Below are 72,089 nucleotides of genomic sequence, written 5' to 3' on the forward strand. Positions count from 1 at the left end.
ACTTTCGCTCTACGATCTTGTACCTTGCTATGATTTTTTTTTTACATCTGAAAAATAGTTTCGATTTAAGATTTATTTTTTGTAAACTTTTGCGAGTAGTTTATATATGTTTAAATAATTCAAAACCACATTGGTAAAGGCTAAATAATGTAAAACTGGAAGTAGGCTAGAATTAAAGTAGCTAATAATTAAATAAAGATTAAATGCTAGTAGAATATAAGTTTAAAATAATTTGTTAAAATTTTCTCAGTTAGGAAAACTACCTAATGATTCTATTATTCTTTATTTTGGCTGCATTTTATATTCTTTTCCTTGTCCTACGAGTATGTGTATAATTCCTCGTGTGTGGTAAGTACATCTGTTTTAGTGGTATTAATTTTACGATTAAAATTTTTACAATATTACTGGAGCGTTTGCAATTTTTATTTCATTAAATACTTAATAGTAATTCTTCTTTTCTTACGAAACATATAATACAAACCCAAATACCAATAAATTATTATAAATGTTTTTAATACTGAAAAAAAGTTTTTAAATATACGTATTTTACTTTTATTTTCGAAATATAAGTACTTTGCGACAAAATGAAAAATTGAAATGAAAGGACGAATTCTAATTCTCATCATGAAAAATAATATTTGGTTTCGCTTTATACTTTTGACCGTATGTATGTAAATGAAATTTCTTTTAATATTATATCTTTTGAATAAATATTATTTTGACATAAAACGATTCAGATATGTTTTTCTAATGGGTAGAATAAAATACTGTAATTTTTATTAAAACTGTTTTACCAATTATAGATATACTTATCAAAGTTTTTTCCTGCTTATTTAACTGTATCCGTTATTGATTGATATGATAAAACTTAAAATTGAATATTCATTCATTTTTTGGGGGGGAGGGATATACGTTGTTAACAATTCTTCTTCTTGTAATCAATTCTATTATTGGTTTTTAGCTTCTTATATACATGCTGTATGGTTTGTTCAATATATCCTACTTTTGGTCTTTTGCATTGTTTCTTTAACTGTGCGCTCTATCATGGTTTGCAACAAACTGTTATGCCGTAGTACATGTCCAATCCACATGTCTCGCCGCTTCTTTAATAAGCTCCGTAAACATGGTACCTTATCAATTCTTCGTAACACTTCTTCATTGGTTATTTTTTCCTTCCACGTAATCTCCAACATCTGTCGATAGCATCACAGCTCAAATGCATCTATTCTACTTTTCTCTTTTGCCCTTGTGGTCCACTGCCATGTAGGGCTTCACTGCCATGTAGGAAAACCATAATATACGAATGTCTTAATCAACTGCTTTCTTAATTTTTTGTTTGTATTGCTTAAGGCTAATGTCTTAATTTTCTTACTGAATGCTAATTTTGTGTGTTTTAGTCTGTTAATAATGTCCATCAAGCTTTGCCCATCTGACATGAGCGAAGCCCATTCACCTACTCACCTATCTTCCTAGCCATCCTAACCAACTATTTTCAAGCCAATTCACCTATCTTTCAAGATAGGTGAATTCCTTCACACACTCTTAATTTATGTCCATTCATTGGTGTATCAGCTTTCGTATCGTGCCTGCTCACTACCATTAACAATTATCTTTAACGTAAAGGAGGAAATAGAAATCTTATTAATTTTTTTTTAAATTAGTGGTTTAAAGGTTATCTCCAATAAAATGAATCAACAAAGCAATTTAAAAATTGTATAACGACTTTAAATTAAAAGAGAACTGATTCCAAAAAGTTAGTGGTTTTTATAGATCAAAAGAATATCGTTCAATTACAACTAATTTCCGAACTCTTTTGCGAACAATTCCCTTTATTTTCGTACATACGTACACACAATCAGTGGCATGCACGCGCAGATTGTTCGTAAACATATCTTTACTACTTAGTTTATCTTATAAATTTGATAATTAAAATTAGAAATTTATAATACATTATTAATATGATTATTCTGTTACTTTTTCAAGGTGAATTCGAGGTAAGTAACTCTGTTTAGGATTACTAGTAAAAATCAATGTATTTTAAAATGTTGAAATTAGAATATGAATTTATTTATAGAAAGAGTATAGATTGAACTAGTTTTGGAGCAATTGTCAATATTCTGAGAAAACTTTGTTTGAAGCAAGTCGTTTTATTCCTAGAACCGAGAACCTAGTTTTAGGCACTCTTAATTCGAGAACACAGGTTTGTTTACAAAAGTTTGGATATCATTATTTTTTTACTGAGATAAATAAGGATTTCAAATGTTTTCGGACTTCAGATTCGACATTTAACCTGTGTAAATGGTTCACTGTAACTAATAAAATTACATTGATTTAGAAAGAGCAAAAAGAAGATTCACAAATATCTTAAAATTTTGCTAGTGTATATTATTAACGGGTTGAAACAAAAACAAATAAAACAAAATATCGTTTTAAATGATTATCATCAAAGCAGATTATTTTTGAGTACTTTTATACGGATTTGAATACTAGATCGTAGTAACCGGTGTTCTTTGGTGATTGGGTTTCAATTAACCACACAGTTCAGGAATGGTCGACCTGAGAATGCACAAGACTACACTTCATTTATATTCATACATATCATCCTCATTCATCCTCTGAAGTAATACCTTACTATGGCTCCGAAGACTAAACAGAAAGAGAGAGAGATTATTTTTGAGTACGATGAAATAAAATTTCATAAAACTTATGATTACGTCATTAAAAATAATAATCATAAAAAAAAGTTATACATCTATTTTTCTTTTCAACTTTGAATCTGAAGAAATATAAAAACAAAAAAACAGTGAAAAGTTGCTTTAAGAAGATTATTTTATTAAAAATGGAAAATCCAGTTAGCATTTTTGCAGCTCGTTTAAAGTATTCATTAAGTCTAATGGAATATCAGATTTCAAACACTGTTTTGTAATGCATTTTTTAATATAAGTCATATAATAATACTGACGTTAATTTAGTAAAATTTATTAGCAGCCGTAAATCTAATGTAATTACGTTACACTTTCTTACTTTAATTATTCCATTCTAAAGACTGTGGAATTGAAAGACAAAGAAATGAGTTTTTTGTTTCATAAAAGATTCAAAAGAGAAAGAAACCTTTGAAGTTTAAGAGGGTCCGACTTTAAAATTCTTATTTCTGTGACATTCTTCTGCCGGAGATTATTTCTTCAGAAATTATTTCGCATTTTTGCAATTCTTTTTATGAGGCCTACTAAGCTATTCTATACCCTTCAAGAGAAGTAGATTACTCTTTTTTTTTATTTCTAACATCTTAAATTATGCTTATATTTATCATGACAGTAATCATAGTTTTAAATATTGATACCTTTAATGCCTGTCTAGTTTATAATGCGCTACAATACAATCTTATCTAGATAAGTATGTATAAGTTCGTTAATACATATGCAAATTCTTATGTACTACTATCTCGCATTCTTCTGTTGTCTGTCTCTGTTTTTACGCTACAGTTCTCATATTATTGAACCAGTTTTAATGCAGATTTTTTTTTTATAAGGCTAAGCGTATTTTTAGAAAAGGTTTATAAAACAATATCGTATAAAAGTTTTCTCAAAGAATTTATTACTTGTTAAGACTATAAGTACCCAATAAGAATGAATCTAACTGTACAGAAATTCAAACTGTTTTAAACCATTCTTTTTAGAAGTTTTCCAATAACTTTTGAGCGAACTATCGGCAAATTATAGTTTTCTGTTATTTTATCGCTCGACTGGGATTAATTATAAAAATAAACTAATGTAAGAAAGAAACAGTATGTTTTTTTTTTTTTGTGGGCATTTATTATGGGCATCGACTGCTAAGGTCATTAGCCCTCGTCACATTCTTTAAAAGAAATTATTATCTCCATCAGGATCGTCATATGTAAGGGTGTAAAGGGCCCTTACATTTTATTTAAAAACACAAACTTCACAATAAACATTAAAACATAAAAGACAAGGACAATCACAAACACTTACGGGATGTAAAGGGACCCAATATTAAAATTTGAGATAGGTTCTCAAAAGACCATTAAATTAAAATTAAAATTAAACTTATCGATACCATTTCTTTCTTTCTTTCTTCTACGAGTCTCATTTATAGTTTGTTTAAGCACCCTCGGGGCGACCAGAACCGCCGTTGAGCAGTATATCAGTCGCGCCAGGGTGGCGTGGCAGTTGAATCCTTCTTATAAGCAGGCTATAGGCATGCACAGCGTGCACCCACAGCCTCGCGCCCTCAATCCACCCTTGAGGGTCCCCCATGCCATCATCGGACACACCCCGACTCACTGCTCTTGAATGCAAGTGAGCCAAGATGGCCTAGGCAAGAGGGCTACCTCCCGTCACTATACGTGCCACGTTTCGAGACTCCCTTATATATATATGCATGCATTTGAAATTAAAATTAAACTTATCAATACCATTTTTTCTTTATATATATATAAACTACCGCTTAGAGTTTCTTTTGTCACAGCTTTAAACTTTCATTTTATAGACTTTTAAGAAGTCCACTGGCGTGTAAAAATGCAACTATATTTTCTTCACTTCCATTATCCAGATCAGCACTAATATTATTTCTAAGACGGAACCTCTTTCTGAGGTCCTCATATATGGTACACTCTTCTATTAGATGCTTGATTGTCAGTGTTTTATTACAAACACCGCACATTGGTCTCACTTCGCCGGTTAACAAATATAAATTTGTTAATCGCGTGTGACCGATTCTAAGTCTACTTGTCACCGCTACTTGTTCACGGCGAGTCAACTTAAAGTCGCTTTTCCATTTATAAGGAGAAGTTTTAACTGAGTTTAATTTTGTATTTAAACTCCTCCATTCAGCGTTCCACTTGCTTCTTACTATGTTTGTTAGACGGTTTTTAACATCTGCCACTCTTACAGGAAGTGCATCCAAATCATCGCAGACTGTTGCCTTTCTGGCAGCTTCGTCTGCGATTTCATTACCTGTAATACCAGCATGCCCCGGAGTCCATACAAATACGCATCGCTGTCCTCGTTGTTTTAGTATGTATAAAATGGACAGGATGTTTGCAATTAGGACATCCTTAATGTTCTTGTTCCGAATTGCGACAAGTGCACTTAATGAATCGGAACATATTAGCACTCTCTCTTCGCAATAGTGTTCAGTGTAGCGAAGAGCTTGCTGAATTGCAGTGAGTTTTGCCGTGTAGACACTGGCCACATCTGGCAGTCTCCAAAAGTGGGCTTCTTCATTTACATATATCGAGCATCCAACACCATGTTCGGTTTTAGAACCGTCAGTATAAATTCTAATATATTCTTCGTAACTACTGACGGTTGCCAAAAATTTCTGCTGGATGATCACTGCTGGTTTCTTTTTTATTTCTCCTTGAGAGAGATCCAAACTTGTATTAACCGCTGGCAAAAGCCATGGCGGTATTTCTCTAGTAGAAATTGCTAGTGTCTCTGGTAAAGCAATTTCATATTTTCTTCTTTATTCGTGAAACCTAATTCCGGCTGGTCTGGAATAGGTAGCACGATGTTCATATACTGCAGCCATAGGATGATTCGTAAACAATTTATATTTATATGAGCAGGGAAAGCCCATACATTTGCTGCATATCTTAACAAAAGAATCTCTCTTCTATAATGTAGTGGCATTATTCCGGCTTCGGACATCAGACTAGCCGCCGGACTTGTGCGGAAAGCGCCTGTTGCGTATCTTATTCCGCTGTTCTGAACTACCTCTAACTTTCTTAAGTGCAACTTTCTAGCGGATGAATATACGATACATCCGTAATCTAGTTTAGATTGAACCAATGCTTTATATAATCTCAATAATGTCTCTTTTTCTGAGCCCCAATTTATGTTCGATAAACATTTTATAATGTTTAGGGCTCTTTTGCATCTATCACTCAAGTCCTGTATATGTAATCCCCATGTAAGGGATTTATCCAATACTAGTCCTAAATACCTTACGCTGTCTTTGTATTGTATTGGATTATTATCAATTGTCAACGGAGGACTTTGATTAGGAATTTTCTTCCTACAAAAGTGTACACAGCACGTTTTTTCTGGTGAGAATTGGAATCCATTATTCCTTGCAACTTCATTTAGAGCATTGATCGCTCGTTGCAATTTGTATCTCACCATAGCAGTCTTGTTGCTGGCATACATGATTGCCAGATCATCAACATAGACGCTTTTGCTGATTTCTACTGGAATGGCTAATATCAATTTATTAATGGCAATGGTAAACAAGGTACCGCTCAACGGCGAACCCTGCGGTATGCCATTTTCCAAGATTCTTTCACATGAATATTCATTGTTGAAGCGTACTTGGAAGGTACGGTCATTCATATAGTTGCTGAGCAGAATGGGCAGATTGCCACGAATGCCCCATTCATGTATCTGGAGCATTATACCATGACGCCAGGTCATATCGAAAGCCTTCTGAAGATCAAAGAAGACTCCGACACAATGTTTCCTTGTAATAAACCTGTTATATATAATGTCCTCTAAGCTGATCATTTGATCAGTGGTAGAATGGTATTGCCGAAAATCTGCTTGATACGGTGGTATCAGGTTTTCTTTTTCCAAAACCCAGACGAGTCGATTATTAATCATTTTTTCCAATATTTTCCCCATAGCACACGTCAAAGAAATAGGACGATAGCTATTGGGGCCTGTTAAATTTTTATTTTTCTTTGGTACTGGAACAACATGAGCTTTTTTCCACTGCTGTGGGTACGTTCCATCCCGCCATATTTTATTATAAATTTCTAATAATCTACGCTTTGCAGTGGTATTCAGTTGCCTGATCATATTATAGTGGATTTCATCAGGACCAGCAGCTGTGTTACCTGATTTTTCCAACGCTTTCGCGAATTCTTCCATTTCAAATGGTACATTATATGAGTAATTATACTCAGTTCTAAAATTTAGTAGACCTTCGAGTTCTTCTTTTTTGGTTCGAAAACCTTCCTCGTAGTTGGCCTTTTCGAAGTGATTGGATAACAGCTCTGCAATTGTCTTTTATTTCATCTTCATCTTGAAGGCTAGTTATGGGAGCAAAATCATTACGCCCACAAATCGCCTTCACTTTCCTCCAAACATCTGATGCAGTAGTAGTTTTGTCAATGGATGACACGTATTGCTGCCAGGATCGTTTTTTCGAATCTATCATAAGACGTTTTGCATACGCCCTGTATTTCTTAAAGGCAACAAGATTTTCTATACTAGGACGCTTCTTCAAGGCGTTATACGCCCTTTTCTTTCTTTTCATAGCTTCACTTATTTCATCGTTCCACCATGGAACTGGTTTTTTCGTAAGTTTCCCAGATGTTTTGGGAATATATCTCGATGCCGACTCAATAATTGTATTTGTTTTGGCGTCGACATCGTCTCCGATAACTGCAGTTGTTTCTGGGAGTATCGTTCTAGCTGTGAAGCTCGTCCAGTCTGCCTTTTCAAATAACCATCTTTTAGGGATGGGATATATTGTTCTTGTAACATCAGTTACAATTTGCACCGGGAAATGATCGCTTCCATGCAGATCGTCTATGACATGGAAGCTGTACCTCGGTGCTATCGATCCACTTATAAGTGCAAGATCTATACAGGACGTCGATCCATCTCTGGCATTGAAAAAGGTTCCTGATCCGTCGTTTAAAATAATAAGTTCTGAATTCATCAGGAACCCTTCCAGTTCTCTTCCACGGGGATCTACTCGATCCGATCCCCAAAGAGAATTAGGAGCGTTAAAGTCACCCACCAGTAAAACAGGTGGGGGAAACTCGGAAATTAGTATTGCTATGTCATCCTTATTCCAATCAAAATACGGCAAGTATATGCTGCAAACAGTGATCTGAAATGAATTAACAGTTTGTTAATTTGTATATTTTACTATAAATCTTTCTTACTTTAGGAAGATTTAGGTTTACTTTTACCTAAGAATTAAACATATCCAGAAATTATTTCAAGCATTACGTTTATTGAACAGCAAGCAGATAGGACACTTTTATCTGCACCCTTCCAGATCAGGTAAAAGCATCAAGGACGTGCGTCTAATCCACATCTCTTCTCTTATCCGTAGTTTGGAAGTAACTGTACATTCTCTAACTAGAAATAAGGTATCAAGGATAAGGAACAGGAGTAGGTGATTTATCCATAAAGAGCTACAGCAAAAAATAAACAACCCTATTGAGAGAAATACTTGGGAGTATCTCCTGAATGCCAGTTCTTATTCCCCCTAAGTAGATTGATGCATTCCATAATAGGAACAGATCATTACAAGACGCCGAAAAGCGTTACAGAGCAGCAGTAGAATCTTTAAGTTTGATACAGACTTTTTTTTTAATTTAAGGAATCTGCTTCTTCTTTGCAGGAATTTTAATTTTTTAATTTTTAAACGTACTAGAAAAGATTAAAACTTATTAAATCTGCATCAAATTTTGTTTAAATAATTTCTGAAATCTGGTGAATTTTTCAGTAGAGTATTGGTGGAACAGACGAAACGTGTATTTAATTTAAAAACAATAATTTATTGTCAATTATAATACGTTTCTGTAGATCTGTTTCGTTACAATTTTAGGAGTTAAGACTTGAACTGATTTCACGATTCGTTTCTGATCATGTCATCTAAATCATAAAGTTGGAAAGTGCAACATACAACATATATGAAAATGGTTAATCTGTATTTTCGATTGCTAATTTTTATAAGTCGCAATATATATAATAATAATTATTATTAATAATGAACTTAAAAAATAATCCGTTAAAATTTGAATCTGTAAAACATTTTTAATCATTTTTGTTTTCATTAAGAATTAAATTAAGAGAGGGTTCCACTCTTTTATTAATAGGGATCGACTTTAATAACTTTTAAGACTAATTTATAAAATATTAATGAGAATTAATCAAAGGTTCAATTTTTCTTTTTGGTCTTATACATTTATTTTTCTAGTAGTAATATTTATCAGGTCTTATAAAAGCGAAGACGTGTACAACTGTTGGATGATATGAAAATTTCTGAAAACCCAATAAAGAATTATTTTTTTAGGAGATAATTACAGTTACAATTGTTGACTCAATTAACACCGGGTAATTCAGTTACTAGAGGTGTTAGTAGATCCAAGTGTTTAATAGCAATAGAACGAGTAGTTTAACATAAACATTATTTGGTTTAACGATCTCGTCAAAATACCAAATGCATGACCATTTTTTATTGGTGTACGTTGTATTCGTCAACTTATATTTTAAAAGGCATAAGCAATTATTCATAATAGTTTATTCGGTAGATGTCTGTATTTGTGTACGTCTGCGCGTGTGTATGGGTATGTGCGTAAGCGCATATATATATATATATATATATATATATATATATATATATATATATATATATATATATAGACACATTTATATACCTTATGTATACTTCAAACGATTAACTGAATTTGGCTGTCTACCTACTCCAATTAGCATTAAATCTGTTCGTTTGTTTGTATGTTTGTTCCGCGAAAGGCTTGAGTAAATATGAACAGATTTTAATGAAATTCCTATATGAGTATATTGTTTGATTCACCATTTTGGGTAGGATCTCGTTCCTTTTTGTAAATTAAACAAAAAGTAAGTCTTACATTAAACTCGGAAAGGTCGACATAAAATAACATTTCATTCTAAATAAAAGTAATTGTTTTAAGGAATAAAAACGAACTATTTAATATTTTAAACTGAGCCTCTGAGTTATTTCACAAAATAGCTTCATGAAATAACGGTAACAAAATTTGTATAGTTCATTATTTCTGAATAATTAGAGGATTATTTTACGTGTTATACATAAAATCCTAAAGAAATTTTTTTGTGTTAAGGTTTTTGTAATTACGTGAAGTTCGACATGTGTTCCGAAAACTGAGACATGAAAAACTGGTAAAAAATGACAATTACGGGTGACATTTACTTGCTTATAAAATTAATTATAAGGAACTACTTATCGCATTTATTTGAAATTTATTTCATTATTTGTAATACAATTTTCTTGGAAATCGTATGAATAATTTTATTGAATTAGTATGTTTAACAACGATATAGTACTTTTAAGAACATATTAAATTAAATTTTGTTCTTCATTGTGACGTTAACAAAATTATGTTGTATTTATTATAGCGAAATTGTGTAATTACACACTAAACGTGCGTGTAGTTTAAAAAATAATAATTTATGGTCCATTATTATAATACGTTTCTTTAGATTTGTCTCTCTCCAGTTTTAGTGGTTCAAACTTAGAATGATTTCTTAGGACAATTCGTTTCTCATATATCCTCTCAATCATAAAGTTGGAACGTGCAACATACAACATATGTGATAATCATATAAATGATTAATCTATATTATCGGTTCCGAATTTTTATTAATATAATATATTAATTAATAATATAATATTATTAATAATATTGGGGAATAAAAAACACGAATTGCAAATAAAAAAAAAACTTAATACAAATTATTATGTATGATTGAGATTATAGATCAAACGATACCCAAATAGAAAACAGAATTAACAATTAAAACAGATAAAAATATGTAGTAGTGGATTTAATGATACGCAGTCCATTCAAAAAAGTAAATTAATAGATCTATTACGATAATAGACTAAACAGATAATACACTAGATAATATACTTAGATAATACACTAAACAGGTCGTATTACGATAATTGCGGGGTGACGAAATTTGAAATAGAAGGATAAATTTTCTTAACAGATTATACAAATTAAAATTTAATCACTGTCCAATACCAAATTTGGACAAACTGGGTGGTCATTTCGCGAGAATTTTATCAAACGTAAATCGGATTCAAACAAGGAATGGAAGTTTGCGATCACTTATAGAAATGGGTAATTGCTCGTATACACGGCCACAATAAGGAAATTTTTGAATTTATTCTCATCAGAAAATTGGATCTTCCTGATTACCTTAACGAAAAGAATAATTTTAAACGTAATGAGTAATATATAAGCATTTGAAAATAAAGTCTATCAAAGTGTTATAATGAAGAGGGGTAGAGTTAATAATGTTACGTGTACCATTGCTGTTCAGCTCACCGGTGAGTAGATTTGCTAAACTGGTAATTCGTGAAAATGTTTGTTTTTAAAATTATTTTACTTTAATTTAGTGTTTATAATAACGTACTGCTGTCGTTAATAAATGTCTATGTATTTACATGTAGTTTTAGACGTAACTCGAAGTTCTGTTGTGTCGACTAAAGACGCTTGAAAATTGAGTGTGACAAACTCTAAGGTCAAAAACCAATTCAAAAAAAGTGGGATTAAAGACTGTAGTAAAACGTAATAAATTTTATTGTTTTCAACATAAATGATGAAGTACTTCTTTCCCAAAAATTTCTTAACTTCAATTTGGCTAAAAAAATCTTCAATTTCATTATGAAATCAATTTACTTTTTAACATTTTTTTCTTCATCAAATTTAATAAATCTACATACTTTATTGTTCTACTGTCACGTTTCATTGCTATGTTAAATGATTCACTTTATAATATAAGAAAGAGTATTTTCCTAATTGCAAATTTCTGAGCTTGTACAAATTTACTTTTAATAGTTTTTTTTTATTCTATTATTCCTTTGTAATTTTGTAGCAACAGCTATGCTCATTTATCAAACATCCATTACATATAATTAAATTTATTTTATTATATTTTCCTATTTAATTTTTGTCCTAGCGATGAGTCTAACATTGCAAGCGTTGTTTTAAATAGTGCAATTGGTTTGATAAACTGACAAATAATAAAGTTATAATCTTTAAAAAAAAAAATTGTTGTTCAATAAATAATTGAATAGGGAAAGAAGAAGAAGAAGAAGGAGAAATATCTTCAAATTTTTAAAAGAACGGAAAAAGGAAAGATTGTTTAAAAAACTTGGTATCTGTCAAATGGGCGTGGATAAATATATATTTGCTTTTATTCACTACAACCAAAATTATACGAGAAGGAATGATAAACACACAGAGGATTAGAAATCTTGTTAAGAAGATTTCTACTATCGTGTACCATAACATTGCCAGTTCTATCTTGGTTATTTTGAACTAAAAGGCTTCATATACTTGGGTTGTAAGGAGACGATAAAATGGTACTGAAAAGTTGTTTGAGTTGTAAATGCACACTGCTGTAGTAAAAGCTTAAACTATTTACTAGTAGCTACTTGCTAACCCAATGACGTAATTAAGTTTCGAAAAGGAACTAACCCATCTTCTACTGTCTTTACTGAGAAAACCTGAAAATGCTTCTTAAAACGAAAGGTTTAAAAGACAATGCTGCTCACTATGCTATATACCGCTTTTCAGAGAATTATTCGGGCCACGTTCTGCCTTTAATAACGGTATAAGTACATTAATTCTTCAAATTGTATTATAAATACAAGTTTATTGTAACGAAGTTCCTTTAAAAAGTTTAACGAAAGTGTGATATTCGTTTATATTTTGATGAATATAATGACATCAATGATAACTGAAAGGTTTTCCAAACAAAGAAGCAAGTTGATTTTGTACTTGATCTATTTCATTCAGTTTGGCTAAAATATTTTCCAACAAATATCATTTATATCTGTTTTTGTACATAAAACACTATCCTTAGATACCAGGTAAGAATGGTTTATTGGAGACAATAGCCTACTTTTCTCTTTCTCTAACTTCAAAATCTGTTGTTGCATGCTTATATTTATTTTATACAAATATTAATTTCTCTTTGTTTGCTAAACTCAGTATAATGTTATACTAAAATGTTAGTAAATAAATTATAATTTATTTTATTTGAACGATAATTAGATAAATTAAACAATTTTGGATTTATGTAAACTATTAATTTTCCCAACAGACTTAAGTGTCTTAACTTAATCCAACTATTTTCCATCGCTTAAACAAATTTTAGATGCCTGTGTAATTAATAATGTTTTCATTTAAGAATAAATTAATTATTTCCAATTTCCCTATACGGTTAGTTAGTTACTATAAACAAATAGTATCTAAGAAATATATGAATCAAACTCCAAGTAATAGAATAAAAAAAAAACAAGGACTTAATAAAATATAAAAAAACTAAAGAGCAATGTAAAAGTAAAATGAATTATTAAATGAAATACTTGTATTTCATTTAATCACAGGAATGCAATGGAGTGCAATCACAGAACAATGCAACAGGAAATAAATCAGTTATGCCGATCATATCTTAGACACGTTCTAAAGAACAACGCGAAGGATCAAAACGATCCTATCAATGTCAAATTTTTAATAAACCTGTATCACAAAATGAATCTATGTTTGAAGTATTAAAAAAAAATGTCTCAAATGAGGAAACATATCAAACGTATAAAAAGTATTTGATTTGTAAATATAAACACAAATATGTTAGGAATTTTAAATAAACGACAAAATATTCACGTTTTGATTACCTTTAAAATTTTAAATAATAGGAAAAATAATTAAAATGGTCACGCAACAAGCAAATAGGCGCCTGTCGGTGGATTGTACTTTTTTTTACATTGAGTTGGTTCTTATGTGTGCGTTACGTAAATACATTTACTGGCAAAAGTTTAATGAAAAATGTTTCCGTTGCATACCCCGTTTGATTATTTTTTGTAATATGAAGATGTCCTCTTAAAGGGTAGATATTTTTATCTGTTTATTTTGACGTAAGTTTACGACTAAATTTCAATGAATTATGCATTTCTAAATGTGTTTTAGCATATAAAAATTTACGAGGTATATCTGCAGATAATCTTTACGGGTAAAAACATTAATAAATTATTGAAAGCTTTCTTACAAACTCGTAAATTCTATAAAATATTCTATATTAAAAACCAAAAATTGCATAAACTGTGCTGTTGTTAATTGAAAAATACTGTAACTGAATTATTTAATGTTTTTTTATTTTTTATTTCATAAAAAGGTTACACCGCTTCTAAAAATAACTCTATAATACTGATGTTAGTTAATAACGATAATTAATCTTTTTTTTTAATTTTATAAAGGTTTTTTTTTTCATATGGATTTTGTTTTAGTTTATTTTGAGTAAATTTATTCGAATACAATAAGGCTAACATATTTTATTTTTCTAAAGAACTAACTAAAATAACTAACTGATGTATTAGAATTAAATAAGAAAATATATCTAAATTAAAGACTAATAAAAATATTGTAGATCTTTTTGTATATTAATGAAAATTATGTTATTGTATTTGGGAAAAGTTCTTTCGAAGCATGGGAGTCTTTTAACAGTTATATTTTTATCTAAAATATTTTCTCAGAATAAAATTTGATAATACATTTGGCTGAAACCCATTTTCTTACAAGTTTTTGATAGTCTAGTTACTGACAATTAAATCAATCACTAATCTTTTGGTTTTTAACAATCAAGTCAAATTCGGTTTTCTTCTGTTTTTGTCTTAAATAAAGTACTTGGTCCACTACCGAAATAATTAATCAGTTCATTTTTTTTATGTATTTTCAATCTCTCTTTCCGTTTAATCATATTTTTAAGAGTTATCGTTCTAAGATTCATCAAAAAGTGTTGTATATTTAATATGCATATTCTGACTCTGAAGTCATTGCTTGTTGAAGTAAAAAATAAACAATATGAGTAGGTTACTGCAATAATTATATTTTTAAGTAACTTTCTTGTATATAAATGTTTATTACCCATGATAAGTCTATCCTACATTTCAGAAGAAATAAAATTATTAATTATTTGAACTATTGTGTGAGAACTACTTTTCGGATAAAAGGAAGACAAATGGGTAGTTCACAAAATTATCAGACATGTGTGTAAACATTATTTAATACAGAATTATTCAATAATTAAAGAGACAGATAATCGTAAAAAGATAATTGAATGAAAGTAAAATTATCACTAATTTTCGAAAAAAATCTCTGGCTACATTTAGGCGCTTGTCCCATCTTTGTGTGTCCCTTCTTATTAAAGTAGTAAAGTCAAATGATACGAGACCGGAACTGTAAGATGGATGTAACCTGACTTTTAAATATGTTTCCATATTTTTCAAACGGTACAGGGGTAGATGTTATCATGAAAAAAAATTACGCCTTTTGAGAGAGAACCACGATGTTTCCCCCTTACTGTAGGTTTCACTTTATTTTCTATTATGTCAAAATAGTACTTGCAGTTGATCGTTCTTCCAAATAATCGAAATACATTGGGTCTTTAGAGTCCCAAAACACACGGTCTATTGGTGAACTCGTCATGGCAAATCAGCTGATTTCAAAGTCGAGAATTCTAAGGTTCAAATCCTAGTAAAAACAGTTACTTTTATACGAATTTGAATACTATATTGTGGATTCTTTGGTTTCAATTAAACACACATCTCAGGAATGATTGACCTGAGACTGTGCAAGACTACACTTCATTTACATTACATCCATACATCTCATCCCATTTATCCTCTGAAGCAATACCTTACGGTGGTTTCGGAGGCTAAACAAAAGAAAGTCCTAAAACATATCTTACCGTTAGTATTACTTACTTTACTTTAAAGCATTACTTTACCGATCAAAGCTCAGGTGTTGAATCTTTTTCCTGGCTGATAAATTAGGATCTTTCCTTTGCAAATTTGGACGTTTGTATTCCGATTCAAAATTAAGAATTAAATTTTCATAAACAAAAAAAAAAAAAAAAAATTAAAACCATGAACTTCCGCTATAAACTGTTAAGTTTATTACAGGTGTCTGTGATTTTGAGTCAACTGACTCTGAACCCACCTTGAACATGTTTTGTGGAGATTCAGGTTATCGTGGATAATTGAATGGACAGTGCCAATTACCGCATTATAAATTTCAGCGTTTTCCTATTTTTTTTATGCTTCTGACCTCAGGAATAAGGTTAATGATGCGATTTTTCAAAGTGTTAGTCGAAAATTTCATCTGACTACCTCTACGATGCAAATCAGTGATACAACGATAAATAGGTGTTTTGCCCGATTCAAACAGTTCAGTTTAATTTTTAAAATTTGCACTATTAATAGCTAGCTGTTTTAATCACCCGCGAGTGAATTTCGGCCAGTTTTACATTTTCCAAAAATATAAATTTTATCACAGTCATGATGCTCTTTTACATATTAATTTCAAGACGAAATTTTGAAATACACAAACGATGTTAAAATAAATAAATTCTTTTCGAATATCTGATATTTTCTATATCCTTGATGCTCGAACGTCAGACAGTTTTAGTTAATTCTGTTGAATAGTTTTTCGCTATTACCATTTGTCTCTTTAATTATTGAACGACCCTCGTATTACATACTTATTCTAATGTTAATTCAACTCCGGATAAATAAGATCATACGTTAGTTCTTTAGCTTATCTTTCATCAAGTAATAATCGTAGATGAAGGAATTAAAAAAAATTTACGCAGTTCTGCGCAAGAAGACCGACTTTTCGTTATTTTATTTTGTTTCCTTTTGAAAAAGTATTAACTTATTCTAATCTAAAATTTTACAAAAAAAAAACCTATGATTCATAAAAAATTTACAAGTCAAAAAATCAGTACATTAAAAAATAAAAATAAAAGAAATAAAAAACAACATGTTCTAACTCACTCGCTACTATGACTTACTTCATTAGCGAGTCTGAAAAATACACCACTACACAGTCAATAAAACCTTCAATTTTTTCGACGTTAAATTAAGCGTAACTCAAGAACGGCTCACCCAATCTTCATAAAATTTTCACATGCACAACTTCAGACGTACTACGTACCATAGTATATCTAAATTTCTTTGAAACTGATCAAGTAGTCTTGCAGATTTTTGAACCAAAAAATTTTGTACTTAGGTCTGTAAATAAATAAATAAATACATTTATAAATAAATGTATGAGGAAACCACAATTTAAGTGAGTGGTTATTTTCATACTCGTCACACTACCTCAAAACGTAATTTAAAAAAAAATCATTTTCATCCCTCACTTCCACCAAAAAGTCCTCTGCGACCGAAGGTAATAGTGAGCTTTTCTTCGAAAATAGCGGTAAAAGTATTGAAACACATTAATTCTAAGTTGTTACAAAACTTACAAAAACTATGTGAAAATTATTTTACGGCGTAAAGTAGGCAGGCTGTTTGCAATGTGTACAACGGACTTCAAATAGTAAACATCTAGAAGGTGGATAAATTAAACTTTATATTTTTATTTACAGATAACACTGCCGACGATCCTATGTCTTTTTAAATTTATGAGATTTTCCTGACAGGTTATTGATACTTCTTAATATAGCGCTGTTCTTATAAAAAAAAAAATAAATAAATAAATAGTGGGGTATTAATCGAAATAAAGGGTAATTTAAAAAGATCTAAGAGGGCTTTTAACTAACTAAAAAGTCTGATATGGACCCCACATAATTTCCTTGTACGCCTGTTAAGTTACTTATACATATGTTTTACCGCATTTAAACTTATTAAAACTGCATTTAAACTTTATAAGCTTATTCCATTTGAAAGTAAGATACGATCCTCGAGTTATTTAATAAAGTGCAAAGTTAACAATTGCATTGTGGTGGACACCAAATTGCATCACATTTTGTTGTGGTGCCCGTATCAGCATTTTATATTAGTTTATATATTAATTATTTTAAACATCTTAAGTAGTTATGAGATGTAAATAAGAACGTGTCGGATCCGTAACCATGCACACATCGTTTCGAATCCGACTTCATATAAATATATTTTTTTAAATTTAATTATATTGATTTATTAATGATTATTAACCTCTGTAAAAATTTTAGAATTAAAATGAAATGAACATAAAATTTTATTTCACTATTAACTTTTGATTTTTTTTTTGTTATTTATTGTAAATTTTTTTTTACATTCAGAGAAGTTAATAATTATTAATAAATCAATATATTTAAATTAAAAAAAAGGAGATGAAGTTTGATTTGAACCGATGTGCTTGTAAGATACAAATATTTCATAAATTAAAATTTTATTTAACTATAACTCTGGAACCAATGAAAATAATTACAGCTTATGATATATCGTTAAAAAGCTCTCAATGAGGGCTTATTATGCAGTTAAGAAAACGTCCAAAATCCAAATTTTTTTGAACACTTTTGGTTCAGTCAATCAAACAATCAAAAGGGGAGGTGCACAACTAGATGTTACAACAGTCGAAAAATCCAAACTTTCAACATCCTACAGCTGATCATTTATGAGTTATGCGAGATACGTACGTACGTACAGATTTCACGCCAAAGGTAGTCAAAATGGATTCAAGGATGGTCAAAGAACTTCAAAGGGATTCAAGGAAGTAAAAAGAACTATGATAAAATATATTATTCTGGTTATCTGAATACAATTAATTATAATTCAGTTATATTACTCATAATATTATTATCAAACACGTACAATTGACTACTTAAATTATTAACTTTTTACACAGAAAAGATTAGTGTGTATGTCGAATATATTTATCAAGTAGCTAGGATATATAGGTTTATTTATTTTGACATTTTTTCATATTTAATATCATAATTTTCCAAGAAAATAAATACTTTTTCTAAGAAAATAAGTGATTTCCTTTATATTTAGAAGTTATAATAATAAAAGTATAGTTTCGTTCATCTCTTTTTTACTTAGAAAATAAAATCAACTCTTTTACACTTACAAAAATAAATTTTAATAGCGTTTTCTTGGTACCGTTCTTTTAGCAATTGATATATTTGTATATATTTACTTCCTTGTATGAAGTCAAGTAAGCTATGTGATCGCGAAAAATTTCGGTTTTCTGATTTCAACACAAATAACCATTTAGACCATTCCTGAATTCATTTTGACTAGTTTCGGCGTGACGTCTGTATGTGTTTGTATCTCGCATAACTCAAAAACAATTAGCCATAGGATGTTGAAATTTTGGATTTAGGACTGTTGTAACATCTAGTTGTGCACATTTCCTTTTGATTGCAATCAACTGAACCAATAGTGTCTAAAAAAGCCCAAAATCCAAAACAAAAACTTGATTTTGGACTTTTTTTAACTGCAGTGTTATAAGCTCTCATTGAGAGCTTTTCAACGATGTATCTATCATAAGTGGTATTTATTTCATTGGTTCAAGAGTTATAGCCAAATGAAATTTTAATTAATGAAATATTTGGATCTTACAAGCACATCGGTTCGAATCAGACTTCATCTCTTTCTTTTAAATTTAAATATATTGATTTATTAATAATTATTAAGTTCTGTTTGTAAAAAAAATTACGATAAATAATAATTCAATAATAACAATAAAAAAAATATGATAAAATATCAGATGTTAGTTATGAAATAAAATTTTACTTTTCATTGAAAAAAAAAATGTGTATATGCAATTTAATAAACGTACAAGGAAGTCATGTGATGTCCACATCAAATTTATTTAATTTATTTGAAGATTCGCTAATAATATATTTTTTAATAAAATTATTAATTAAGTCATAACAGTGTATTTCTGTCTATTGTATCTTAATAATCTAATTTAAAATTTAATTAAAGTATTGTTACAAGTCCGAGTTTATCTGTTTCTAAAACCTGAAACTTTATGTAAAAAGAAGAGCAATTATCATTATAGTTAAATGAATTCGTATCATTATTAAGTGGATAGCGCAGAGCTTAAATCTTCTATAATTCATTTCATTATGTATATTCAATTAAATGCCTCATATTTGTTTCTGTTTGAAAAATATAAAAAGGGTAAAAGTAGCGTATTATAACCACTTAAAATTTGATTTCCATATTTTAACTTATGTATGTGTTTCGTTTCGACAATCCTTGAGTCTAAAAATGTATTTTTTTGAAAGGCTTTTCTCTTAATTCACAACAACTGGATTGTCTACGGGTTCACACTATCTGTTGGAGTTAAGCATAAGATTTCATGTTCATAATCAGCCATGCCTTCCCTGGACAGTTTTTTCTCTATGATAATTGTTTGCTACTTGAACAGATAGCAACGTGCATATTAAGAGAAAAATATGCAACCAGTCACAATAAGTGTGACAGAAGAAGGAAAAATGTTATTCAAAATTAATTTCAAATGATTAGTCGTGAATTTAAAAGAATTTGGAAAGAATGATCTGTTTTCTAATCTGCTCAGTGGTTAGTGACTGATTATAAGAAAGGTTTTACACTTTTATAAGATGATCTATTCACTATCTTTAAAAGTGAACTATTTCAATTCGCAGAAAAATTTTCATAGAATAAATGTTAACGTTTTATTTTTAATCCAGAATAATACTAAGTAAATGAAGACTTAAAAAACTAAAAAAATCTAGTTTGTTGAGACATCAAGAAGTGAAAGGTGTTTTGTAATATATATATGTATATATATATATATATATATATATATATACATTTACTATAAATGTAAATTTATGCATAAATATAAATATTTATATATACGTAAATGCATTAGAAATAACAAAACACTTTTCAGTAATGAGTAATTTTTTTGGAGGTTCAATATGTTTTTTTTTGATTGATAAGACGTAAAATATTAGGCATATGCTTCCATTACAAAATATTTCAATAACTCTATTCAATTACAATCTGCAACAATTTTTAATAAAATAACAAATAGTTATAAATAATAATAGCCTGTTTGCTTACAATTTTAATTTTATCGATTTAAATACTAAAAAAAAACATTATAAATCTATATTATTAAACCATTACCCTTCGGCATTATAAACACGTGCTGCAAAGTATATGTCATCACTTAAAACTATAACTTTTGAAAGTATAAACTTTAAATCAAATTTAATAAATCCAACATTTTTAGTATCTTGCCATGAAACGTTTTTAGATAATCTTGCAGCAGTTTTTAGTATAACTGAAGTAACTGATATTACTTAAATTATTCGGTATTATTGTTGACCTTTTTAAAATTAAACAAAAATATGATGGAATTGTATTTTTTCTATTCATTCGGTACAATATTGTACTTTTTTTGTTGTGTGCAAATCTCATAAATTTCGAATTAAGGTATGGCCTTGATTGTGCATGTATAGAATACCATAGTTAGTACCTTAGTGTAGATGAGATGGTTGATAAGCTTTGATTCTGTCATTGTAGATGGTTTTTAAGTGGACATTGTATCTTTGAAGCTGTGTTCCGTTTGACCAATACACGTTATGCAATCGTAGTAATTCAGTATGTATTCCATTGAGTTTGAGTCATTGTAATAAGGTCATTGAGTTTGGTCGGTGATAAGAGTACTGTGAAAGATGATTTGTTTATTGTTTTGAAGGCCACATTGTGTTCGGATCTTTTTTAAATTTTCTCAAAGTCATTGTTTTGCATTTTTCTATGATAATTTAATATATATATATATATATATATATATTTTTTTTTTCCATACCTTCTTTCTATTTTTTAAATTTTGTGTAGAACTTTGTCAATGAATGCTATTATATCCCTTTTTGTGTGTGTTTGTGTGCGCACGCGCATGGATGAAAGGTATTTTTAGAGTGTTGAGATATTATCGTTCTCGGATAAAATATATCTAATCTCTAAATTCTGTAATCTTAAATTCTAAAAGCAAAGCAGGTGGTACTCGTATATGAGAGTCTGGGTTGTTTCAATAAACGTATCTGTAAATAATCGTTTCTGTGTATTTTGAAAGTGTATTCTTGTTGGTTATCTTTTTTGTAACGGTAAAGAAAATTAATTTTTTATTGTATTCGTAATCGAATAAAACATCTCATGATTCTAAAATTTTGTTTAGGTGTATTAATAATTGTCCGCATTGTTTTGTATTGTCTCAGAACACAATATTATATTTAATGTCATTAATATATCCATACCAGGGTATTATTTTTAGAGCATGTTTAGGTGCATTGAATTTGTTTTATGTGTTACAGAATGACTTCTGGTTAGTCATTTAATATTTCTATATTGTTATTAACTCTATATTGTTATTGTTTCGCATATTATACATATGCGAAAAGTATATTAAATTATCTATAATCTGAGCAAATAAAATTTTCGAAAATAGAATTGTTGTCTGTAATTAGGATAAGTGGGATTTCTATATCTCAAATAATCATAGACTAAAAATAGAAATACAAAAATGTGAAATACGTAAGTACGAGACAGTTATAGTTTATAACTTTGCAATACTGTAAATAATTTACGTAATTCTTTTTATTGTTAAGTGAAAAATTAACATATTTCTGTATAATGTTATATTATGAAAATACATTATAAGATACACTAATAATGCAACAAATGAGATATGAAACTGGAATAGAAATATGGCTAGAAGAGAAATTAAAAGAACAAAATTCCTTTCTGCTCGCTGGAAGGCGGAGGTAGATTTCACCGGTGTTAAGTAGGGGATAAAAAGAGTCCTCCTTAAAGTAAAGAAAAACTTCAAATTTACTCAAATACGACGTTGGTTTGCATGTGAAAAAAAGTTTCACATGTTTAGCATACGACAAGCCCTATCTTCTTACAATTCCAGCAACCTTTTAGTCATCCCTTGCCGTAAGGGTTGGTCATATCAAAAATTGTTTCAGACAAAAGTTTTAGGTAATGTTTAGGGGACTAACTACCACCACTTTAAACCGATTCGATACCTTTTAGGGACCTATAAACCTTTTAGGGAAGGTATGATTTTTTTTGTCTTCGAAACCTCATTTTTTTCTACCCCCTTGGCCAATGAAAAATTTCGGACAACAGGTTCTGTTGAAGAAGTTGATCGATGTGGAAGACCACCTAAACTAAACAAATAAAAGCTGCTTAATATTTTCGATGCTACGGCCAAACGTTCATCGAAGTCATTGCGTAAGTTAGCGCAGCAGCAAGATATCAATTTGCTATCGCACATAAAGCTGTAAGAAAAGAACTGAAACCTTTATCCTACAAAGTTTATGTGTGTTCAAGTCCTAAAACCAACAGGATCATGCCAAAATACTAAATTATTATCAATGGGTTAAAGTTTTATTGACAAAAATTCCTTACGTATCCGTGACATAACGGTTTTTACAGATGGAGCGTGGTTTTATGTGGGAGGGTATATTAATTCATATAATGCATGTCTGTGGTCGACAACTACACGAAACGAAAATTGGAGTTAACGGAAGTGGAAATTCATTCGAAAAAAATGGTACGATGGCGCCATGGTGCACAAAGCTAACAGGTCAATCACCTTTTTACCAAATGTCTTTGGTGAACGAATCATTTCGTGGGATTTGTGGCCTGCACGATCGCCCGATCTAAATCCCCCAGAATACTTTCTATTGGTTTGGGTAGCGAAACAGCCAGTGTATCGCAACAGAACATGCACGATTGACAACTAAAAACCGTAATATCTAGTACATTATTTGGTTAAAGTGTTTGAAAACAAACTGAATCGTGTGCAGTGTTGTGTTAACCTCTCCAATATCAATATATTGGAGGAGGTCATTTTCAACACCTTTTACAAACTATTCCAGTTATTGTAATATCCGTTTTTATAAAAATGAAATGAAAATATTAGTAATAATTAGGACAGTTTCGTCATTACTCTTCCAAAATCCCAGTGCACAGCAACTTTCCGAACGCATTGTATTATATTAACCTATCATTTTCTTGGGTAGAATAAATTTTTCTTGACCTAATCCATGTAATAAATTAAAGGAAATTAAGGAAGAATTAGTGGAAAAAATTAATATAAGAGTAATAATAATCTTTATAAAAATAGATTTTTAAGAATAGAATAGAAATTGAAGGATACGTTTTCAGAGCGTTTCACAATCCAAGTAGAAAAATAAAACTTTTAAAATATGCTTATAGTTGTTTTAGCTAAGGCTATAAATGAATAAGAAGTATTTCATAACAAGAAGAAATATTCCATTTAAAAATAAAAATTAATAAAATAAAATGTGAGAAAAAAATAATCAGAAGAGCAAGATAGTGATTGAATATACCGGAAGTTGAAAAATTTTGTTGCTGCAAAAAAGTTGTTACTTTCGTCAAAAAAGAATCGCTTTCATAAAGGAAAGGGATCTGTCATACGCGACTTAAAATTACAGTGTTATCATAAAAAAATTCACACAGATTGCACTACTTTGCAGTAGTGAACAATGGAAAATGAAAAAAAAACAAAAACTTATAAATGGGCTTCTATAATGAATGAGAAGTTATAAAAGAATTTAAAAATATGTACGGGTTAATATATTTAAAAATAAAAATTATTTAGAAAATATCATAGAAAACACGAAGGTTCTGTCAAAACCTAATCACGAGAACTAGGTTAGGTGATCAATTACAGAACCTGTAATCTGCTAATTTGATAATTGTAATGGTATTACGTGTAGATGCTAAAAGGTGATAATGGGAAAAAAAGAGGTTAGGAAACTTAAAGAAAAATAAATATTTTAAAATTGTAACGGTTTCAGTATGTCTAATTGGTTGGAAGGGCATTGAACCGTAGAGTCCTTTCCTTTTTTTTTTATTACCTCGATAGACACTTCCTTAATAAACTTTCTACCCCCACCCCCCACCCACAACCCGGGTTTAATTAACGAACGTTACTGTACGGAACTTACTAATGTGAAGACATATTTTTCAATTTTTTGATTTTTATTTACTTTTTTTATAATTTGATTTTGTCGTAAAGTGTAATATTATTACACTTAATATAATATAATATATTATTATTCAGTGATGTAATACCTAAACGTAAATTAAATTTTTCTAATGGAAATTTTACAGTATAATGAATTTTTTTACATTATTACTTTTTTAAAAACTAATAATTTATTCTAAACTGAATTATATTTTAAAACTTCTACGTATTTCTGACAACGTAATCCATTAAGTTAATCTGTTCAATAATTTCCTAAATGTATTAATTCGACTTGCTTTTTATTAGCTTTTGTAGCTTTTGATTCTTCTAGGAGAATTTAGGGATGTTTTTCGGAAAGAGTCATATAATGTAATGTAACATAAAGTTTTGAATCTTAGTTTTTTCCAGTTTTTTTTTTAAATTAATTTTACTAATACTTTTTTTGTTGGATATATTGCTTCTATTTGTACATAATTTTTAATAATTAATAGCTGGATCTTATGCCTTTTTATGTATTCTGTTGAATATTACGCCACACTAACCTGTTAAAATTTTCCTACTCTTACTGGTAATGGACACTCACAATTGTAGAATTTACCATTTACCATTCGCAGAATTTAGCAGCAATGTTTTGTTTTGAAAGGAGGGTAAAACCATAATTAACAACAATGCTATGATGCAAATTTATTTTATTTACTTTATTTTTTATATTTTAAAAAATTCGTTTTCAAAATTAAATATAAAAAAAACTGTTACACAGTTCTGCGGCTTTTCGTTTCTGACGCATTATTTTGCAGTCAGAAAAAGCATTGATTCAGAATACAACGCACTACGTACGTTTGATTAACGCGTAGAACCCTACACACAAACATCAAGTTTCAACTTGCTCACTACTGTGGCTCACTGTATAACCGTATACAAAAAATACACCATTACATATTCATCATTACCTAAACTATTTTCACCTTAAATGAGCGTAGCTCAAGAACGACACATCCAATATTTATCAAATTTTCACATGCGCAACCTTAGATACGTTAATACAGTATATCTAAATTTCATTGAAACTGATTTAGTATTTTTGGAGATTTGGGAGCCAAACATTTTATACAAAGGCCTATATACTGTTATGGCTAGTGAAAGATTTCGCCGGATTTTAAAAGAGGTCGTAATGAAATTTTTAGGACGTTAATTAAGGGATAGATTAGTGATTTCTTATTGTGTTTGAACTAATAAATCGAATATAATAAGATCCAGATCAATATCTGAAGTAGCTTTTGAGAAATCTGGAGCGAAAAACAATAAATTGCAGTAAAAGACCCTTTTTTTTATGTTTGCCGTATAATAACTTTGTTAAATGGCTAATAAACACATAAAAATTTATTTTATTCTTACAGATAACATCTTATAAAGAAATAATGAGGAATAAACACTGATATGGTATTCATTTTAGGTGTGTATAATGGTAATGCTAGAGCTTCTGTAGTGGAATATAAAATACGATTTACGAATCAAAGAATTCCAGATCTCAAAACAATTAGCGCAACTTTTAGCAATCTTTAGGAAACAGGTACATTACCTAAATCAATATATTTAAATTAAAAAAAATGTTAACAAAAAAGAAAAGAAAATGAAGTCGAATTCGAACCGATGTGCCTTCCCCTTGTAAGATCCAAATATTTCATTAATTAAAATCGTATTTGGCTATAACTCTGGAACCAATGAAAATAAATACCACTTATGATGTATTGTTAAAAAGCTCTCAATGAGGGCTTATCACTGCAGTTAATAAAAAGTCCAAAATCCAAATTTTTTGGATTGATGTCGGTACGTGCGTCACAACGAAACTAGTCAAAATGAATTCAGGGATGGTCATAATGGATATTTGAAATCTGAAAACCGAAATTTTTCGCGATCACAATACTCCCGTTTTCTTACCTTACTATTTACCATAATCATTACATTATATATATAAATATTAAAAAAAAAAAATTATTGATAAAAGAATAATCAAATTGTTGGAACCGCACTCTAATCTTTTTTATCCGTGATTTTATATGAAATAAAAATCTCAACATAAAAGCGTAATAGGTAGTTATAGAATTTTACGATGGTATATCTAAATTTGGATCCGTGCCGAACAGGTATTGTCTATGATGTTAGTTTATGCCTGTGCTTACATTAGCCTGGATCAGCGGCTTTACTTCCGTTCCATGGAATCGCTCGCCAGCTTTGAGGTTTTTATTTCATAAAAATTCGCATGGTGTACTGAAGGAAGTGTTCGTGTATGCCATACAAAATATAAAGGGATTATGCGTGTGTGTGTGTACAAGTGTAAGCGCGCATATATATATATATATATATATATATATATATATACACATATACATACACTATAGCGCTATATTACAAAAGAAAATATTTTGATTCATCAGATAATACTTGCAATAAGAAAAAAATAATTTATTCAAACGTCGAAAATATAAATCTCGGTAGAGGTTTGTCCTTTTAATGACGACCATAACTACACAGTAAAATTTAATTTAATTTTAAACAGTTCTCTTTTCAATTTAGTTATGCATATTCAATCACAACCAACAAAATAAATTTCATTATGAATATTAGTAAATAAATCTCTTTATCACAAAACAGAATAATATAAAAAAAAAGGTGAATAATGCAAATCACTCAAAATCATTTTTCAGTTTGACGACATCCTAAAAAAACAATTATCTGCTCCGAATCCGAAAAAAATTGATATACAAAGAAATTGAATGTTATTTGCTACTCTTAGAGTTCTCTAAAACACAATTCTTAGCTTCAAACGCAGAGAAAAAAATATTTAATAAATTAAAATTACAAAAGTTTACTTGCTACGGGGCTGTTTCAAAATATAACAAACAACTTTTTTTAAAGAAAACACGAAAAAACAAACAAGTTTCTCAGTCGTTAAGAGCAAGATCTATTTCGAGTAGTACTATTACTATCTTATGTAGTAGTATTTTACTATTTATAATTTTCTAATTGAAAGCGTTTCATAAGATGTAATTAAAATAAATTGAATCTGACTTCTTTTTAAGTTTATTATTGACAAATATCTTTCACGAAATAAAAAAACAATTTGATATCTTATTTACAGAATTTACATCTTATATTTTTTTCAAGACGTTTTTTAAATTACAACTTGAAATAGTATATTTAATATAAGATGTTCATTTAAAATTCTATTAAATAAATTTTATTAACCTTGTGTATAGTATTATTTTATTGTGATAAGGTAATGTTACAGATCATTTCTTGTTGTAATTGTTTTATTGTTATTTCTGTTATAAGGAAAATTGTATTTGTCTAATTTCGGTGTTGGGTTTTGTGTTCTTGAGGGTTACATGAAATTTAACAATAGTATTTGTAATAAAGTTCTGAGAGTGAATCGTAGTAAGTAAAGCTAGCAAGTCTACGTACCCGGAATGTTGTAGTGAATTAATACTACCACGAATACTTCTGCATCTACAACTACAACTTTTACTACTTCTATTACTACTACTACTATTACTACTACATTGTGATCCCACCCTCTTTGCCCGTGACTAATGGTAGGCTGGAGTCGTACAATGACACTCGCTAATGGGGGTTGTTCCGCATGCAGAGAGATAAGAAGCTTACAGCATAGTGATTAAGATCCGATTGAGTACTCTCCGCACTTCACCGTACCTACACCACACTAAACCATCTCCCCACCTTACTTACCGACCCACTCATGTTTTTCTCTCATCTTTATCACTCCCCCGTCACAGACTTTTTTCCTCTTAGCCAAATCATGCGCGCGCGCGCGCGCACACGCACACACACAGCGAGAGAGAGAGAGAGAGAGAGAGAGAGAGAGAGTGACACACACTTTTCTCTTACTTTTTCTTATACTCCATAATTTTTTTATATTTTTCGTTCTCCACTTTAATTCTACGTTTTTATCTCATTCTTAAACAATATTAATTGCTTTCCTATAAGATACGTCTCAAAATATAATTTTCAAGGTAAAGTTTACAGTTATTGCTGAAAAAATTATAATTTTTTTCTATATCTTTATCGTATTTCTTTTGATTGATTTGTAATATTGCTTATTTAAATTTTTTCAAACTAGAGTAAATTAGCAGAATTTTTAAATTATATTACAAAGAGCTTGGGCATTCGTCCATAGAATATGTAAAAATGGGATGAGATTTAAAAAAAAATTATAAGATGTTACATTTTTCTATAAACTAAAATTTTAGTAAGCCGGTTAAGTTTACAGAACATTTCAGTTTTTATATGAATTGTTTCAGTATGATTGTACTTGACGCTGTCCAAAAAAATTTAAATGTGATAGCGCAGGGCTATCAGTACGTCGAGCAAAATTAACATTAAGATTATAAAACGTTTTCAGAATAAGTTGACATTTATTGCACACACCGTTATTTTGCACGGAACAAAGAAATTCACCTAAAATTACCTTATGTTCGCGAAGAGATTAAACGGTTCGGTTGAAATTATAGACAGCGATTAGGTAATCTTGTGAACTTACTAATCTACTAGACAACAGCGAGGATGGCCGGCGACTGAAACGCCTACGTGTGCTAGACTTGGGGGAATCTGAGTGACTCAAACTGGTTCAATGTCACATATGTGAAATGCATCTTTCTACGCCTTGATTAGGAGCCTTATCCTCCGAGTTGGTTTAGTGGTGAACTCGTCAACGCAAATCAGTTGATTTCGAAGACGGGAGTTCTAAGGTTCAAATCCTAGTAAAGGCAGTTATTTTTATATGGATTTGAATACTAGATCGTGGATACCGGTGTTCTTTGGTCGTTGGGTTTCAATTAACCACACTTCTCAGGAACGGTCTACCTGAGACTGTACAATACTCGTGTGTATATATATATATATTTACCGAATATATATATATTATATAAAACAAAAACGATATATTGTCTTCGGGGTTGCTTTCCCTACGCTGTTTAGCTTCACTCCTCCGTTATTAGGATGTATTTATATATGACATATGGTTGCATGGATGAGAAATGAGAAACAAAACAAAGCATACGTTTCATAGAAGTTTAATTTTGCAATACTTGTGGATATACAATATTTTTTTGATTTTCCACTGTCTGCGTAAATATAAAGGCTATCTGGTTTGCCGACTCGGGAACACGCACATACAGTTGTCCATGTGAGAAGCAATCCGTATCTAAATCTAAACCACACAATTCTAAAGATTGACCTTGAGCTTTATTGATTGTGCTTGCAAATGCCAATCGATTTGGGAATTGCAATCTTTTAAATTGAAATGGTGTATCGGTCGGAATCATGGGTATTCGAGGAATGAGGACATCTTCACCTTTGAAAGGCCCCGTTAAAATCGTTGCTTCCACTACGTTATTCATCAATTTCTTAACTGCAAGTCGCGTGCCGTTGCACAGTTTTGGTTGATTAATATTCCGCAGCAGGATAATTGGAACACCTATTTTCCATTATAATATGTGTGGTGGTATCCCTGGCTAATCAAGTGAGTTTAAAAATTCCGTTGGACAATTAACTACTTCATCTGCTTCCACAACGGTATCTATCGACTTATATGTAATTTCCTCACTTTGAATGCTGGATTGAATAACATTATTAAGTTGATAGACATCTTTATTCTTTGCGGCAAGGATAGGTCGTTCACTGAGCCAATCATGATTTCTATGATTAATTTGAATATCAGGAAATACTTTTTCGATCAGTTCTTCTTTCGATGTTACTAAATTACAAAAATTATCAGGAAATGATATTCGTCTAGACGTCTCATCGACTGGCAGCTGTCCGTTTCTAATGTCCAGTAACTGTCATGAGAATACCTCAACTGATAGATCATTCTGCATCGAATACGCATATTCGTAGTCAACTGCAATGTACGTACGACGTACGTGTCGCCACAGTGTTGAATATTTCAGGCAAGCATTTATTTCGTCTGCTGGTCTCGATCGAGAAATTACAGGCAATATTTGCCTAAAATCTCCTGCGAGCAATATCAAAGCATTCCCGAATGGTTGAACGTTTCCAGGCAAATCTCGTAACGATCGATCAAGTGCTTTAAGCGAGTTTTTATGTGCCATTGTGCATTCATCCCAAACAAAGAGTTTATATTTTTGTAATATTTTTCCCGTACAGGATACTTTGGAAATATTACACGTGGGAGTCTGGATGATTTGCATGTTTAATGGCAACTTCAGAGCTGAATGCGCAGTCCTTCCACCTGGTAACAATGTCGCAGCTATTCCAGATGAAGCAAGAGCTAAGGCTATGTCATTTTTTGATCGAACCGTTGCTAGAATCAATCTCATGAGGAATGTTTTCCCAGTTCTTCCTGGCGCATCCAAGAAGAAGGTCCCCCCAACTCTGTCATTTATCATTTGCATTATGCGATCATAAATGCCTTTCTGCTCACGCGTTAATTTGGGAATATTTGATTGGACATATGACTGAAGATCACCAATGTTGTAACTCTGTTTACGGCGTAAATCCACATCAAATGAAGCAATCGCACCTCGGGTGGGTGCTGGCATTCCCAATTGACTAAGAACTTTATTTACATTAGCAAATGTCTTCAATGTTTATCAATGCTTCGTTGTAAATGCTTTCGTAAATTCAGACAAAAGTGAATATTTAACCTAACAAAGGATTTTTTGGTCATTATGTAGGGATATTGTTTTCTATGTATTTGGTTATTTCGACTTTTTTTTGTTTGCATAGTCGTAAGTCTATCTGGGCTATTAGAAAGTTGGGTGTTGTAATTTATTTACTGTAAGTTATCCTTCTTGGTGGCTTTTCTTTTTGTTTTGGTGTTTCTTTTTTTAATAAAATACAGATGTTTTAGCTGTTAAATATAATTCAAAGAAATTTTTTACTTAATCAGTTGCGATTTTGTGATTTTTACATTTGCAACGGCCATACGGGCTCTTTGTGATTGGTCGTTGTGTTTGACAGCGGCCATCTTGCATTGATCTGATTGGTTTTCCTTTGTTTACATTTCCATCTGATTTATTAGCCTCTTATTTATTAAAAATCTGTAGAAATTAAAAATAGATAGATAGATTTATTAAAAATATATGAAAACAATCTTTGATGCGGGTTATATATCGCGCTAAAATTTGAGCTCAATCGGTGCAGAAAATTTTGAGTTTTTGAAGCGTACACAAACGAACATAACATTTTTTTATATATAGATATATCTTAGAGGGACAGATTTCCACAACAGGGGACTAAAATACAATATATATTGATAACTTAGAGGTGGAGACGTCTTCTTAAGGGGACAGTTCCAAATATCCTCGTTGAATTTAAACGACTGGGCATGTCAGAAGTCGTTTTTCTTCAACGAAATGCCGGTTTTTTTTACATATTACCTCATGTTGGCTGGCTTTAAATATTATGGACCAATAACCACATACATGTTTAAAATTCATTGCCATAAAGAAGAAAAACAGGATATTCAATAGATATATTAACTAGAGTTCCGAATGGAATAGAATTAGAATAATAAATATATTGTTTCCTGACAATCCAGGATTATTGAGGCGTTCGGTAGGCACGCCCTCCGCAGCAAGGATCTCTGTGCGGGATGCCCTGCCAGACGACGTCTTGGAATGGGATTATTAGATGTCCAAAATTGATTACCTCTTGTGTGAAAATATTTTTTCTTGACTGATGAAAATTGATATAACGAAACTTAAATTACAAATTTAACTCTAGGAATTGATATTAACGAATCGGGATTTTCCGGTAGCCATCGGTGCATTCGGGTACCTTTTTTTTGATGATAGTTCATTATTTTATGAAGAAAAACAATCACATAAATGAAAAGATCTGATGTGGACACCACATGACTTCCTTGAACGCCTATTAAATTACATATACGCATTTTTTTAAATAATAAAATTTTATTTCACTAATAACTTCTAATTTTTTTTCATATATGTATATATATATATTTATTTTTTATTGTTATTGAATTATTATTTATTTTAAATTTTATTTTATAATCACAGTTTAATAATTATTAATAAATCAATATACTGAAATTAAAAAAAGAAAAGGTTGAAAAAGAAAAAGGATGAGGTCGAATTCGAACCGATGTGCCTTCCCTCTGAAAGATCTAAGTATTCCATTAGTTAAAATTTTATTTGGATATAACTCTGAAACCAATGAAAATAAGTACCAGTTATGATATATCGTTGAAAAGCCCTCTATGAGGACTTATACTGTAGTTAAGAAAAAGTCCAAAATCCAAATTTGGATTTTGGGCTTTTTTTGATATTTTTGGTAAAGTCGATTGCAATTAAAAGGGGAGGTGCAAAACTAGATGTACAACAGTCCTAAATCCAAAATTTCAACATCCTATGGCTAATTGTTTTTGAGTTATGCGAGATACATACACGTACAGACGTCACGCCGAAACTAGTCAAAATGAATTCAGGAATGGTCTAAATGGTTATTTGTGTTGAAATCTGAAAACCGAAATTTTTCGCGATTACAATACCTCCTTTCCTTGTACTAATATAAGGAATTAAAAATATATTATTACCTATCAGACCCGGTAACGCTTCGCTATTGCTATATTTGAGTATATATATATATATATAGATTAAATGAACGCAATTGAAAGTTTTGATAAAACAATAACAAAATGAACATTACGGAACTTCACAAAATTTAATCTTTCCCTTTTTCCCTTTCTCCCCTTTTCCCGTTCCATTCTCTCTTTTACCCCTTTTCCCGTCTTCACAATTTAATTTTTACCATACCCCTTTCCATTCCCCCATTTTCCCTTTCCTCCTCCTATTTTCCCTTTCACCCCCCTTTCCTCCTCGTTCCATTTAATTTTTCCCATTTCTCTTTCCCTTATTTCTCTCTTCTCCTTCCTATTTCTACTCTTTCCTCTTTTCTTTTTCTTCTTTCTCTTTCCATTTCCTTTTCCCGTTTTTCCTTTTCACCGTTTTCCTTTTTTGTCTTTATCCATTTTCCCCTCCTTCCCTTTTATCTTTTTCTATTTTTTCCTTTTCCGATTTTTCCCTTTCTCCCTTTTCCCCGCGCGTAATTCGATCCAGTAGTTTTTTAGTTTATAGCGGATACACATCGGAAACACTGAAATGGAATCGTAAAACACTGAATATACCTTATGTTGCTTTTACGTTCAACAGATAGCTCTGTTTTTCAAAAAATGGATGTTTTTACCTGTCATAGGTGTGACATCTTAGATATATAAATAGTAGGTATATAAAAACACGTGCATATTCGAATGCAAAGTTGTGTCAAAGTTTCAAAGCAATCTGTGAAGAACTTTCGGAGATTTAAGATTTTGAACAAATAAACATTTATATTTTTATTTATGTAGATATATATTTCGCATATATGTCGATATATAATGACATAACAAGTATACACCTGACCACCACGAGACATGTACTAATGAACTGGGATTTTCCGCTAGTTATCGGTACTTTCCAGTGCTAAGCTAAGGCGGACACACACACACAGACACGTATACAAATGCCCTTTAGTAGGGTATGATGACAAACAGAACAGGCGTACGGACGAAAAATGTAGCTTTTATCTTTAATATGTAATGTTTATAAAATCGTACATGTGTGCTTTATAAGCACGTAATTTATCTTCATAAAATATTGTTATTTGAAAAAAAATTACAGATAACTGTAGTAAACACTTACGCTTTCATGTATAGGGTTCAGATAAGTAAATATATTTTTGCCTTTTACATCCATATATATTAAAATAATAAATCTTACAATAAATATGATTTTCATTTTATCGATCTTATTTTCTGGTCTTATTAACTTGCCAATAATAAGTAAAGTTAGCTTGCCAATAATAAGTAAATTCTTGTGGCTACGTGCGGGATAAGATTAGTGTTGGGGGACTCATACCCTCTTAATTTAGAGGTTTATCTTCGGGTTGCTTTCTGTACGTTCTTTCACTTCGCTCGTATTTCATTAGGATTTCTCTTGTAATTTGTTGATCCAACTTACCCGTTTTCGCCTGTAATCCTGTAGAGAGGTTCTGTAATTGGTTACTACATATTACGAGCAGATGAACCAAAGTTATCTTTTTTTATCAGGATGTTCTCCTACTCCCACACACTTAACAGGGAAGTGTCCGGGTTTGGAAACGGTTTATAGTGGTTTTATCATCCGACATTATACAACACAAAATGAAACAACAGAGAGGATTAATATTGTATATGATAAGACTCGGCAGTAGAACGGGTTCAGCATCTTTACTGTATGGATAATAATAGATTACAAAAATTCCTTTGAATTATATATTGCAAGGTGATGGAGGGTAGTAGGGGTATCGAAATAAAGATGGGAAACCAAAACAGGTCAAAGATCGTAACCATAAAGGAAGGAGCAGAGGGAAGTTATTTTACTTTGTTACATAAATAGCGTTATGAAATGGTTGCGGTAAGCAAAGTATTATTGTAAACATTTCACATTAGAGATAGAGAGGATCGATATTTTTAGTACGATATTTATATAAGCCTACGCTAACTCTGCTCCTAAACCTAACCACAGATCAATCCACAAAGCTAAAATAATATTACTTGTTAGAGAAATGTAAATTAGTACCTCGAAAACTGATTTCTAGTACTAATATCTGCTAATATAGATTGATACATCATAACCATAAGAACTCGATAGCAGAAATACAAGATATCTTCTTCCATTACTTCCACTTCTAAAACGTGTAATATTACGATTTTTGAGTTAACTAAGCCCGTAGTACACGGAACAAAATTAATGTATTTTTATTTTGAAATGACTAAGTTATTTACCGAGTAGAATTCTTGAACTTGTAAAAATTAGAGATGTCAAGTTACAGCAGATAAATAAATAATTATTTTTACTCCGGAGAAGGTTTAATAAAATCACAATCTGTAAATGAAATGATGTGATTAAAAAAAAATGAATGAAAATAGTTCAGACCGTTTTTACTGTCATGTAATCTCTTACTAACATTAAGTGAAATGCATTGTCTGAATGTCTAAAACAAACTCCGAGTTTACTTCTAAAATGAACTTCATCAGCAGTAAGTTTTATTTCTTTAGATAACTTGTTATTTATTTTCATTCCATGTTTATTTTTTGTATTTACTTAAGCCTTTTTTTCAGTTAAGTTAAACGATGTAGAAAATACATTAAAAACAAACCTTACCTTACTAAATTATGTTAAAATTTCTATTTCATATTTTATTATAAAAAGTTTTAATGATGAATTAAAAAATATAACGAAAAAAATATTTTAAGTTCTGTGCATAACATAATAATTTTTGTTTACTGTCTGAAAATTTCTCTGTTTTTGCAATAGAAAACAAATTGCGAATATTTTCAAGTAATTACAGGACGTTTTATTTTTCATTAGTAAAAACGATAGGAGTAATTATTCGGTAAACAGTGATAAAGTTTGGTATTCGTAATGTGTACGCTAAGATGAATGCTGGGTTTCTAAAACTAAAAATTGTGAAATTTAATGGAGACTATTGTTCAGTGTCAAGCTGCTTCATCGTGAATATCGTTACTGGCTCATATTCTTTGCTAAGTTTACTGTTCTTTAAAGATAAAATTTGCTATACAACAGTAACAGTGAAGATTATATAGTATTATTTAATCACTTCCTATATTATTAGAAATTAAATAAGATGTAAAATTAATTACATATTAGCTCTGATTAATGATGTCCTATGATAGCATCATAAATAAAAGAAACGCGACGTCGACAAATAATGTTTGAAGTCGACATGCGGTATTACATTTTGTATTATGCGGGAATTAGTGCATAAATTTAATTAAGTATAAGGCTTATAAGAGAGTACTAGTTAGTTATACGGTACAATTTTGAAATGGAACAGCCGGTTAAAACTCTAATAGATAGGTTTAATGAGAATCCACTTGGAAATCGTAAGCTGATATTTATTACCATAATAAATTTTAGTCTTGGTGATTTCTTAAGTACGCGGTTGTCTTGAGACTTTGAGTAGATTTAATAGTTTTTTAAATACACAATCTTAGAATTACTATCAAAACTATAATTTTATTTATTTATTTATTCAACGATATTACTCAATTTATATTTTCAATAAGTAAATTTAAATATTATTTGTGAAATATTGAAAGTTATGATAAAATTTGTTTTGTTTTATAAATTTGTAAACATACAAAAGGACTTAAAAGCGCGATTTATTTGTTTCTTGCTTATAATATATATATATATATATATTTTAATTGCGTAATAAATTATAACGTAACCCTCATATATGATTGATCTATTCCATAAATCACTTCCTGTAAAGTAACCTAAAACATAACTAGCTTCTGGTGCTATATTTTTTTTTATGTTTCGAAGTATTAGATGCTACTGACTGAAAGTTCTTAACATTGAACTTCCTTTACGTTTTCTCCTAGCAGAAGAATTCATATTGGCCTTCGTTATTTTTTGCCTTGAATGTGGTACCAATGGTAATTATTACTCTGGCTAGGCCTCAGTACTTCCATACCCCTCCACTTCAGATTTAGGAAACTCTTCTGCAATAGGATTATGGTTATTTAAAACAAAGTGATTATAGTTCCTTTATGTTCATCAATTAGGTTAAACGCTTCTAATGTTTCTTATTCTAAACATTCAAACAATTTTTAGTTGTTTTTCTCTCTAGAATGTGATTGTAGTAACTTATTTTGGTAGAAATATTAAAGAAAAATATCTGGATCCAAGCAAAAAATATTACTAAAATATTATTTTATATATATATATGTGTGTGTGTATAATAAATTATATGTATAATAATAAATATATATAGATTGCAATCTTTTACTTACAAATTAAAGCAATAAAACATACCTAATCTAATAAAGTCAAATTTCTATTGTGCAGGTAAAAAACGTTAGTCCAATCTTTATATATATTATTTGAAAACTATTTTTAAGTAGTGGATTATATTTTCTAACGAAAAAATACAGAGTAGAAAATTGATCTTCAAATATAATAAAAAAATAGAAAAATAATTGGGTATTTTTTTAGTGTTTATATAAAAGAAATACTGTAGTAGAAATAAAAAGGATGAATTTATTGGGAGGGAAAGAGAAAGATGTATGAATAGCGAAAAAGATCATCATTATTATTGCTTTCTTATAGAGTGGTGTAGGGTCTAAAGCACCAGATACGTACTCAACACAAATTTGTAAGAGATTGAGTAGTTGCTGAGTAAAGAAACAAACATAAAAATGATTCATAAATGCATTAAAGAAAATTAAACGGAATGACGTTTACTTTAAGTCATGTGTACCGCAAAATGATGACTATTTGAAATTTGTTGTTATCCCCATGATGCGAATTTTTCTCGTTTAATTGTTAGCTATTTAAAATATGTTAATGTGTTGATTTAAAAAAATATTTATTATGTTTTTAAAATTACTTTAATTTTTATTTACTTACTTTTTCGCTCGGGTTGGTCTGGTGGTAAACTTGTCGTCGTAAATCAGCTGATTTCGGAGCAAAGTTCTCCTAATAAAGCAAATGATTGATTCCAAAGCAAATCCTAATAAAGGTAGTTGCTTTTATTCAGATTTGAATACTAGATTGTGAGTACCGGTGTTCTTTAGTGGTTGGGTTTCAATTAACCACACGTCTCAGGAATGGTCGGCCTTAGCTTTTTGAACACTATACATTTACCGGTACAATTACACTGATAAGTCGCTAATGATTAATTTTTGATGCGACTACAAATAAAAGTACTAAAAAAATATTTGAATTTCTCAAGTCGGCGTCTAGGAAGTCAACTAAATAAAATCGAAATTAAAAAAGAATTAAATCTTTATAAGTATTTCTTTAATTTACTTTTACTTATTTAATATTTAAAGATTCAATTATTTGGAAGTACTGAGTTCTAATCTAGAATATTTTTAAATAAACTGCCTGTTAATTTAACTATTTTAAAATAGTTAAATTAACAGGGAGTTAATTCTTTTTTAACAGGGAGTTTTTCCTTTTTTTAGAATAATAACTTTTATTCTAAAAAAATAAAAGAAAACGTAATATAAAAATTTCTAAAATGTTTTTATTGTATTTTATTTAAACGTAATTTATTTTATTTTATTGCTTTATATTTAATTTTCAGTTCTATTAAAACATCAGAAAATCCCAATTAATTAAACTTATGTAATTAATTTAACAGTAAATTAATAATCCACGTCCCTTTATTGATATAAAGTGCATCAAAGTAATTAATAACACTTTTTCGATAAATTTATTGCTAGGATTAGTTTATACAATTGACAGAGGAAACAATTTACCAAAATAGGTTATGTTAAAGCTGTTTATTTTAGTATATGAAGAAAGAGATGTGTTAGTAGTATATGAGAGACCAGTCCACTTCAAGTTCGGTCGAGTGTCAATAGGTAACAGCAAAGAGGAAAAGTGGCCTTCACGTGATCACTATTTAATTACTGGACGTCCCAGTTCAATTTCCAGTTCCGTGGAACCGTGTTCATTAATGAATATCCTGTCTCCTTTTATCATCGTTTCATACTATTTATACCTCTTACTATATCGCTGTCTTACTCTTTTTCTTTATTCCATTAGTATTCAAGACTGAAGTTCATTCAGCTAATTAACGAAGAATAATAATGATTAATTGGGGCAAAGTACAAAGTTTTTAGTCTCCTTTTTAATTATATTTGATAAAAAATGCTTGTTCTATCATAATTTCTACTTCAATCACATCTTTCTTTTTGTTCCTTTCTGTAAATTATCTTTAATTAGAAATTTTAGGTGTAAATAAAATTCCAATGGTCAAATTTTTTTCAGCGATATGAAAAAATTATGTTTTTCAATGAAAATCATTATTCTTTTTCAAATTTGGATATAAGAAAATCAAAATTAAAAAGTCTGAGTATTTCAAAATTCCCCTATTATATTGCCAAAGATCGAAGAACATTACATTGTCTTCGCTAGTATCTGCTATGTTATGTAGCCACGATTTATTACAATTTTACTGGGTAGCCAGAGAAAGTTCTCTAGACTGTTTCTATATTAATACTTTTAAGGTTTAGTTTCATTCAAGACCTGTCATCTTTTCAACTATAGTTTCATTTTTCTCACATCTTTCTTACACGCGTAAAAGCCTATAAATTCATGTTAGAAATCGTAATTAGAAAAGAGAAAAATAAGTTCAGTTTTGAATTTTTCTTTTCATGATACATTAATCATGAAATTGGTTTTGTGGTTTTACATTTTCTTCTGCCTTGCATTAATTTGTATTATTTGTTATGACCTGCATCCTTAGTTACTTTTAATAAATAACCTACTAACCTTTATTTTCCCTTGCAATTTTTTACCTGCATTGTATTTTTTATAGAGTTATAGAATTAAGTAATGGTTGATGTTTTAACAAATGATCAACAACATAATTATTTCTTAAAAATTTGTAACCATATTCATTATCCTACTGAAATTGATCCTAAAATTATTTATTAAAAACTTTACCGAAAGAACATAACGATTTTGACTTTCTATCTTTCTCTTGTCTTTTTGAATACAGTAAAAAATTATGTCGATCAATATTTTGTAATTAAAAAAAATACGAGTATGTATTAACGACACGCTTTCAAAACTATGTGAAAACTATACTTACAAAAGATATTTCCCGAAATTATTAAACAGTTCTTTCTGCAATGAGTTAACCTGCGGAACTGTAGTTAATTGTCCAGTTTTAGAGTGGGCAATTGCCTAGTTTTAAAGCGTTGTGTTGGATAGATCGTTTGTAGCTGGTACGAATAATAGGTAGTGAACCTCTTTTCCGAAGATTGCGATGTCGCGCTAATTGTTTTGGGATCTGCAATCCTTCATTTCGAAGAAGTATATTTCGTATTCTACTGCAGCAATTGTAGCATTACCATTACATACACTCAAAATGAGTGCCTTATTAGCGTATTTCTCTGTTATAAATAAATAAAGTATGACTAAAATATAAAACCGATCACGTTGAAACTAAAATTCACAGAAAACCTTCGCTAACGGCAGCACAGTTCACAATACCCGATATACTTAATGTACCTTACAAAATGAATTAAACACTGATACTGTACTGGGCTTTGTTGTTGATCAGCTGCTGTTATTTTATTGCCAACTTTGAAATAATAATTTTTCAAATAATTTATTCTGTCATTAATAAAAAAGTTATTACCTACATAACTTTTATTTATTTATTTTTGGTTTACAATTGTTTATATGTGTAATTTCCAGTTTTTTAAATTTTTTAATAGCAATTTTTAACAGAAATTTTGTTTTTATCAATTTTTCACATCACTAAAAAAGTACATGGTGGTTTTTGTATATACTAAATAAGTACTTTTCTGGCAAATGTTGTAATGCACTATTTCTGAATCACATTCGAATTTTTCTAACCTTTCTCTGTTTAATTCACCTAATCTTTTACCATTTTTTCAGAATTAAATTCTTTTCAAGTTTTGTATAAAATTGTTATATATTTACCACCCGTTTAACAAAGTTATTGCGCGTCAAACATAAAAACAGGGTTTAATTTTCACCACAGATTTCTCAAAAACGACGGTTCTGGGACCTATTTTATTCAATTTTTCAAGTCAAAAACCATAAGAAATCACTAATTTTGTCTCTTAATTAACGTCCTAAAAATTTCAGTATGATCTCATTTCAGTGGGGTAAGTGAAATCCGAGCGAAATCTTTAACTAGCCGTAAATCACAAAAGAAGCATGTTAGGACATATGTTTACACGAACGTTTTCTATTATTTTCATAAGTGAAAATGTTATGAAAGTCCCTGGAAAACTTCCTGATACACTTTGTATATTTTAAGTAAATTCGTAGTTACTAAGTTCTGTTCTACTCAATCTTGGGTATTTCACCATGTTTTATTTTTCTAGAGCATTTTCCAGGAATTTCCGGGACGGTCATTAAAACATTAGTACGAAATTGTTTTAAAAATAATAAAAGTAATGGCTGGCAACAGTAATAGTAAAGAAAACATTTTTAAATGTTATAAAAATTATTGTTACAGAAATATATAATACAAAAAATAAATTGTTATTTGCTATTATTTAGTATGTTAAACTATTATTCAGACTAGGAAAAATTGTTTTGCTTAATTACTAATAGATAATGTAACTTTAGGGTAGCAACTTTGAAAACGAAAACCACCTATATCGATTATGCGAACTAAGCACTTCGATATCATCACGTACGGCTCTTTCATTTACGCAGGCCTTCATGTGGTAGTTCCCCATGATTTTTTCTGCCCTGTGCTATCCTTTTTCTATTCTTCCATTTTTACCCTTTACCCTTATGTTATTCACCAGTTGATAACCTCTTTGTTGTCACCGTCTTCTATCTCTGTCATCACAGTATTTTAATCTTAACTCATGTATATTGTAAAGATTTAAGTTTATGATAACAATTTCTGATATTTTTTAGCATCACTACAAAAATAATAATTTAATCGAAAAAATTAATAATTTAATCTAATTTAATTAAAATTTTTTAATTAATAATTTAATCGATTTTAACTGAATTTTAATAGAATTGAACGTGTTTGTTCTCCAGCTTAATATATAGTGTCCCAGAAATTAAAAAATATATATAATATATGTTGTCAGTGTTGGCTGGTTTAATGTAGTGCTTGCTAGCACCTTAGCATTCATAGTTACATTTGGCTTAAAATTTTTGTTATAATATTTATTAAAAAAGTTAAATAATCATAAGGTCGATTGTTTTGTGTAACGTAAACAATTTTATTGTTTTTCTATGTTGACATAAAAAAAATTGTAATTATTTTTTACAATTCTCAGAAAGGATGATTGAGAATTATAAACACTGATAATTAAAAACACTGATTCACTCTTTTTATAAGGTTGTACACTTAAATTAGTTCATAATGGATTATTTGTTATGTTTTTATAGTTTAAAGTTTAAACGTAAAAAAAGTTTAACGTTTGTATAATTTGAATTGATTTACTCTGCTATCTTAAAAACAATGGAAAAGATATACGTTTAATCTGTTTTCTGAGAGTATCTCATGTTCAAAATGTTTGTTAAAGTGATGTTTCGTTTCATACAAAACGATAAAATACAATTGATAATTATCCTAATACCGTTACTAGATTATTTGGATTAATTTACATTGACTTTGTAATAAAAAAATTTGAATAGAATTGAATGAAGCCGGGGAACGGAGTTAAATAAACTTTAATTTATTTAATTTGAGTGGTTTTCTATAAAACTGTATTTTTTGTGGCCGATTCATTTTGTTTTTTTTTTACGTCAACATATTTTGATCCTCCGTCAAAAGGAATCAAAACGAGCTGTAAATTCTGCTGTCTCAGATTATTGAATCCTGCTCAGAAAAGAACTACATTTTCAGTCGGATATATGTCACAAAAGGATATCCTTACACAGATAACGTCGCAGAAATATTGTCAACTTTAAGTCTCTGTTTTTATATTTCTTTTGATTGGTTTTTTCTTTTCAGCAACTTTTTTTTGTTTTTTTGTTGGAAGAATATTCTATTTTCCACTGTATTTATTAACACGTTATTGGAATTAAGAAGGGAAAAAGATTGTACAAAATAAATATATTTGTAAATTGAATATCTTCGATTTCTCAGAGGACTTAATATAAAAATGGATGGTTTTATTTTGTTTGTATGTTTTTCTGTAACAAAATCTCGTTACTTTAATAAAAAAAAACTATTATATTATTAAAATAAATTTAAATTATATTTTTTATAAAATTTATAAATATTTGAAGTAACATATGAAGTGAACTTATTTAAAACTAGATTTTAATATTCAAGATTAAGTTTATCTATTTATTCATTATTCACTCCGATTTATTAAGAGAGGTAAGTTCCTTCAAAACTTTTAAAAAGTAACATTTATAATATACGCTTAAGTTAGAAAGAATTTAACGACATAAATTTTATAATATTGCTTCTGTAAAAACGAACTACATTACCGCAGTGCAATACATTTTCATAATTTTTCCAACAAAATTATCGATTTAGAGAATAAATTTGCGGAATAAATAGGCATGTAATGTTTCTACGTTCAAGTTTTTAATATTTAGTGTATACTATTGTTTGTATTTTAAGATTAATTTGTGTAACTACCCAAAGTGTTGGAAGGCATAAATAGTGATGAAATATCTTTTACTTGCAAGTTTTATTTGTATTTTCTTTTTCATTAATTAAAAAAAAAAAAAAATATGAAATAAGAATTATTTCTGGATACATTGAGCATTTTTATCGCACAAATAATCGTTCAGTAGCTAAAGTGGATACCTACAAGCTAAAAAATAAAAAGCTTTAATATGACGAGAACACAAGGTTTGCTAAACTGCTGTTACATAAATATCATTTTTTCTCATATGTTCTCTTTATTAATCCTATCTCTTTTCATGTATGTATGTGTTATAATAATATATAAATATATTTCACATCATAGTTTTCTTCTTCCTGCTTCCAACATATAGGATTTTTGTATTCGTTACAATATTAAAACCATACGTGTCATCAATTTTAATTCTTGAGAATTGTTAATTTATCTCCTTGGGCGAACAACATCACTTATTTCCACTTTATTTTATAATTTCTGTTTTACTCGCTATAAGCCTATATTGTTTTTTTTATTCCATCAAATCTAGAAAAACCTTGATTATTCTTGAAAGGCTCTGTTTGATAGTGAATAGATAATATTGTTAGGATAATTGGATTGAAATGGATGAGTCTATACTAAGAAATGAGAATAAGGAAGAGATTCATCGGTATTCTGATATCACTGATTTTGGTGTCAAACGTGTTGTGTTTGTATATATATATATATATATATATACTATAGTAAAAACGAATATATTAAGTAAGAAAGAAAAATCTCTTTAATATTTTTTTTTAAATGAAAAACTGTAGCGGGCATCAATAGCTATGATCATTAACCCGGAGGAAATTGGTAGCGTATGAAAAGATGACATGCCTGACCAGGAATAGAGAACCTGTCTGTAATATTAATTATAATAAAATATACTAATAAATAAGTAAACAAGAAACTACACGTAAATGTAAAAGAATTGATTATTTGAGTAAAAGAATTTAAATGAACCGGAAAATCATTGTGTTAAATAAAAATTAATTTAAAAAATTACTTATTTTGAGCTCTTTAATTTGTTTTATATTGCATGATTAAACAGAACGAGAATCATTAGTAACGTAAATAATTTTTTTTCAGTTTATGGTCAGTTTATTTCATTAAAAGATATTCTTTAAAGAATGATGGTAATATATGTGTTTTTATGAAATCAGTAACCTTATAGTTTGTACCATAAAAGTGATGGGAGTGTGGTTAGCGAGATTATCGGTAACAGAAGCGGGAGAGACAGAGTAAGTGAGCTAGGTGACAGAATCGGAGAAAAAATATGAATGAGTAACGTCTTGATTTATTTAGGTGTGAATTAAGCCCATTAAAATATTTCTTCGCTCATTATTATAAATAGTATCTGGGGAGGAAATAGTGAAGGAATAGGGAATAGGGAAATATATGAAAATAGGATGATTATGTATAAGTTGAAATAGAATATATATTTTTCTTTGTTATTTCAGTAGTTTGAAGGAATAAGCGGTTCATTTTGTTTATTTTATACAGTATTCATTAATAATTTGATAAATAATAAAATTCAAAAACATATAAATTTTATTTATATGCTTACATACTTTTGTAAGAGTTTTTTAAATTCCAGTTTAGTTTTTTAATATGTCGTGAAGTATACTTTTTATTTTAAACGTTTTAAAATGATCTAACTTTTTCATTTCTTACAAATTTCAAAGTTTTTATTTCTACTACAGCAGTTTTTCAGTAGTCAGAACACGAAAAGAAAGACAATAAATGGACGCCTTGTTTCAAATTACAAACATAAAAAAAAACAGAAAAGAGAAGAAGTTAACTTAACTAAAGTGTAACAACAAAGTTTAATTTAAAAGAACTCTGAAAACAAAATTACCCTTTTGAGAAACATGAACCGTTTCAAGACTGACACATGTTCAAGTAACAAGTAGAGTATTTTCGTTTTAAATTACTTTGAGATTGATCGGACAGCTATTATTATTATTTTTGTTAATTACAAAAAATATTTTATGTTTTCCCTAAAATTAAAGTGTATATAGAGTTTTCAAATTAATATGATATATGTTATTTTAGAAAGAGACTGTTAAATAACTTATTTTTTACTTATGTACGTAGCAGCTACAAAATTAAGCATTATTTTATCTTAAAATTTCTATTATAATTAAAATGTAGCTAAAAAATTCGTTAGTAATTTTTAGGAGTTTTACAATAAACACGCGGTGAAAATCGTTTTTAGAATTTTTGTCTTTTAATGTGTTGGAGTAAGTTAAATAACTTGTGGATAATTCTTAAGGACCTTTACAGGATATATTTACTTTAATCTACTTAAATAGAGTAAACTTTTTCTCTCCTCCAGAGAAAAGGTGCTATTGTTATTTTACATTTGCTAATTCTCAGTCAGGATATGATATAGGAAAACTTCCGAAAATGAAAAAACTTACGTCGCATAATTTTTAAATTTAATCCTAACAATTTTTAAAATTAGGTTGTGAATAGATGCTCCAACTCTCAGACATTTTTTTTTTTTAGTAAAATTATTATTTAATAAGTGAATTAAAATTGACCGTAAATGGTAACAGTTGCAGAAGTGGATAGCCCACTGAACAGTACTTTTCATTTTCTGCTTCTTATATTCCCACTCATCAATGATTTTGATGAGCCACACATCATGAATATTTTATGAATGATTTTATAATTATTAAACTCTCTCACAATTTATGACGCAAAACATTTTTAGATTAGAAGGATTTTAGCGGAAACCTTTATAACATCTATTATGCCTTGGTCTAAAATATTTTTTTTCATTTTTAATCAGGGAGCTCTATTCTTCCTGTACTTGGAATAGTTTTTATAGTATTGCTTACTTATAATTTTGTCTTAAAAATTCTATAGAATATTACTGTAATCCGATTTTATCGTATATGGATTTTTATTACAGTAGTTATAAACAGACCCTTAATGAGCCTATTATAATGCATGAAAAATACAGTAAGAAACTTTACAGTTCATTGGGTAGTGGCTCATAGTACATAGATCTCGGCTTTCAGTAGAAAGTAAATTATTGATTTATAAATCAGTTTTGAAGCCTGTTTGGACTTACGGGCTTGAATTGAGGGGTACGGCGTGCAACTCCAGTATTGACATACATTCCTGAGATGTGTGGTTAATTGAAACCCAACCACCACAGAATACCGGTATCCACGATGTAGGATTTGAATACTAGATCGTGGATACCGTTGTTCTTTGGTGGTTGGGTTTCACTTAACCACACATTTCAGGAATGGTCGAACTGAGACTGTACAAGACTACACTTCATTTACACTCATACATATCACCCTCATTCATCCTCTGAAGTATTATCTGAACAGTAATTACCGGAGGCTAAACAGGAAAAAGGAAAAAGAAAGTATTGACATACATGAACGCTACCAGACAAAAACATTGCGAAAAATGCAAAAATGCTAAACACACCCTGGTACATAAGCAACAGCCTGATATATAATGATCTTAAGTTGCGAACCGTTCGGCAGGAAATTTCTCTGGTCAGCCTACGGTATCAAAATCGTTTGGATCGGCACCCGAATTATTTGGCGGTCAATTTATTGATAACACGATCAGTGATTTTTTAAGATTGCTAAAGAACAATATTCTTGGTTTGCCTTATCGTTTCAATCAGGTGACATTATGGTCTGACTGTAAGTAGTGCTCTTCTATTTCATTTCTTTGTTATCGTTAAGTCATGAAGCCGCTGGGAATCTGATTTAATGTTAGTTCAAATATAGATCGTATTTTCTTATTGTTCTATTATCTTGCTACACAGATTGTTAATTTGCTGTTTCGTTATAAAAAAAAAATAAAAAAGTGGGATCGGATGAAATAGGATATACAAAATTAAAGAAAAAATGTATTAATCTTCTTATTATAACTAAATTAAATGATGTACATTTCTATTAGGAATTAATTTTTTATATTCTTTATTTGTTGTAATTTTTTAAATTTACATTTTTATTTTTTAACTTTTAATTAATGTTAAATTCAAAAATTTATTAGACAAATTCCTCAAAACTCTTAGGTGTGTTGTGTTTTTAACAAAATATTTGCTCTTAATTAATCTTAATTAATTTTCAAACCATTTTTATAAAAATTTCTAAAAGTGAGAAAATTGTTAAAAAATAAAATTACATATTAAAATGTTAAAATTAATATTGAATAATAAAAGTACGTTTACTTTTTACACAAAACAATTGCAGCCTTATGCCTCTTTTATCCAAAACATCATTTCGTGTGATAAACTGATGATATTTTGAAGATTTACGATGCAACTACAGAATTTAACAGATATATGATAAAATCTATAAGATTTAAATTTTTATTCTCTATTAAAGATGGATAAAAAATGATTAAAAATGAACGCGTTTAAAACTGGCAATTTTCAGTAAAAATTTATCAAAAAATAATGATAGGTATTAGTAAAATTTATAGAGAACTCTATTTTTACCTATTGGTTATTGTTGATATAATAGAATGCGACCCGTATTTTGTTACTCTGGCAGTAAATATTAAACAAAATGCATTTATTGATAATTTTTAAAAGCTTTTATGATTAATATATGATCATATAGGTTGATAATGAATGCTAAATCAAATGCATACAGGCTATTAACATGATATTCGTCTAATTATACTACGCCATTATTATGTCTAATTTTATATTGGGCCATTATTTTTAAATACACGATGCAAAAAATTCTTCTTATTTATTTTCTCTATCCTTATGTTTATAATTATTACTAATGTAGTGAATGTTTATCGTGGAATGTTTACTTTGTTGTTTGAAAGCGTTAGCAAATCCTTTGAATTGCCTATCAAAAGATCTTTCTACATAATCCGTAAGGAATCTGTTCTATTCGAATCATAGATTTACAGGTGCACATATAACCGAGGAATTCGTGAATTTGTGTGTGTTCGTAGAGTATGTACAGGAATGCATATCAGTAATGTGTTGTTGACCAAACAATATGAAATAGTTGTATCTTAACTGTTTCAACCTATCTTTCATCTGTGCCTTTTTAAGTCTTTAGCATAGAGATCTTAAATTATCAAGAGAAAATTATACAATATTATTGCGTTTTTATTTTAAATATAAAAGTGTTCATATTAAGTAACTCTTATGAGATTAGGTGGGCATTTTAACAGCTTATTGGAAACTACTATCATGCTGTTAAAAAATGTACACAGAATAAATCATATATATTTTTCTGTTTAATTTGCATGACTAACAATTAATTCGCTTTTTAAAAGAAAATTTAATAAAATATCGAAAGAATGAAGAAAATCATCACTAAATGCTATTAAAATGAAAATTTATAACTAATTCATCTGTGTTAACAAAATTTTCTAGAGGGGATTAAGAAAATAACATAAACATCAAAGATATTTATGAATCTTAATTAAATGAGATTAAACAGCAGCAATTTACAACGAAAATAATATTTTATATAAAAGTTTTAAACTCTGATTGATTTAATCTAATTCTCACAGACTACTGCAAAAACGATCAGCCTTGTTAGCTACTTTTTGTAAAAAAAATTACTTATAACTAATAACTGAAATTTTAATATTGTTAAAATTTATGTTCTATTTTTATTTTTACGTTTTATTTTGGAATGAATACATCATCCTCTAAAAAAGAAAAGAAAAACTCTTCGTTCCAAATTATAATGCCGCAGGCATTACTATACCGTCTAAATCTAAAATGAAAAAAATTTAATTACAAAATATTTAGAAGATAAAAGAATTCTTAAACTTGTTTTCTGTTATGTCGAAAAAACTCTTCATTTAAAAATAAGTTGGTTGTAAATATCGATAATAAATTATTTTCATAATTCATAATGATGAGTATTTAAAGTCATTTTTGTTGCTGTAATTTTTTTTCCATTTATTTCATAGTGAAAGTTTTGATATTTTGATTACAAAAGTACAAGTTTCTAATTTCCCACAGTTTCAATAAAATATTTTGCTGCATTATGTAACGGTCAAGAAGTGTTATAAATTACAATCATTTTAGATTATAATTTATTTAGTTGCTTATATAGTGAAGAATAAACAAAGGTTGCGTTTGTGTTAGTGAGTTCCTCATGATTATGCTGTCACGCCCTTGTATCATTGCGGATTCACAACGCAGCCATATCTATATACAACACTATAATCATTTACTCATATACAGGTTGTCCCATATAAAACGCAACCCAACCTTATAGGTAGGTATTGAAATAATAAAAAGGCATGTGTAAATGTAAATAATTTTTATTATTACCATCCATTACCTTACATTTAGAGTAAATGTTGGAAGTGGCCGCCATCTTCTTGAATACAAGCTTCAATTCTTTTTACAACGTTTCTTGCAACTTTTTTGCAATGTTTGTGGCTGGATATTTATTACAGCTTGTTCAATATTGACTTTCAATTGTTCAAGTGTTCGTGGTTTGTTGCTGTAGGCTTTTTCTTTGAGGTAACCCCCATAGAAAAAAAATCCGCCGCAGTCAAATCTGGAGTTCTTGGTGGCCACAACCCTCGACCGATAACACGATTACCAAAGAATTCCTCAACGAAATCAGAAGTTGAAACTGCGTAGTGCGATGTCGCACCGTCATGTTGTAGCCAGCAGTGTCTGTCTCCATCTTCCAAGAGTGTAATGAACTGAAATAAAATATCCTGATATCGTTCTGCATTAATGGTGTACTCGAAAAATATAGGACCGATTATTTTCTTCCGCGATATCGCGCACCACACGCCCAACTTCTGCGGGTGTAATTATTTTTCGTGATAAACGTGGGGGTTTTCAGCACTCCAAATTCTACTGTTTTGGCTGTTTACGTAGCCATCCAAATGAAACCGTGTTTCATCTGTGAAAAATAACGAATCCATAACATTAATTCCCTTACGCAAAAATCGACGTAACCATTGGCAATATTGTAGCCGTTTTTCTTTGTCGGGTTCAAGAAGTTGATGAACCGTTTGAATGCGATAAGGTCGTAGTTGTAATTGGTTGGTCGCCCGATGAACAGAGTTGATTTATACAAATTAATTTCAGCAGACAAACGTCTGATCGATTTTTTGGCGAGGCGAGTAATCGGTCTTTGATTTCAGTGACTGTATCTGTATTCACCACTGACACAGATCTTTTGTGTTCCTTGTTATTAACAGAACCAGTCTCTCTAAATTTTGCAACTAACCTTAATACTGATGTTTTGTTAGGAGCTGGTTTATCTGGGTACTTATGGCGAAACAAATCTTGCACTGCAACCACTGATTTCGTACTGAAGTACGACTCAACAATGAATACACGTTCATCTTGCGAAAACACCATCTTGTCTCTAGCAATACACTGAACGTTATGATTGCATTGTTGTTACTATCGGTAGTGTTCTACTGCGTCGCCGCGATGTTCTGATGTTGGACGAGTCCATTTCAGTAACGAGTAGGGGAGTAAGCTTAACTTTTGAAATTTCATGGATGAGTGATTGATGGGTTGCGTTTTATATGGGACACTCTGTATTAGTCACATTATAATTAATTTGTCATAAAATAGTCAATGTAATCAAAAGTTTATATAACCTTGTCTTATCAGCTCCATTAAAACCCTTGATCTCTTCATATGATCACTCTTTAGTTCTCGTGTTCGATTTTCGTGTTTCTGTTACTTATTTATTTACTCTAAAGTTATTTAAAGTTAATATAATACAATTTCTTTTAAGTTTACTGGAAAGTGAGTGTAGTATATTCCTAGATTTGTGTTTATACGACTTGAATTATATCATTATTTTGTCACCATATCTGATACCGATTCAGCTGATAATTGTGTACTACATTATTGTATCCTCTCCGTAAAAAAGGCCGCGAAAAAAGCCCCTAAGTCGTGTGGAAAAACACATAATTTTAAAAGCTTACAAAAGCGAATTACAGAGTAATCCAACGGCGTTGATTTCGGATGTCATTAATGAACTGCTAACATAAGTGGAAGTTGTGCTGCTTCAGTGTGGAATGTGATTTACGAGTATGAATCTACTAATGAATTACGGTTTTATAAAAAAACAAAAACCCGCAGGTCAATTGAAGAAAAAGCTGATGATTTTAATAAAAACTCAATTGATAAAAAAGTACACGAATTTTATTTATTGAGAAATGGTTTAGCGACGTCTTATCTTCTCTGGAAGATAATCCGGTTATTGTCTTAGACAACGCCCCCCAATAATTCACGTAAAAAGGGAAAAAAATTCAGCCGTGTCTTTGAAAAAAATGATATAAAAATGTGACTTAATTCAAAAGGAATGATTTTTGAAGCGGATGAACTTAAGGTCCAATTAATGCAAAGGGTTTTGTGTATTTTAAGTAATTTTGTACTAACTACATCTAGTGACACAACCATGTTTCGATTACCTCCCTATCGTTGTGGACTCAACCCAATTAAGTTAATTTGGGAACAAATTAAAAGTTACGTAGCGTTAGAAAATACTGCTTTTAAAATATCGGATATTAAAAATGTATGCTTAAAGCCATCGATAAAACAGGAATGGAAAAACTATATAAAACAAGTTACGGATACTATTGAACAAAATTATTGGGAATTGGATAATATAACAAAAAAAAAACAAAATTGAGCCTTCCATTGTATCTCTGATGAAGAAAACTGAATTAAATTTATTATTTTTCTAATATCATAGGAATTTAATCTAAGATATTAGTGAACTTTTGCTATTTGTAGACATTGACAATTTTATAACTTAAAAAACTCAAATAAAATGTCTTAATTCTTTAAATTTAAAATATATATGGTTAAATTTAAAATAGCGCATGATTACTGAATATTAATATTGCGTAATTTCTTTTATGTGCATCAGGATTTACAGGAGATGCTTGTGAATCGCCTGAACACTCGTACGCGCAGTCTGTTTACATGAATTCTATAAGCTAACTGAATAAGATATAATTATACTAATTAAAGTTATTATCTTAATTATATATTATTATATTAATTATCTTAATCTATATATTGTCGTAATTAATATATATCTATATTAAGTTTAATATATTTTTCCCGCGATGATTTTATTCTGTTGAGTTTAAGATTTAACTCAGTTAAATTATATATAGTTATTTATATTTGGCACACTCGTACCAAATATAAAGTACGGTTTAATACCAAATATAAATATTTAACAAGTACTATGTATAAATTGTACTGTACGTAAAGTATCATGTGGTTTTTTTTAGAATGAAAGTTCAAGTTTAAGCAACTTATTTAATTAACTAAGTAGTAACTGTAACTGAAAAACCAACACAGAATGTAAAAAGATATACTTGGACTAATTCGCTTCGTTAGTATTTCAGTTAAATAATAAAATACAAATATACGTTATTCACTGCTACTGACATGACTTAAAATCACCAATGTCTTAAAACTACTAATTTGATTATATTCAAACTAACTTGACTTAAAATTCACTCTACTAGATGAACTACATTTCGACAACATATGGTGATCTAGCGACCTCCGATCATACTTCTCCGTCACCCAAATCGAACCTACAAATCGAATGAAACTACCAATCGAATAAATCGCATGTGTTTATGCCTACAAAATTACCTTCATTTCTCCCAAATACAATAACCAATCATGATATTATATTTGTTATATTCAACCAATAAACTTACGAATATATTCAGTTTTTACTTAACTCCCTCCCGACATTTTTAGGTTTAGCGGTACTGCTAATAAAGTTATTTAAATAATTTTCTTAGTTATAGTAATGATAAATGAATTGTTGAAGTGTAAAATTTACTTGTTATTGAAGAACATTAAATTATAAGATTTACTTATTATTACACAATAGATGAGAGGATTCCTTCTTTTAATTTAAGGAGTACTCCTTTTAATTTCTGAAAATGATATATTCATTTCAAAATAAAACAAAAAAAAAAAATCACATAAAATTTAAGAAATTAAAATTACAGTTAATGGTTATAAGTATATTTTACACAAATTGATTAACGGGATAATTTAATACCAACGATCACTTTTGGGACATCAGTGTGAATTAAATTACATCTGGTTTTACTTTTTCTGAAATGTAAATTTCTTTTTGAAAACAGTTACTGGTTTTAATACAATGCCGGTATACTTATCTATTCTTTATGAATAAGTATATTGAAAAATATTAATTATTTTTAATTTTGAAGATAATTTTTAATATTCAAATTGTATTACAGTATCTTTGTTCAGTTTATTCATTCTTTATTTATCTAATTAAAAGATTTATTAAACATTCGTCAAATCCTAGGCAACAACAAGGAAGTTTTGAACCGGATCTTTTTATATCTTAGATGTATTAATATTTTACATACCTTTTAATAGTAGTGTTCTTTTTTTTTTACTAATATGTGTTTGATTTTTAATTATATATTCTTCTGTTATCCGAGAAGGAGCCTTTTACACTCCTCTCGGAGTTCGTTAAATTTATTTTAATTTTAATTTATATATATAGTTGTTTTTATTTATTTTTATGTTTTTTATTTGTGATAGTAGTTATATTTATTTTTTAGTGATATTAGTTTAAAGATTTTTAGTTTTTTTAAATATTTTTATTTTTTAGTTTCAGTTTGATTTTACGTTTATAATTTTACGCTTATTTCTAATTTTAGTTTTAAGACTGTAATGCCTGTTTTAAGTCTCTTTTAAAAAAGAAAGTTTAGCTGTGATATTAGTTGTAAGTTTTTGTTTAATTTTTTAGTTTCAAGGTTTTAGTTTTTTAGCTACTTATTTATTATTTTTTTCTTTAATAAAATTTTATATCCGGGTGATAACAACGCCATGGTGTTTATCGCCCGCAAAAAAAAAGGAAAAAGAATTATTAAATCTAATAAATTTTTATTGTCCTTTGCGCCTACACGTGCACGTTAAATTTAACGTTCCAGTGTATTTTAACAAAATATTTTAAATATTTACAAAGTTTCCCAAATAAGTTTTTTTTCGGTTATTCATGTTTACGGTTTTTTTCTAAATTTAGAAATATTTTTGAAAAAATTATGTTTTTATCTAATAATTAAAATATTTCCTCAGTAAATTGGCTGAGTGGGGTTTAATTAAAGATATAGCTTTGAAGTAGTCCGCCGGCCTGAACCCGAACATCAATATTAATTAATCAATAGTTTAAAAAAATATAAAAAATTATTTGTGAGGTAATGTATAAATCCTATAAAAAATCCTATATATAAATTTAGTGTTTTATATATATATCTTTTATACTTAAGTTTATGGAAGGCAGTTAAAGTCAACAAGTGGTAAATTGTTAAAGAGGACATCGGGAAAGACCAACCTCGACAATCTTAGTTTTGAAAATATGAGTTACATTTTTTCAACCATTGCTAAAGCTATAAAACTGAAATATTTCTTAAGTTTCTTACACTTATTGTGGTTATATAGTTCCAGAATCATTGAAGTAAACAATAATTAGCTAACAATATTTAACTTTAATAATTAACTGAAGGATTTATTAACATTGAAAATGTTAACAGAAATTTATAATTATTTGATTAAAAATCCCATAATATAAATTTTAATAACAAACCGATTAAAATTATAAACTTTATAAAAAATACTGATGTTAAGAAAATATACATATAAATTAAATAATAGAAATTGTTTATTTAAAATTACTACCGAAGAACATTAACATCGGTAGAAATAAGTTTGTAAAACGTTCTACCTTTAGCTTTCCAGAAAAGTTAAACCTGTCTGTATTCTTATTAGAGATTCTAATTTTAAAAAAAAGTCTTATTTGAGTTTTTCGCTTTCTATGTTTCTTCCGAGTTAATTTTTGTGTCTTTCACAAGAATAAAATTGTACATTTACCTTCCTGTATTTGTAATTATTAAAAGGAGAACAACATTATGATAATGTAGTTATATTCTTTTCAACCTATGAAAGAAAAGTACAAAATATGAGATTTTCAGACTCTTGGAAAGAATCTTTTTTTAAATCTTTATCCAGCAGACTGATTTTTTAAAAAATTTAAAATGCTAAGTTCCCTTAGTCTTTTAAAACACTGTGTACATTTATGGACATATTTTGTCAGACGACTAAATAAATCTAAAACAAAACACATGGTTCTGACGAATATAATTTGCTGAAGTTAACTAACTTTAATGTAGTTAAAATTGTTCATTATAATTGGTATCGATTTTTACAAGTATGTGTTGATTTTTACAAATTATGAAATTGGAAATTAACAAAAAAAATTTGATTACAAATTAAATTAGAATTTAACTCTAGAAATTGATACTAACTAATCGGGGTTTTCCGCTAGTGATTGGTACATTCCGGTGCCTACCTTTTGGTTATAGTTCACAATTTTATGAAGAAAAACAATCACATAGATAAAAATGTAAAAAAAAAAATTAAACACCACTATTAAATCAAACGCATTAAAAGGTAACAAATAATTTTAGGATGGTATCTCAGAATGGATTTTACAACGCTTTGATGGTATGTAAGATTATGTGAAAGTCATAAATACAAATTAAAAATTTGATGTTTTTGCCAATTTTTTCTTATGCGTTTATGCACACTATAGGCCATTTATCACGCATAAGGAAAAACTGGCAAAAACATCAAATTTTTAATTTGAAGCTATGACTTTCACATAATTTTATATATCATCATCAAAGCTTGTTGCCAAATCCATTCTACAATACCGACCTAAAATTATTTTTTACATTTATTGCATTTAATTTAAGAGTGGTTTTTATAAAGTTTTTTATATATTTTTAATTTTCTAGTCTCTAGTCTTCGTAAGTTTATACGTTACATCTGCGATAGCGCACAGGATTGAGCGTATTTAGCGAAAGATCGGATCGGTACGTTTTACGGTGAGTGAGTGCAATCAAAATATAGGACTAAACGATTTAATTTCCGGATAACCAAGATCCGGTCAATAAAGAGTGTACCCAATGCGTTAAACAGTTAGCGCTTGACCTGCTGATACATACACCGTTTGAATTGTGAAAATCGGACGAGCGGTTGCCGAGATATTACAGTGGAGCCCCATCGCACCCCCTCACCAAATTTCCGTACGGCACCCGGGGGCGCACTTGAAAATATTATCATCCGACGGGTACTACGGGTAGCTGATGGAATGTTGACGAACGTGGTTGAAAAAACTTTTCAGAGAGCTAGGACCGACCGTTTTCGAGATATTGCGATTTTCGTCCCAAAATTCGGATCCGATTAAAAAGTACTCAATTTTCCCAAAACTTCGATATATACACATATATATCGATATATATTTCGACGTATATCGATGATATATAATAATACAACAAGTGTGCATTTAATTTTACCACGAGAAATGTACTAACGAATCGGGACTATCCGCGCTAGTGATCGGTACATTCCGATTCTAAGGGATACGCACACACAGACACACATACAGATGCCGTTTAGTAGGGTATGTGTTTCCCTAAGTTAATCACGGTTAAAACCATCCTATAATTTTTTTTTGCTATTAATTATTTTTATTTTAGTTTAAAATCAAATTTTTTTAGAAATTATAATCGGATAAAAATAATAGAAAAATTTGTGAACGTTTTCAGTTTTTAAAAAAAAATTGCTTCTATTATTCCTTTTTACAGTGCTCAAAAATAATAGAATTTATAGACGTTGATAATTTTATTTTCATTAAATGCTGCACGTATTTAATTTATACAGATAAATTTTTCGAGGTACTTAATGTTTTATATGAAATCATTAGTTCCCATTTAAACTTAAATATCAAAATATTTTCGTAGTTTCCAAATTTCTTTTAATGTGATCTTATTAATGAATATTTATAGTATATTATTATTAGTTTGTAGGATTACTGTGAAAATTTTTTTCCTTTTAAATTTCTCTTCTACCATTCCAAATGATATTTTTACTATTAACATTAATGTATTAAATTGTTTACATTAATAACAGAAAAGTTTATTTTGTTACTGTTAAGTTATTTAAATTTTAGCTTATATTATGTTAAGATTTCTTAGAGAAAAGTCACGTTGATGTAACTAATTAGTACTAATTAATTTAAAAAGCGCGAACTTTTTCTATTGAAATAAACTCGGTATCATGTGTGTGTGTGTGTGTGTGTGTGCATGCACGCACACACACACACACACACACACACAATGATAAATGTATTACTCCATTAGTCCTGTGCAGCTCCGTTTAAAAAGACTTTCTCTACACTAGTATCATCCTCACTCGTTTAGCCAATTCTGTCTTTGATGCGAACGTGGAACTACGTGGAGTCAACACCTTCCAGTCTCATTCGACTGTTTATGTGGTATCCATTTTAGGTCTTTTCAAGAGTGTTAATTGATTCTTTATACGAAAGAAAATTCTTATAATGAAAATTTTTTATATGAAAATTATACACGTGATTGGTAAATGATGCGTTTATTATTTAAAAAAAAAAAGTAAACAGTAATTTACTGTTAATAAGGGAATAACATTTATTTGTAACAAAATTTTGTAATTAAATTATGAACTATTTTTTTTTATTTACTATACGAAATAATTATTAGAACCTTCTCGAAACTTTGTTTATTAATTTATGCAATCTCTTATTTATAATTTATAATGATATAAAATATCATAAGTACCACTTATGATATCGTTGATAAGCTCTCAATGAGGGCTAATTACTGCAGTTAAGAAAAAGTCCAAAATCCAAAAGAATTTCGATTTTGGACTTTTTTGGACACGTTTGGTTCAGTCAATTGCAATCAAAAGGGGAGGTGTAAAACTAGATATTACAACAGTCTTAAGTCCAAAATTCCAACATTCTACGGTTAATATTTTTTGAATTATGCGAGATACATACATACGTACGTACATACTACGTACGTACGTACAGAATATTCCTTCTATTACTTCGTACAAGGAAGTAAAAATCAAATCTAATAATTTAAAGCATTTTAACTGAATAGTTTGACTTTCCTTAAAAAAATTTACAAATTTTTTGAAGGAATTAATAAACATAAAAGAATTTAGTACTTTATAAAAAAAAGAACACGTTAAGTTTCACCACAATCGTGCAAACGTTTTGATCAATTCAGCTTTTAAAATACCCTTTGTAATTTTAAGTAAGAAATGAATATTTATTTTGAGAGAAATACTTATAAAATTGTACCGTTTTTATATTCTACGTTATAATTCTAATAAAAAAAATCAATATTTCTTAAAAGTCCTCAATTTTTTTTTATAAAAAAAATATTATTCGTAATAAAATATTTATTTTAAGTTAAATTTTTTTTTTATTGATATGATATATTATTAAAAATTATTGAAGATATTCGTATTTTTCATTGAGGGACCTATTAAAATGTCGTAGTTTCAGTATTTGGCTTAGGCTTTGTATATATATATATATATATATATATATATATATATATATATATATATATGGTAATATTCATTAATATTTAATATTCATTGGTAAAGGTTTGTAGTTTAGTACATAAATTAATACAGTCTCGAGTTGGTTTTTTAATTCATTAATTACTCATTGAATCGTATCGCTTTGTAATTTGCTGGTGTTAGTTACTATTAAGTTAGTAACTTTGCTCAATGAAATTAGTGTTGTTAGACATGTTTAATTTAGTGCAAGTCTTACTTAGATAAATAATTACTGTCATTAGTAATATAGTCGGTAAATGTTTAAAACATTAATTTTGCTGTATATTTTCTTGTTCCCTTTATTGTCCAGTGTAAAAATAATAAATAATAATTACTGCACAATAAGTAAAAAAAAAAGTTGACAACAAATTTGTTACACTTTCCTGGTATTGGTTATTTATTTTTGTATAGTGTAAAAATAATGACACAAGCAGATAAAAATAAATTAATTTAAAAAAATCGATATTTTAAAAATTTTATCGGCCCTTCCATATTGCCCCAAAGTATTTTTTTGGGTCACTTGCACTACTACTATTCCTAGGAAGACATAAAAAAAGACCGTTAAAAAATATGTAAAAAGTAAAAAGATAGCTATTTCGATTTTTTGGGGAAGGAGGAATAACTATACGCATTCACTTAGCTTAATAAAAGTGGGATTATATTTGCAAGTGATTGAGAAAATTGATCGCAATGACCTGCTACCCCATTCCCCGGAGATGTTGACCCAAACTTTTACCAAAAACTTCCCCCATGTACACATGTCTCGTGTAAAAATTTCAAAAAAATCGGTTTCTCCAGTCAAAAGTTATTGAGCTTCAAACACGCCAACACACATACTTACGTATGTACGAACATTACCCCAAACGTGCTTTACTTTTTAGAGTCCTGGATCATGAAATGTCGAGAAATGCAAAAAACCTATACCCCATTTTTTTACTGATTACCATACTTTCCTTCTTGCAGCTCAGCTCTAGAGTTATAAAGCCAAGAAAGTAAATGACTTTTTAGTAACTATTTATATTTCTGAAAATTTTTTTAAAAATTGGACAAAATTGCATAAAATTGAGAAATTTTTGATACATCACTTTTGTAGTGAATTACTGTAGTTAATAATTGTGACTATACTTTGATATATTAATGTATATTAATTTTTACTTCTGTTATAGAAACATCTGTTGTGTATGTGACCTACACTGAATTATTAATTGAAACGTAACTCATTTAAGACAAATAAAAAATAATTCTTCTTCTTATAAGTTGGATACACTTGAAAGTAATATTATTGTTATAAAGTTTTTTTTTGTCATACATCTAACAGTTTTGATGCAAATTTACATTTCTTTATGCTCTGTGCTTTTCTATTAATTTCAACTATTTACAGTATCTGAAATCTTCGATTTTAAATATTCTAATCTTTAACTTGGAACTAAGTACACAAAAAAAATTAAGAATTACATTTATTTTTACTTTTTATTTAAAATTTAAAAATTGCAACTACTTTTTAATATTCCACGACAATACCTTCAATAAATTCAAATTCATTAACCTTAACTTAATTCAAACGGTACTCAGGTAGAAGGTAATGTAAAATATGGATATCGATATTGAAATTAAAAAGGTGAAATATTGCTGTAATACCATTCATAACATTAAAATTTGTTTTAGTTGAGATCCTAAGCAGTTAATATTTGAACTCTGAAACTGGTTTCTATAATGCCAAGAATCTCTGCAACAACCTGCCAGATTATTCCAGGCTTTCCCTTTAAAAAGTCTATAAATAAATCACGTGACAGCTCGATTGACCCTAACCAGCGACTCCTCCACTTTCGGCGAAGACAGGGTATCGAGTTAACACATCATGCTAATTTTTGAAATTTATTGTGTTCTTTTTTATTTATTTTTTAAAATTGCGTTGGCTTATTTATTATAAATTTGATTTTTTTTATTAAAAGGAATTGTTTCTACCTACGAAAATAATTATAGTATTAGCAGTAGTAATGGTAATAATCTTTTTATAATTAGTAATATTTTACCTCCCCTTTCATTATCTTATTGAGATTACTAAGAAGTATTCTTGTTTTAATGATAGTATAAATTTATCATATCTTAATATTTCACTTTCCATTTGGAGATTTTTAAATTAAACTAAATAATCTGTGATTATAATAACTTGAGAATTATATATTGTAATTATTTTCTGTAAATATTGCACTTTAAAAGGAAATAAAATAAATTACTATTATTATAATCTTTATCTTCTACAGTTTTTAGTTCTACAGGTCCGTCCATTACTAAATTCGAATGTCTTAATATATGATCTACCAATCTAATTTGCTTCATTTCAACATTTTGTCACAAATTTATCTCATTTTCTATTTATCTTAAGATTTCATCGACCAATCTATTTTTCAATATATTTCTGTAAACTACATTTCATGGCCTGTTCTTTTTTCTTTCTGCTTTTCCGTTTACCTATGTCTCATTATCATAAAGCACTACAATCTACATAAAGGATATTTTTTAATTCTTAGATTTAGTTTACATAAGCATACTTTTTTATAGACAGTCGGTAGTGACATTGTTACTATTAATGCCCAATAGGCATTTCGGAGTAAATTGTTGGGCCAAGACTTGGTATTTGGTTTTTTACGGGGCTAGAGTGAGGAATTGAAATTTGAATACATCATAGAATCTATTAAATCATTTACTACGGCAAGAAAGTACGCTTTTTTATGCGTCTACTACAGGGATCCTAAAAACCAATAAATGTTATATAAATTATGTAAACATTCCAGCGAACAGAGAACAATTACAGAAAAATAATTATAAAATGTAATTAATATTTTGTTATTCAGTTATTCTAATTTATTTGTTAATGAGTTAATGAACAAAATTAAGATGACATTCTACTTCGAATTTTTTGTTATTGTTCGATAACAAAAGTGTGTTATTGTTCGAAATCTTAATAAAAGTATCATGTTATGTCGAAGTATTAAATCTAAAAGTAATCTTTGAACCAGAAATTCAGTTTCAGTTGGTGAATTGTCAACTTAACACCGAATATATTCATTTAAAATATATTTAATTTTGAGTAAAATAAAGTACTTTATTAAGTAAAGAATACGATTTTAAAGAAAATCGTGAAACGTTTCTTATACAATAAGGGTGACTTTCTTGTAACGTGACAACGTTCTTAATGATGTGTGAATTTCTAGCCTCTCCTCGTTCCTCTTAAAAAGTTAAAAGAAAATTGTATGTTTGCCCATTATTACCGACATCTGAGACAAGACAAAACTGATTTAATGTGCCTCTCTTTCTTTCTTGAATAAATCATTGGAAAATTACTCTTTTACTTTACTTCGACAATGAATCTTACGGATATAAGTTTTATTTCACTGTTTATTCGACATTTTCTAGAACAAAAAGTTTTCCTATTTGAAGTTGGTTACAGAGTTCAGTCTAGTATATACTCATACAGTTTTCTCTTATCCTTTCTAAGTTAAATTTCACACGATCGACCTTATGTGTAAAATTTCGAGAACTTTTAAACTAAAATGTTTTTGTATAAGTTTTATTATACCTTACTTGTTACTTTAGAGGTGATATTTATACAATATAAAATAACAGTAGGTTTTTAAAAATTTGTCTTTCTATTTAAATGATGTTAAAAAAGTCTGCCAAGTATTGCACAACTTTCCCGGAAATGCCGGTCAAGTCATAATTATCAAAATAAGATTTAAGCATCAATATTCCCAAGTTTTCAAAGAAAAAAAAATATTTTAGAGGCTTACTTACTCTGTGGGGAAAATTTAGGAAAATTTATTTATAAAAAAGGGATCCCTAATAAAAAAAAAAAATTAAAAGAGAATTGTTTAAAATATTGAAAAAATAAAGTATAATTTTTATGAAAGTAAAAATTTCATTTCACAAAAACCCGATACCCCACTTTTTATCATGATCCCACTACTTTTTTCTTTAATGTAGCTATTATAGCTGGTAGTCGCCGTAGAAAAACATTATCTATATTTGAGCTTATAAAAATACACTTATTTTCATGCGTAAATGAAGTTGAATTACAAATGGCAATCGCATTTAAAAAAATCGAAACGCTTTCGATTTTCAATATAGAAAAAAGGTGACATAATAAAAGTATGATTTTATAAATTTATTTAGTAAAGTAATTATTGATTAAAAAATTAACCAATTATTTTTTTTTTGTAATCCAAAAAAAAGTAATGTGAACAAACTATATCACTCGTCAATATAATACATTACATTATTCTTGCAGTAATTAAATAGAGAAATGTGTCATGTATTCTTATGTTTTATTTATTTTCAGACGGTTGACTGGTTTAATGCATTTCTATATTCCATTCAATTCAGAATTAATCTTGTTTATACTTCTCCATGTATCTGTTACACCCTACTTCCTTAATACTTCATACACTACTTATTTACTTCATATCCTTAATTCTTTATACATTCTATCTTTTGTATCATTACTTTCTTTCACTTTTTTGCCCTCTAATTTTCTAGAACAAAGTATAATAATCTGAGATAGTATTAATATTTTTAAACCTGCATATTAGCGGCCCGTTTTGTAATCCTCTATGTATGAGCCATCCTCAGCTGCCTTTATGTTACGCAAAAGAAGATTTTCCTTAGCTCACATCAGCTACTAAGACATTGGAATTCACTAACAACAAAGTTTTATGATTTTGGTTTGGAATAAAAGTCGGGACTTTCTTTTAAGTAGGCAAGTATGCTACAACTTCTACTAACACGGCTAACAGTAATTAATTGTTTTTTCCTGATTAGTTTTTCTTTTAAAAGTTTTCTTGTAATGATTCATTTTATGAATATCTTAATATTAAATTTTTACACTAAAAATGTAAATGCTTTTGTAAATAAATAAATTAGAAATTATCAAACATATATATTATGTTATCTTATCCAATAGATTCCGCTTGAAGTGACGTGGAAGATTAATGTTATTATTTTCTCTTTCACTGCACCAGGATTAATAAGTTATATTCAATTGAATAGGAAAATTTTTCACACTGATGTTTTTCATTAAAAATTGTTTGTATTTACGACTGTCTACTTTGTAATATTTTTACACTTACCTGTTACTTAGAAATATATATAAATGTTAATATTATTTGATGATAAAAACAAATTAAAAAAAAGTTGTAATATGAGGTAAAGCGTTTTACGTCAATATGGTATTTAAATAGAAAATGACTAATGGAATTATTAAAATCAATTTTAAACAGGATTTTAAACATTAAAACAGATTATTATATACATTTAACAAAAGTAGAATTATTTTGTATAAAAACCCTGGTTCGGATGTATATTTTCATCTGTCTGTACGTCTGTTTAATCATGATTACATATTTTACGCTCAGTTATTAGGATACTTCTTATTTTATTTTACCGACCGAATTAATTAGAATATTACCATTCATTTATGCAGTTTTTCCAATTTATAATTAATAATACAAAACTTTTCTTTTATGTTTTATTTATCCGTGGAATGCTATTCTAAAAACTAATTAAAAGTTGTAAAATAAAACTTAAAAAGAAATACGTTTTATAAATTTGCATTTTGCCTAAATTTAGGTCGTTTAATTTCACGAACCAATCGCCAGTGAGTCATTTGTGAGTAATTTGCATGCATTCACTGCTCTTTATAGCTATTCTCGATGGTCTGCTTTAACTAGCTAATAGAACATTTATCTTTTTCACACGAACATCGTTTACTGTAATTTCAGTAAAATGTTAGCGATAAATTTTGTTCTACACATATCAAGTTCACTATTTTTTTTAGATTACGCTTTGTATTAGATTAGACAACAAATTTACCGTATCGGAAAGTTCTTTTTATCTATAATTTTAATTTATATTAAATATCGTTGTAAAGTGAATTTCATTCTACCAAATGTCAATAAATATTGGACTTCTGCTTGATGAATACATAACGCAATAATTCGAGTTTGCAGTTCTCAAAGCAACTACCCATTACGTAGCGATATCTGCTACAAGTTTGTACAAATATAGCTCTAAACCTGGTCCGGTACATCATTGACGATCAACAGGAAGTTTAAAATCATCCTTTATAATAATGCTATAAAATTCATAATGGTATTATTTTACATTGAAATAATGTTTTTTATTGTTTTATATATATAAAGGTTTTATTATATTATTGATATTTTTCTTAGAAAGAGAAGAGAGACTAAAAAAAAGTACACTTTTTTTGAATACTTTAATTCATTAAAGCTCGTATGAAACGTTTACAGATAAATTAAAAATATACCCTATTTGAAAATTAACTCATATTTTCTCATGGTAATCACCAGGTTCGTTTGTTTTTGGACCAATAATTTTCCAGTTATAGGCGATTTTTTAGGTAATAGTTATTTTAGCAAGGAATAGTTTTTTTTAAATAAAAAAATGCTATGTTTTTATTTATAAGCCAAGTTCGAAAATGTATACATTATTTAAAAACAACAAATATTATTATGAGAATTAAGTGACATTCGAAAGTAAAACTATAATTAAATATTTTCCGCCTCAGCGAGGAATGTCAATAATATAAAATGATTTTGTTTTATTCTTTTATAACTTGCAAGAAAATGATTAGCCGAGACCTTGTCTTTAGAGTAACGGTTAACGGTTCACGCTGTAATCTACGTAGTCTATATACACGGTTTGTAGTTATTATGCCGTGGTTATAATACCGATTATAGATAAAAGAATATGGGCTTTGAATTTGTTGTAATATCTCTTGGGTGAGGTGTACAGTTTTGATTTAAAACTAGTATAGGAAAGCAAAAAGGACAGTTTTAGTTTCCCGCATTGCTGTAGATTGATTCCCAATATTTCCGCTTGACAACATCACTAGCAAAGGTGGTGAATCCTCAACAGAGAACCTTCTTTGTTTTGCAGTTTGCTAAATGTGAATCTGTAGTTACAGTTCAATGTGCGTTCAGTAGATAATTTAATTGTGATCCTCCAACTGACAGTAACACTTGTCAACGACATATATATTTTGAAACGACTAGGTGTCCGTGTAAAGGCAAGAGTACGGGACGACCAAGAATGCCTGAAGAAAAATTGAACGTGTTAGGAAACCTTCCTTGCGCAGTTCTAAAAAATATGTTAGGAAGACCAGCCGCAGACTAGCAATGCTAGTCTGCTAGACTAGACATAGTAAGGCACTCACAGGTATAACTCCAGAGACAACAATAGACTACATGCTAAGAAGCGAGCCAAACTGGAATAATTTTGCTAGTTTTGTTAGACAAGTTGTTCTACAGAAATACTCCGATGAGAGAAGACAAGGTGTTGGCTAGAATAGGACTGGGTGGACAGCCTTGCTGGTGAGGTCCAGCATGCTGCGGTGTGTTGGCACTGATGAGCCACCAAGGACTCCACGGGTAACAGTCAGCTAACAGCACACTGAATACTGAAGGGACCCGGCGCCGCGTCGCGGCGAACTGGGTCTGGCGTGGTGTCCAAAAGGGCAATATTAATAAAGAACTCTCAAAAAGAGCTAACCGGTAGGCCGACCTGCCATGCCGGTATATAGCCGGTAGGTGGGGAGAGCTATTTGAGTTTAAAGACACTCCCCTGGGCGGCGTAATACCAACAAGTCGGTCCGGCCCAGGGGAGCTGAGAGAAAAAAAAAAGACTAGCAATGCTAATGACGACAATGTGGAATATTTTAAGGAAACGCTTACATATGCATCCATACCATTATTTACAGGGCTACCGACTGTTCTGGTCGTCTCAATTTCGGGATAAAAATTTTGCATCATGAAGATGACAGCTTTCTTGATTGTATTATGTTTAGTGGTGAGTCAACATATTTCATCTTTGTGGAGAAGTTAACACATATTTGCCCGTGTCTGGAAGTTAGAAAATCGCCACGAACTCTTACATTACAAAAGGGATTCCCTAAATTAAATGTTTTCTGTGTCATATACCAACGGCACGTTTATGAACCGTTCTTTTTCGCTGAAGCAAGACTAAGAGCAACTGCTTTTTCAACAGTATCTGGCTCCTTCCTCAACTGTAAGACGGACCAGAGAATTCTATTTAGCAACAAAATCCTTAGTGGCGTAACTCTATATGGGTTCAGTTGAATGAAGTTTTCCTTAACCGCTGAATCGGTAAGCATGTTTCCGATGACAGAGATTCTTTGTCGATCTGAGATCGGGGGAGTCCCAATATGAAATCGGGTGACCCACATATTGGGGGGAGGGGGGGGGTCCGATATGACTCCATTATGATTTTCTTGCCATAATATAATATTTTTTTTAAACGATCTTATGTACATGCCTCCGCTATTTACTGATCTAACCGGGTTTGAGGCACAGGTTTTAAGCAGCTATATCTTCCATTGCTCCAGATTTGCTATTTAAATTGTGGTACGAGCTTTCCTAACGGTTGGATGTGTGCGGCGTGACAAAAGGTTTTCACATTGAACACTTGTAGGGAAAACTGTGCGAGTTACTTTTTTATTTCATCTACGATTCATTATTGTAAATCAAAGTTAAGAATATTAAATAACTTTAAAACCCTTATTTTCTTTTTTTGTACATCCTGCACTTTTCCCTTTCCGTAGTAATCTGTTCGCATTCTTTCTATCATGCACAAAGATTAAGTTTTTATTATTGTAGAAAGTGTTGCTACACGATTAAAAAAAATTGGGACCAAAAATATCAGATTTTAAAGCTATCGATTTGTTCCGAGTAAAACTTACAAAATAAAATTTGTTTTATCTTTGTTTATTTTGAACCAATGTAAAAAATTAGTTACAGATTTTTATCAGGTTTTTACTTCCTTGTACGAAGTAAAGGAAGTATTGTAATCGCAAAAAATTTCGGTTTTAAGATTTCAACTTAAATATCCATTTTGATCATCCCTAAATCCATCTTGACTAGTTTCGGCGTGACATATGTACGTAAGTACGTACATATGTATCTCGCATAACTCAAAAACGATTAGCCATAGAATGTTGAAATTTTGGATTTAGGAATGTTGTAACATCTAATTGTACATCTTCCCTTTTGATTGCAATCGACTGGACCAAAAGTGTCCAAAAAAGCCCAAAATCCAAAAAATTGAATTTTGGACTTTTTCTTGAAATAATGAGGTAGATCTATAAAAAAATATATTATATTCATTTAAGAATATAATATAATTTTCCTCACTAATAAATACATAAACCGGATTTAATGATAAATTTATAAATCATAATGTTAGAGTAGCTTTTTTATTTTTACAATTTTTATATTTTAACATCAGATAAATTCCTATTTAATTATTGTTTAATATATATACAAAATATACATTTTTTATCGAATGAAAAATGCCAAATACGACCGGGATTTGACTCGAAACCTTCCCGATGAACGCCAGAGATAATACCAATCCAACACAGAGGTAGGCAAAGTAGTATATTTATGTATAGTAACAAATTGTTCCTTTGATTGATTATAATCTCAAAGATACTGGTAGAAATAGAAAACAAATGTATGTACGTAGTATCTCAACTGTAGATTATAACATTTGATAGCAGATGTATAGCTGCACCTTCAAAAAAAAAGAGGTGTAAATTGTCATACTATACTAATGAAGTAACTATACCAATGCTATACTGAAGTAATAATGAATTACTATACTAATATTAATGAAATATTGTAAAATTATATAGCTTAGTAATGAATCTTCCGAGTTGAACAATAAGTGCATCCTATGATTCTGTGATTGAAGATCTGAATAATATAAAGATTCAATTCTAAATTACGAATAGTTTGTTTATCTCTTGGAATAATTAATGGGTTACGCATTGATTAGAGGTTTTTTCATTGACTTAAAATATGATAAATAAATCATTTTTTACTCTAATTTTCAGCGAATATTATTGATACTGCGGTTTTTTCTCACTGTACAGTACCGATCGCTAAACTATCTTTTTGTCTTAATCAAAGACATATATAACCTACATTCCATGATAAAATAATCGTACTATTAGTTGAGTAAAGAAACCCATCTTATAGTTGTCAAAAATTAGATATGAGCAATCTATCTCAAATTTTTATGTTTTGTACCTATGATCCGTAACTGGAATTTTTCTTTTTCACGGCTAACTTTTAATTTTTCATATAAAAATGATATGAATTTTGAATAGTGGCTAGTGAAAATCCCAAATTTTAATCTAACATAAGCTAATTAATTCATTATTTACACGTACATCCATATCCATACCTTTACATCCATTTTCATACCTTTCTTTTACAAAATAAAGCGAAAGCCGATGTATCTCATTTATTATTCTAAAACGGTTAAATTTGTAATTTTACACTTAATGTAAACACATTTTCCTAGATTTCTTTCAGATTTCAACAATTATGAGGTTGTAAACTCTATGTTATTCAGTTGTACTGAAATTTATCTCGTATAGTTTTCATGAAGAAATATTTGGATCATAAATAAATTAAGGAGTAAAATTAGATTCTGAACTTTGTTTTTGAGAATAAAGAGAAATTCGGCTCAATTTTCCCTTTCTCTAAATTAAACTATCCTCTTTTCTTGAATTAGAAATTATTGGCAAAGTAGCCTTAAATCTACTAAAACGTGAAACCAATAAATTCCTTCGTCTGAAGATATTTACCAATAATTCGCTTTGTAATTTCCCTTAGTACCATTCACTGATATTATTACAGTAATGTCTGATAGAATCAGAAGGAATTTCATATATTTTAATAAAAGTACAGCTCTTTGAAATACCATTCGAGATCTGATAAATTCACATTCATTCAGATCTATAATAATTTTATTTTTTTTCCGTCTCAAGAAATCCTGTTTTGATTCTTTTTTTTTCTAGTAATTTCGTTGTATATGTAGTTATGATTTAATGGTATACGAACAAAATATAATGTAAAAGTTAGTATTTTACATTTCAGCTTATATTTATTTAATTAATCCTTCGTTGTAGATTGCATTTGCGTTTTACCAATAAACGCGTATAAAATTTAGTTAGACATCCATAAACAGAGATACGTTGCTCATTATTTTGTTTAAATCGGCTTAAATTTAAATTGCTGTACCTTAAAAATAAAAAGAAAATTATGTATAAAAATTGCAAAAAAATCAATAGCTTTTTAAGTTTCCAAAAACGATGAAGTTAAGGACTTAGTTTGTCGAAGAATTCGCTAGTCGGTTAAATTTTATATTCAACTTTACATTAATTTTTTTTTAAATTTATCCTCTTATTAATACTCTTAACTAATTTTTATAAATCTTATTATTTTTCACTAAATCCTTGCCCCTATCCGTAAAGAAACAATAATTAAATAGGAAACAATAATGTTGTATATATATATATATATATATATATATATATATATAATACCATATACCATATACCAATCCATATACCATATGGATTGGATCTTCTGTCATAGTCTTAACGAACACTTTCAGAAATAGTGGTTTATAGTGTAGTGTGAATACTACAAGCATTGCTTTAAATTAAAACCAATTTAATTTATGATAATTTATCCTATCTAAATAGATGGGATAAATATTTGAAAGGTGCTCGTAAAATCAGTTTATTAAAAATGGTGATTATAAAAAATGTATATCATATACGTGATTTACATAGTTGGTAAACTTATTTTATCGATAGTGAACAGTAATTTCATTATTGAGCGACAGGTAAAAACCATTATACACAGATATCTATGAATTTTAAATTTATTAAATTTTTTTTTGTGAATGTGTTTTGGTCATAAGAACATTCAATTTTCATTCCTTCCTTTGATATCCTTTTTATGTTAAGGGTAGTCTCTTTGGTTTAAGGTTCTTATTGTTTTTATCTTTCTTGAATTAAGTTTTATCTAACTCAACCTTCAATTATATGAGTGCGCTAAGTCGTGGTGGGGATTCTGAATTGGTGTAGAAAAACTATTTAAACATAATTTAGACCTTCAAAATCTCCATTGTTTCCTTGATGAGAATACTGCGATGTAGCGAATTTAATAATTTCTTAGAATAAATAAATAAAATTATATATATTGTATTTCATAGTTTGTGCCAGCGCAATTACTTACGCAAAAGTTGAACGATACACTATCTCATTCCACGGATACGTTCGATCATGTCAGGTGTTAGAATTTTTGTGACAGTGATTAAGGTAAGGACAGTATTAAGTCCATCGAGTCCCACTTTATGTGGGAGTCCATCGCAGGGCAGATGGACTCCCACATAAAGTGGGACTCACGAACATTACCTAAATATATTTTTACCTTCTAGTAAAAATCGTAGGAATCTGCTCCTTATTAGTCAATTGGTTAACTGGCATTTCTCCCGCAACCACCCCATTCGGTTGCCCTAGAGCATATGACCAAATGTCCTTGACTCAAAAACAGTTTAGCGACCAATAATGTAATAGCTCCTAGTGAGCTTACCTGACAGCGTGAGTGGACTAAGCGAGGTGCAATACACCACCTGCTTACGTGTCCGAACCGCTCAATTGTCATTCAATAAAACTAAACCGGGGAGGCCACCCCTTGTTATTATATTAAAAAGAAAGTAATTTCCTGACACGCCTCGGTTGCTGAATGCCAGCTAGTACTTGTCCACCATTTAAAGCGCTTGGAACTTTATCTTGACGGTGGCCAGACATTATTTCTGGATTAGCTTCCCACAGCAGCACGGTAGGAGTCATTATACTTTACCCTTAACTAATCTAACGATGTCGGTTGAAT

The sequence above is a fragment of the Lycorma delicatula genome, chromosome 3 (assembly GCF_047948215.1).
Source record: "Lycorma delicatula isolate Av1 chromosome 3, ASM4794821v1, whole genome shotgun sequence".
In the NCBI taxonomy this organism is placed as follows: Eukaryota; Metazoa; Arthropoda; class Insecta; order Hemiptera; family Fulgoridae; genus Lycorma; species Lycorma delicatula.